Source organism: Stegostoma tigrinum, chromosome 17, assembly GCF_030684315.1.
Source record: "Stegostoma tigrinum isolate sSteTig4 chromosome 17, sSteTig4.hap1, whole genome shotgun sequence".
Classification (NCBI taxonomy): domain Eukaryota; kingdom Metazoa; phylum Chordata; class Chondrichthyes; order Orectolobiformes; family Stegostomatidae; genus Stegostoma; species Stegostoma tigrinum.
In genome coordinates, this window is record NC_081370.1 from 19,128,620 (window position 1) to 19,200,708 (window position 72,089).

Genomic DNA, 72,089 nt, shown 5'->3' on the forward strand with positions numbered 1-72,089 from the left:
GGCTTGATGGTAATGGTTGAGTGGGGAATATGTCAGGCCATGAGGGTAGAGATTATGCTGGAGTACAATTCTGCTGCTATTGATGATCCATAGTGCCTCAGGGCTGCCCAGTCTTGAATTGTTACACTTTTTTGAAACCTGTCCCATTTCGCACTGTGATAACACCATATAACACAATGGAGGATATTCTCAATGTGAAGGCAAAATTACAGACCAATCAAATATCCAAAGGAATGGTTACCTAAGGCCTTTGGTTCTTAATCCACAAACAACTAGGAGTGAATAAGGAAACATAAGAATGACTGTAATTTGCATATTTAATAACATGTAAACTGATAATTGTATGGTTTACAGGAGAGTCTTAAATAACAAGTCCAAGCTATTTGTTCTCAAAATGGATACCAGCTTATCTGCCAGTTCTGGATCCTTTCTACTTTCACTTTGTAATGGAGTTCAGGTAAAAAGTTGGTGTTGCCAAGGGAGTATGATATATTCACATAAAATCCAGAAATACTTAGTGTTGTCTCATAAAATGAGATTTATACTTACTGATTGCTCTGGTAATTCCATACTGTTTTTGTAGGAAGTATTCACTCCAGTACAGCAGTCTAATTCAAAATATTAAAAAAAAAGTCAACACTGGAAATGCAGAAAACAAAAATGAATCAATACGTAAGTACAAGTCAACCATGATAAACAAACACCCAGTTCCCCAGCTCAAACTTATCTCCAAGTGCGGAGGTGTGTTTTGTTGTACAAATGGTCACAATTCTTTTTGGGAGGACATCTGATTATCCTCCATCTTTCTGTCTCTGTACTATATTCTTCAGCCTTTATTGTAGGTCAGGAATGCCTTCCTGTTCAAAACAGACAACCACTCCTGCTGACGTTCAGATCCCCATTTTAGATGGAGAATGAAAATAGGAATTTCTTCTCTCACGCGCAATTTCCCCTAGCTGGTATTGCATTTCTGAAGCCCATTATAACGATGTCAGTTTCAAGAGTTTGTGAAGAAAATGGAAAGCCTGTGCTAAAATATAGAAAGCCAAATGTAAAATGTTCCCAGTCAAAGATCACCATTATGCATTATAATGTATTGTGGATGTGTTTTATTGCAGCAATTCATCAAAGAGATTTGTCCTTTAAAGTTACATTGTATATTGTTCACATGCATTATATTGAATTTTTAAAGCAGGAAGCACTGTCATGTAGCAAAAAAATGTTATAAAATGTCCTGTCAACCATTTTGTCATCTGTTTCACTGTGATTTAAATGACATTATGCCAGTCTAATGAACAACCACAGTCTCTTCTTTTGGTGCCATATTGCTTCTTTGTTAATGCCCATGAGGCTCAGAATAGCTGCACTTGAAATGAGCTGCATTGATTCCAGTACACTGTCATGGACATAGTGAGAGGTGATACGTGTCCAATTTGTTCAGCCTACTTATGCTGGTCATTTGCTAATAATTTACAGTTACATAGTCCCAATAAAGCCTTAAAAACTCTGAACCAATATGCTTCTCAGAGAAGGAAGAAGCCATTGCTACCACTCCAGATGTTGTGCATCATATCTTGATTGTATGATGTCCAAAATTGCTATCACCACTAGGTTCCACATATTATGCATCTGTCTGTCGTGGTGTTACAGGTGTGAGTTGTGGACTCCACGGACAAATTTCAGGCAAACAATTGAAAACCCCCAACATATCTGACTAATGAACTTAGGTTAAAAGAAAATACCCACCAGGTCTCTATACCAAACAAGAAGACAACTGTTTGTTAAAAAATATTGTTTTTAATCAATGGCATAAAGGAAATATGATTTACTAACTTATGGCTCTATAGCTTAAATTCTACTGCTTCTTAATTTTTCTCTCTCTCATGTAGACAGACACACACAGACAGACAAGATAAGGATATTAAGGGTGAAAAAGGTAAAAAGAAATCAGAAAACACAGTTCGATAGCACTAATCTGGATGCTAGGAGGTGATTAGTTGTTTTCTTTCTTTCCGATTCCTTTCATTTCTTTGTGGATGCAATAAGTTTGTTTATACACTGTTGTCATCCTCTTTTTACTGGATGTGAATTTGCTCCTTTCAGACTCTCTGAATTTGATTTTCTCTTTTTCATTTCAACAAGGGAATTTGTGGAGAAAGGTAAGTAGAAGTCAGTTAGCTATGACTTGGAGACATTCTGGTACCTCGCCACAGGATAGAGAGAGAGAGAGAGAGAGATGCAAAGAGATTTTTGACTCTTTCACTGTGTAACCTTTGGTGTTTTCATTTCTGCTGCACTGGGCCCACACAAGCCAGGATTATTGGATCAGGAACCAATGAAAATCTTGTTGTCAAGCTTTTTTCTGGCTGGGTTTGCTCTCACCGTTCCAGGTAAACGTGTCAATGTATTTAATGCTGAGTGTGCTTTAGCTAAAATGATTTTAAAAACTGCAGCCATTTCATTGCACAGTTTCCTTGGTTTAAAGCAGTAGTTTCCATTTCTAGTCCACAGTCCAAAATAAAGGAAATAAAAATGTGATCTTTAAAAAATCAAAAGATATTACTGTGCAATAACAGGAGTCTTCCAAGTAACCAAATACCTAAAGACATTTATTGAAAATTAATTCATTTACATATTCCATTCCATTACTAATCTATTTCAATTAATTGAATTAATTTATGCACATATTCTATTCTATTGCTAATCAGACTGAATTGCTACCCTTTCCCCAGATTTCTACTTCTCCCAGGGGCTCTCTGATACCTGTACCTAAGAGCTGCTGAGTTTGCCTGAGACAACCAGATATCTACTGAATTCCCTTACTCAGATACAGGAAATGCATCGCATCTTCACTTTTCAGACGAATATTTCAGAAATGTGATGGGTGAGATGATATTGGCAATGTTTCTACCCAGGTCTCTCTTTCATTTCCTCTTGCTGAGTGATTTACTGTGCTTCGGATCATTTTAACTGCTGCAACCTTTTGAACTGCTGCGGCTGGCCCAAGTTCCTCTCTTGCAGTGTTGGAGGTTGGTCGCTGGAAGTTTGTTCTGTGTGTTAAGTACCCCCAAGGAAAATGTACTATGGCTTTAGCAGTATATCTTTGGGCAAATGGATGACATACCCTGCTATCCTACTGACAAATTAAGAAAGTCTAGCCCTGCATTTTAGATGTTATAATAGGGCTCACTGGTAATGTTTATAAGGATGTTCAGCAAGTTTCTCAATGTGATATTTGTATTGGTCCCCTACAAACATTGGAAACCAAGGTCTAAGCACAGATTGACTTATTTATAGGTGTAAGTATATCATAACAATGCTGCGGAGGCTGAGGAGTGGTGAATCAGCAGTGTTGTCATGTAGTGAATAAAGTAATGATTTAGAATCCATCTTCAGATTATTTTAGGATGATTTAATGAAACAAGGAGATTCAAATGCAGTAATTTAGCATTTACGCCATGGATAAATTACAGTGTATTGTCTTGTAAATGTTGAGAAATTGATGAGATGGGAATAACTTTGGCGCTGTTGTTTATGGTATTTTGCAAGCAATTTCTTTGGTGTTTCTTACAAACATTCTTATCCTATCCTCATAATTCATTAAGTGTTTATCTGGAAACTACAGAACATATTATTTATTCAATTCACAAGTTGAAATTTACCAATCACCTTTAATCTTTACATTGATTTATTTATTAGATTGCCTCATAAGATTTCTGTCAAAAACATAACTTAATTGCAATATGAAAACTTCTGTTAGAAAATGGCCAAAATTACTCTAATGTGGATGATATTGAAAAATTTACAGCCGTTTGTTTACTTTGACTGGTATCCTTCTTATATTCTTGTTTCTTCCATTAAAATGGTGAAATCAGCATCATCAAAGAGGTTGGAGATGGAATGTCACTAATATTATACTGTCAGAAGAACGGCAACAGGCAACATTTAGAACAAATTAAGAAAATACTACTGTGAGCCATGGTTCCAGTTTGAATCTTCGTTTGTGGTTGCATTGGAGGCCTTGTACACAGTTGGTAATCTATTCTGTATCTTGTAAAGGTGCTTTAAAGTTTAAACAACTTACAGTTTTGATTGTGGGAAGTCAAACCCATCTTTATGACTTATGATGACTTTACTTTTTTTAGAATAATTTAACTCCCAGCAAATATCTCTATTCTGAGATGGGACCAGCTAACTTATCTGTTCAATAACATTGGTTTATTAATTTGGTTAATGCTGGCAATATGAGCGCCCAAAAACCAGTAATTATATGTATTCACTAGGGAAATTCAGAGTTGTTTTAGGTGCAGTATCTTATTTAACAATTTTGAGAACATGGGTATTGCTAGGAAGGACAACATCTAGCCAAGAAAGAATCAAGAGTGGATTCTTGTTTTTCTCTCCATGGATGCTGACTGACCTGCTGAGCTTCTCTAATACTTTGTATTTATTCCATAGGTTCTGCAATGCATTGTGTTTTTTCAGACCAATTGCTCATTTATAATTATCCATGAAAATGTGGTATTGAGCCACTACTCACAGTGCTGTCAGGGATCCAGTTCCAGGAGTTTGAATGTAATGACAGAATGGTGAAATATTTCTACATTAGGATGTGATTAAAATGGGAACTCACAGGTGGCAGTTTCTCATGGGGCTGCTGATCTTGTCTTTCTCGATGGTCAAAACAACTTGGAAGTTTTATTTACATTGCTTCCCATTCTTTGTCCTACTGGGACCCCACTTCATGGCTTGTAGATTTTCATAACGCTTCAGTGAGAACTTGGAAAGTACAGTTTGAGAAGTAGGGGCCTCTTAGAGCAGAAGTAAAGTTGTTATAACTTGATCAGAGTGCCAAAGCACGCATTGCTGTCTCAAGAGCATGCAAGACCAAAATTTCAACTTATAAACCTACTTAAGGTCTGACTCCTACACTGGGATGCCCTGCGTTTTCATGTTAAATGTGCCAGAATTAGGATGTGACAGAATTACAGCTTGGAAGGCACTGTCAAAAGAGCCTTGGTATGTTGCTTTGGTCAATCTTACATTTACAACATACTGCTACAAATATATACTGATGTTTGAAGGAGTGAATGTTTTAAACGGTACCAATTATCCAGACCGCCTTATCCTGGATGATATTTTAGACAGCTACTGGAGCTATATTCATTCAGACAAATGAGGAATATTCCATCACATTCCTAAATGATGGCATAGGAATTGTGGAATTAGGAGATGAGCTACTTTTAGCATGGTCTCTGACCTGCTGTTATAGTCAAAGTGGGTAGAACTTTCCCTTCCTTGGAGATGGCAGTGATAGGTGGTAAGAAAGTGAAATAATGTGGAGAATTGCCCCGGAAAGATTTTTGCCTTTGGGGATTTTCTCAACCAGCCAACCATTAAACCAATTAGGTCAACTGACAGTGGCTTAAGTGCCTGAACTCACCACATTCCTTATTACTTGCCTTCCTGGCAGACAACGGAGGTGGCTGGTTTCCTATTATACACCCCAGGCAGCTAGTTTTCCAAATCTAGGAGGTGAACTTCCAATTGTCCCAATTGCCGCTGACTACCCCCTCAACTCCTTTCCCCATGGCCCTCACCATGTAAGAAGAAATGAAAAAATACTTACTTCTTGCCATTGGATCTCCTCTTTTGACAGTGTTCAGTGTTACTTGCCACTCAGCAACTGAAGCCTAAAAATTGTTCAGGTCTTGCTATGCGTTGTCACAGACTCTTTTACCATTTGAGGAAGTAAGAATGGTACTGAACATTGTGTAATTATCAACAAAGATTTCCAATTCTGAACTGATGCTGGAGGGAAGATTATTGTTGAAGTAGCTGAAAATGGAGCTTGTACATGGTGCTGAAGAACTCAAGAAAGGATATTATGGGCTGGATGATTGGCCTCCATCAGCAACACCTTTGTGCTAGGAATGTCTCCAGCCTGTGAAGGTTTTCCCCAGTTTTCATTAATTTCAATTTTACTCGGGCTCCTTGATATCATACAAGATCAAATGCTGCTTTCGTCTCGAGGCTTGGCTTGCCCTTTCTCTGAAATTCAGCTCCTTTGTCCACTTTTGAATGAAGATTATACTGAAGTCTGGACCCAAGTGGTTCTAGCAGAACCAAAATTGATCATTTCAGAGTGGGTCATTATAGAACATAGAACAGTACAACACAGTACAGGCCCTTTGGCTCACAATGTTGTGCCGAACTTTTACCCGAAACCTAAAGTCTATCTAACCTCCACAGCTACATTATACTATCATCCATATGCCTATCTAATAGCTGCTTAAATGCCCCTAATGAGGCCAACTCCACTACCCTCTCCGGCAAAGCACTCCACACCCCTACCACTCTCTGAGTAAAGAACCTACCTCTGACTTCTCCCCGATATCTACCTCCTTTCACTTTAAAACTATGTTGCCTCATAAATGCTACCTCCACCCTAGGAAAAAGTCTCTGGCTGTCTACTCTATCTATACCTCTGATCATTTTGTACACCTCTATCAAGTCACCTCTCATTCTTTGTCATTCTAAAGAGAAAAGCCCTAGATCTCTCAACCTTTCCTTGTAAGAGCTTTCCTCCATTCCAGGTAACATCCTGGTAAATCTCCTCCAGGAATCCTGCTTAATGACACGGTTGTTGAAACTTTCCATCACCTTGCTACTAATTGTAAATGAATTAATGGGCAATAATTATCGCAATTATGTCTTTTTTTGTGGAATGAGTGTACCTGTGCATCTTCTTATTTTATTGGGTAGATGCCAGTGTTGTAAGTGTACTGGAACAGGTTGGCTAGGGATAGTGGCTAGTCCTGGAAACCTGGTCGTCAGCACTATAGCTAAAGGCTGTTGTCAGATCCCACAGCCTTTATATATCTGATGCATCCAGCTATTTCTTGATTTTGAAGTGAAACGAATTAGATTGGCTGAAGACTGGCATCTGTGATGTTGGGGACCTCCAGAAGAGGCCAAGGTGAATTGTCAATTCATCACTTGTGTTTGAACACGGTTGCAAACTCTTTGAAACTGCCTACTCTGAAGTGTTGAGCATATTCTATGGTTAAATATTTTCAAGACTGAAATAAAAGGTTTTGATCTCGCAGGGAATCAAGGAATGTTGGATGGAAAAGTGAAATTGAGATAGAAGATCTGCTATGATCATATTGAGTAATGGTGGGTTGGCTTTATTCTTATTGGAATAGGACCTTGCTTGGTAGGGGAAGTAACCAAACAAATTGCTGTGAATCTTCACTGATTTACATTGACCTATTTGCACTGTTTCATTTTAGTGCCAGTGAGGTAATGGGGCCTATATTCTTGACTTATTTTGTTTTAAAGTCTTTTAATATTGATCGTACCATGACACAATCTTCACTGTTTTGGAACAGCTTCTCTTACTTTTCTCTCACTGCCAACATTCTAACGTGTGACCTCTTGATTCATATTGATTCTCCTTCCTCCTGTGCTGGTTGCTCATCCCTAGGGCCCTTGCTCACAGCAAGGATTGAGGCAAGAGAAATGAAGACTGGAAAACTTGGAGAGCAGGAATTTCTAAAGGAGGTAGGATCAGCAAGAGGGAGCAGCAGAGGCTGCAAATTGGCAAGTCATCAGCATGGGCCTGGATTAGGGAGTAGGAGAGACCACAAGTTGGAGGGCTGGAAGCAAGGGCATGTGTTGGCAAGTGGAAGGATCTGAAGTGACCAGATGCGCCAGAGAGTGGGATGTGTGGCGAGTGGAAGTTTTAGGCAGCAGGATGGGGAATGAATAGGATCATCAGTAAACAGGATACAAGTAGAAAATTAACATAGTTCTTTCATATTTTAAAATTCATTTCATTTTCTGCTACAGGAATTTAGCAATGTGGATTATATTAATTTATAGGGAATAATATTTTTTTCTGCAGACAGAGGGGCTAAAGAAGCTTTCATGACAAAATCTGATTTGCTTAAAGTTGTTCATTGCAGGAACACAACTACAACTTTTAGAGAGGAATCAAAATATTGGCCATACCAAAGAGTGTTTCTTCTGTTAAGGCCATTGATGAACTAGATGTTTTTTGTTAAAAACAAAAATCCGGTTTTGTGGTCACCATTATGAAGACTATTTTTAAATTTCAGATTTATTTCATAAATTGAATTCAAATTCCTTAGTAACTGTGAGATTTGAGCTTAAGTCACAAGGATATTAGTCCAGACCTCTGGACCAGGATAGTGGTTACTGGATAAATGTGTCCACAATTTACAACCAATATCCCAACATGTTTGTGAATGGTTAATTATTGGAATACTGTAAGGTTTGATGAATGCATAAGACATTTGGCTCAAGAAGGATCTTGAACAGTGAACAGGTTTCTGGGTGTTTGTACATTCTCCACTCAGGGTAAAATTATTGTCATCCCTTTGACGGATGCTCTCTACACAAACAGATTTAGAATTCCTTATTCCCTAACAAGGAGACACCTGATGTTAATTCTTCTTCACTCCTCCTACATTCTCATTACCCACTGAGCCATTTAAGTATTTAACTAAGCCAAATTATGCAGAATTTTATAGTATAGAAACAGGTCATTCAGGACAGCAGATTTATGCCAGTACTTTACACAAGGTTCTTCTTACCTTACTTCCTTTCACACTGAACATAATTTACTATTTTTCTCCTTTATATTTATCTAGTCTCCTCTTAATTATATCTGTGCTTTTCATATCATTCACTCTATGTCCTAAGTCAGTACCTCATTCTAATACGCTAATTAGGTTCTTTTTTGATTTATTAGTGATTTTCTTTTATTCATAGCCATTAGTTTCAGACTCACCAACAAGTCAAAATGTCCTCTCAATTTTGAACCTAGTTACAGTTTTAAAGACCATCATATCACCTGCCAGTGTTGTCGTTAATGGACTGTAAACATAGCATGTCCCAACCTATTCAGTTTATTTTCTTGCAGTTCTATTGTTCTAAATCAGACACAATCCCTGTAAATCTTTTTTTTCACTTTCTCCAGTGCTTTTTATCAATTCTGCCACATAGAGACCAGAAGTATCTACAGTAATGGCAGGGTGGTCTGAGGTTTGAAATACATGTAACATCACTTCATTGTTTTTAAATTCTACAAGGAATACATTTTAAATAGATATTAAGATGTTGGAAAAGACATGGAAAATTTTCCAACATTGAGATAAGGTTAATACTTTGTGTATGACCCTTCATACAAGTTCTTATAATCAGGGAGTAAGCCATAAACCAAAATAACCAAATTTTCTGAATGACCCACAAATGAAGAAATTATCAGTAAGGTTCTATACTACTTTTTGTAGGTTCTACTTTAACACAGATCACAACCAATGTAAATTACACATGAATTAGCAGGCAAATGATACTTCAAATGACAATATAAATTGCATTTTAAATAGTCAATACAACAAAGGTATATCTTAATGTAGAGAAGCATTCCCAACACTTCCCACACAAATGTAGCCATACATTTACACAATGTGCTGCTGTTTATTCATGCAGGCTAGACCGGGAGTCCTATCTGACAACAGTTTTCATCTTTGAGTTTCACAGGTATGATTACCATCAGCAAGGCATACTGAGCTCACTATTCTCTTTAGTTATAACTTTCCTGATGGTGTAGTTTTCCATCATTTATTTGAAGTGATCAACTACTGGTTGATCAAAATTGTCAAAAACCAGCTCTCTCAAACCCCAAAGCTTTCCACACAGCTTTCTGGGTTTTAAACCTTTTAGAAAATTCAGAAATTGCCTCCAAGTGCTCCTATTTCCTTTTCTACCAAACAATGGTTTGCTTCTGCTCCTTGCAAGAATTTTCTATCTTGCTGTCTTTGTTTGCTTCCCCTTGCTGTTTGCTTCTGTGCACTGATTGCTTTCCTCATTCAGTTCCTGTTTATAGCTCTTCTTTGCAGTTGTAGCTCTCCTTTGTTCCTGCCAGCCATGGCGCTTCTTGCTTAATTTCCTTCTTTTAGGTACTGCTTCCAAGGATTCTCTGGCGGCAGGGACCAGCTTTTCTTCTTAGCAAAGAAAATTGCATCTGATCCTTCTACAATAGAATGAAACTCTCTAAAGTCTGTTACAAATATTCTTCAAACTAATTACAGATTTCAAAGGCCTTTTAAAGAAATTATAAAATCTTATTGCACTACTGCTTGAATATAAATATGAATAAGAATGATCATAACAAAAGGAAGGATCTTTTTGCCTGTTTAAGCTTTTTAAATCACAACATATTTGGCTTGATATAGACCAATCTCTGTTATTCAGGCTTCTGATTGACAAAGAAGTGTATCTAGAACCATATTTCAACCAATTAAAAAAAACTACCTTTTAAATTATTCAGCCTTCAAAAATAAGAATAGCAGCATAAATAAAAATACAGCTTCTCCAGAGAAATACAGTGCAACAATGGTAATTTAAGTTTCAAGTTCATAATATAACTACAGATAAGAAAGGTTGTTCAATTTAGTTCCATCACTGAAACCCTGTATTCCCTGGACAAATCTGTTTCTTAATTGGTCAAGACATATAGACTCCAGTATTTTATTTAGAAGTGCATTGATTGCATTAATATAGATTTTCTTTTTTGAAAAATAACCTCTCAATTTCAGTGTCAAATTATGTATTTTTCACTGGGTTTAGTCAGTGATTCCCTACCTACTGTTGAAATTTTAATTTTGCAGTAGTAGTTCAGATTTACCTTTCACATGCCCCTAATCACATAACAAACTTTCATGGGATCACCTAATTTCCAGGCAGAATAGACAATGATCATGCCATTTTCTCATACCTCAGATTATTTCCTCTACAGAGCAGCCTTGTGTCTTCGTGTTTCTTTAATATTGCAATGCCTTCCTTACTTGTCATGACAGTCACAAACAGTATTCACTGCACTATCTGAGTGTCGGCAACTTGTGCTCAACTTTACTAGTTTGACATTCGATTGATCTTGTTGACTGCCACTTTGCATTAGTTGAATACATCTACTTGTCTTTTTGAACTTCATCCTTAGCTCAGTCAATACCACTCATAAAGTACCATTTTCCTTCCATGTGCCATACTTTACATTTATATTACAAGTGCAATTCCAACTCAAATTTTGTCCAAATTGTTGTGTAATTTCTAAGTCACTTTCTCCAATTCTAGTGACCTCCCAAATTTGGTATCATCTGCAAATGACTTGCAGTTAAGTGGTAATGTTTTGAATTCAAATCAGCTATTAATTTCATTCTAATTACGACTTCAACTGAGAAACTAAATTTAAAAGTATCACAGACAGTGATTCGTAAAGATGTCAGGAGGAGCAGAGTAGACCTGAGACCTATATCCATCTGTTCTTCATCCATTTGTTCATTAAAATTATGGTGGTGGGTTCTACAACTGGTGTACGTCTCCAACTTAAATAACCTCCTGTTTGAGTAAGTATTCTCCACACCATGTATCATATGTACTTACAGTAATTTTTTTTCTGATTTAGGCTGTAACAAATCAAGCTGATGCATTTTTTTTTACTTATGTTATCACTTGTATTCATGTAAACATGTTAAACTACACTGAGCTGAAATGTTAGCCTAGATTGTGAGCTTAAATAATCATCAAGATGGAAGCAATAACCTTTCTGACACTGTGGTGAGCATTCCATCTGTCAAGGTGGAGGCTGAAACCGTGATTGTCCATGAATCTTTCATTGTGGAGACATTAGTTAGGGATCTGCCTGGATGTGCCACATAATACAAGTTGTAATTAAGTGTTGCAAAGCCAACCAACTTTGCACAAAGATTGGCCTCCTTCAGTTAACTAATCATATGTTACATATTCTTAGAAGACATTCCCAATGCATGCACACATATTTGATGCCCTGTAATTATCCTATTAATTGCTGGATGGGTAGGAACTGTGTCTTGAGTCTGAAGTATGTTTCCTTGTAATCTAACAAGCAAAATTTTCTCTCTCATCATCAAACCTTAGCCCTTACTGTGATTGACAGATCAGAAAGGCCTACTATGTCATCTTCATCCTTCTTCCTGCTGTGATGTATATAGAGAAGAAGAAGAGAGGTTAAAATGGGTTTCTAGAAGCACAATTCCTGTAATATTCAGCAGAAGTATGGTCAGGATTTTATGTTCAAGCTTGAAACCAGTGCAAATGTGTTCAAACTTGTTGACAGGTAATGAAGGATATAAGATATGCAGCTGAATGTCTTGATGAATTTGTAGCTGGCTCCAGTCCTTTGATGGCTCCATATCCTGGCTGTCCTCTGAAGAGTTACAATGCTTCTTCCTTATCAGGATGGGAAGACAGGGATTGGTGGGCCAATGCCTTGGAGAATTTCTTGTTTTATGGGTAGTCTTCTCCTTTAAAAGAAATTTAAAAAGTAAACACCTATCAGATTGACAAGATGTCGTCAACAGGTAGATCATAATGAGGACTGTGACCAGCGCATGAACAGAAGTAATTAAAATGGAGGCTTTTTAGCCTTGTGCATGCATGTATGGCTAAAGGACAATGCTTACAGGTGAAGATAAAGAAAAACAAAGAACTGCAGATGCTGGAAATCAGAAACAAAACAGAAATTGCTGGAGAAGCTCAGCAGGTCTGGCAGCTTCTGTGAAGAGAAAGGAGAGTGCATGTTTCAGGTCCAGTGACTCTTCTTCAGGACCTTCTTCACCTTACAGGTGAAGGTTGGAAACAGAAAGTCTCCCTGATACTTTGAACAATAATCTCTTGAAACACTGATTACAAATAGCAGATGGTATAATTCAGTGTATATTTGCAAAGTTCAGCTGAACACTCTTTCTTACCTGCATGGGTAATACAATTAATCCAAACATAAGGTTATCAAGTTGATACTAGTTGTCCTTGATTCATCCTTTCATGACAACTTATAATAGTTCAATCTGTTCAGCCTTAACCTTGATTCTGAAAACCTGTCATCTTCAGTCCTGCTCCAAACCTCTGTCCCATTGTCCAATTATTTTTACACTGATTTCAAATAAAGAGTTTGTTGCTGATGCCCACTTATTTGATTTAAGTTTGTGAATTCCTTGGCATTGAGAGAAGCACTAACATCATTTTTTTTTGTCTGTCTGCAACAGTGTCAACATTTTCTTGGTAGAAGAAATCACCAACGCTATTAATACTATGCTTCATAAAAACAAATAAATGTCAGTTAGACAGACTTGTAGAAATTTTTTTAACCTCAGTCACTAAAAATGTGACTCCCAAGTTCCAGTGAAATTTTAATCTGCTGAATGCGCAGCAGATTTCTTATGCACACTGTTCCTAACAACTGGAGACTATCACTGTCCACAATGTGTGTAGGGAAAATCAGCATTTAGGTGATGAAGCTATGAATTTATAGATTGGTGCAGATATCCAAACAATTGAGGTCTCCTGGAGCCTTGTCATTTCCAGATCCCAAGTTGTTGACATTAATTATTTGAAGAATTTCATTGCAGACTGATTTAAGGCAGAGAGATTTATTTTATTGTCTACCTTCAGTGTGAGTTGGTGAACAGGGTGACTGTGTGGCTTCAGATGGTTGCCCAGTCTGTGACCCAGTAGAATTGTATTTACCAACACCAACATTGGAAGAAACGAGTGGATCATTAATCACCTGAAATAAATCAGAGCATGAACTCAGTGGTGGATCACGAGACACGAGGAATCCCATTTAATAATATATTATATAAATTGTTTTAAGTCTTAAGATCTTATAGTAGTTACTGCCCTTCTACTTCTAGTCCCATCCTCTTCCCCTCCATATGGGAAACAGCTGCCTAATAATATTCCTTTCTAAAGCAAAGTGTGCTGATATTTAGCAATTGTGAGTCTTAATTTACAGCACAACTTGTTGAACCGTTATTTATGAGAGCAGGATAATCTTTAGGAGCAGGAAAGAAGGCCATTAAGCTCAATATAAAAAAAAGGAATTCTCACCGGTATGTGAAAAAATTAAGATGCAAGTAATTAAAGCTCAATATTCCAGGGTATAGAAGTTTCAGGCATGAGGAGGAATGGGACAGGTGGAAGTATGAGAGGTGGGGGCATTGCATTTCTTGATAAAGGAAACCCATCACTGTGGTAATGAGGGGGCACATCTAGAAGAGTCTTCAAATTAGGTCATCTGGGTAAAACGTAGGAAAGAAAGGGGTGAATTATTTTGCTGGGATTGTTACGATCAATGGGGTCCGAGACAAATTAGCAAACTGGATACAAGATTGGCTTCCAAACAGTAGTCAAAGGGTGATGATGGAGGGATGTTTTTGTAGTTGGAAGCCTGTGACCAGCGATGCACCAGAGGAATTGGTGCTGATGGACTTGCTGTTTGTTGTGTACATCAATTGTGGACAATTTGAATATGAATGTAAAAGGTTTAATTAATAAGTTTGCAGATGACATGAAAATTGGAGAGTTGTTGATAGTGAGGAGGTTGGTCTTTGAGATGCAATCTGATATTGATCAACTGGTAAACTGGGTAGAGCAATGGCAGATTGAATTTAATCCTGATACGTGTGAGGTGACGCATTTTGTGAGGTCCAATGAGGGAGGGGTATACACAATGAGTGGTAGGTCCCTAGGGAGTATTGAGGAGCAAAGGCACCTTGGCATACAAGTCCATTGATCTCTGAAGGTGTCAGGACAGGTAGACAGGGCGGTGAAGAAGGCATATGGGATGCTTGTCTTCATTAGGCAGGATGTAGAATATAAGAGCAAGGACGTGTTGTTACAACTTTATAAAACATTGGTTAGGCTACTGATAGAATATTATGTGCAGTTCTGGTCGCCACGCCATCAGAGAAATGTGACCGTTGACCAACCAAAATCAACATGACAATATAATCACAGGTCCAAGTTGAACAAACGGGGCTTTTTTTTGTTTTTGAAAACACCCTATAATTTACAAAGTTCACCATCATGTTATGTAATTTAAAATTAAGTGCTGTAGTCCATAGTGGAGGATGAAATATTCTTTCCTATTCAATATGTGCAGCCGCTTCTCATCTCTAATCTGGTTTAACTGTTCCTATATTATAGAACAAATTATAAGCATAAATACTGGTACATGCATATGATGTAGTGTTAATTACTGAAACTAGTTTAAAATGGTGAGGATTAAGCACCTGACATACAAGGAAGTGCTCAAAATAGGGAAGGGCAAAAGGGTGTTGGGGTCCTTGTACTGATTACGGGACAAATTAGTGTTCAAAAGAAGCAATGTTCTTGAGGAGCTAAGGATTGAGTCCATTTAGCTAAGGTTGAGAAGCAAAAGAAAACTGTGCCACGTGGGGCAGTCTAGTTAGTGAGATCCCAAATAATGAAAGAGGAATAGAGAAACTAATCAGCAGGGAAATCACAAAGATGTGCAAAAACTATAGCATGGTGATACTGTGTGATCCCCAAGCCTCCGCTTGGTTTCTCCAAAGTACAGCAAGCCACAGCATGTACAGCGGATGCAGCATACTCTGCAAAGTGATCCCCAAGCCTCCGCTTGGTTTCCCCAATGTAGAGGAAGCCACACAGTGTATCTGCAAAGCAGTCCCCAAGTCTCTGCACATCTACCAATGTGGTATACTACATCCGCTGTACACGGTGTGGCTTCCGCTACATTGGGCAAACCAAGCGGAGGCTTGGGGACCGCTTTGCAGAACACCTATGCTCGGCTTGCAGTAAACAACTGCACCTCCCATCCTGGGCCTCCTGCAGTGCCATAATGATGCTACCCGTAGGTTGCAGGAACAGCAACTCATATTCCGCTTGGGAACCCTGCAGCCCAAGGTATCAATGTGGATTTCACCGGCTTCAAAATCTCCCCTCCCCCAGTGCATCCGAAAACCAGCCCGGCTTGTCCCCGCCTGCCTAACCTGTTCTTCCTCTCACCTATCCCCTCCTCCCACCTCAAGCCACACCTCTACTTCCTACCTACTAACCTCATCCCACCCCCTTGACCTGTCCATCCTCCCCGGACTGACCTATACCCTCCCTACCTCCCCACACATACTCTCCTCTCCACCTATCTTCTCCTCTATCCATCTTCAGTTCGCCTGCCCCTCTCTCCCTATTTATTTCAGAATCCTCTCCCCATCCCCCTTTTCTAATAAAGGCTCTTGGCCCAAAACGTCAGATTTTGTGCTTCTAAGATGCTGCTTGGCCTGCTGTGTTCATCCAGCCCCACACTTTGTTATCATGGCTGTCGCCTATTTTGTTGCGTTGAAACAGGCAGAGAGGATACACATGTTCTTTCTGTCAGAAGAGGACAGCACCTTGTGTGTTCATATATGAAGTTTCTGGTACATCTAACAATCCTGAATTAGTTGCCAATATAGTTGTTCACTCAGGATTATCCAGTGAATGGTATCCAATTACAAAATCACATTTTATATCGGACATTATGTTGCGAGTTTTGCGAGCTTGGGCTGATTGCGTAAGGTCAGTACCTTGTTTGTTGCAAACAGCTGAAGCGATATGCTATTTGATATGACCTTTGCAACTAAAATTCACCAATCCATTTTTGAAACAAATTGTTTAAAATTCATATAAAAAATCAACAAAATGTAAATTTATTACCAGGAGGTTTGTGCTGAATTGTAATTTAAAAGTAAGAGATTTCTAGATGGATATGTTTTGGAAAGAAATTGGAGTGTTTACCATCACTATCCATTATGCCAGACAACCACAAGGGCGTCAATGTACATACCGCCATAGCAACTCACACACTTTGCCGGGATTTAATGGCACAGTTTATGGATCAGATTGGTGCCAATACCATGGGATTCTGGCTGGAATCAGGACCAATCTCCTTGAAGGTAGTGGCACAGTGTGTCAGAGGAGAAGAGTTTCCAGATCAGTTTCAGGCCAGTTTTAAAATGCAGAATGTTAATAGTGGGGAACTTGGTGATGGCAATTTTACTTAATGTCATGTGAAGATGGTTTTTTCTCATGTTGTCCGTTACCTGGCATTTGTGTTGTGCAAATGTTCGACTCATAGATGTTTTCAGCATAGTAAGAGGTCGTTTAGCCCATTGTGTCAGTGTTGGTCGACAAAAATCTGACCACACTAATCCCATTTTCCAGCCCTTGGCCCAAAACCTGTTGGAGGTACGGTAGTCCAAGTGAATAGCTAAAACCTATTTAAATGTTACAAGAGTTTCTGACACAACCACTTTTTCGGGGAATGGGTTCCAGGCTCCCATTACCTACTGAGTGAAAAATTCCCCTAAATTCTCCTCTTCGCCTCACACTGCTAGCCGTAAATCTATAGCCCCAGATTACTGACCCTTCAACTAAGAGAAATTGTGCCTTCCAATCCACCCTGCCTGTGCCTCTCAAAATCTTATATACCACTGACAAGTTGCCTCTCCATCGTCGCAAACAAACCCAGTCTATCCAATATTTCCTCATAGCTCACACCCTCCAGCCAAGGCAGCATCCTGGTAAATCTCCCCTGCATCCTCTATAGTGCAACCACATCCTTCCCATATTGTTGTGACCATCATACTCAAGTTGTGACCTGACTAACATTTTATACAGTTCCAGCATAATTTCCTTGCCCTTGTATTTCATCTTTTTAAAATTAAAACCAAGTATCCCATATGCCTTCTTAACTGTGTCTACCTGCCCTACTCCCTTTAGGGATCTGTGGATATGCACATCAAGACCCCGCTACAGTACTTTCCAGGTTCTACCATTCATAGTGTAATCCCTTGCCTTTTTAGCTGTCCCAAAGTGCACACTTTTCCAGGTTGTATTTTATTTGACCATACTCAGCTAGCTGATTAGTTTGTTAACATTCTACTGCAGTTTATGGCCACCCTCCTCACTACCTAATACCATACCAATTTTGTATCATCCACAAACATCTTGATTTTTACCCTAATTTACATCCAAATCATCAAGCAGCAAGGCCTCCAGCACAGAGCCCTATGGAACCCCATTGCAGACAGACATTCAGTCACAGAAACATCCCTCTGTCATCACAGTGATAATGGGAACTGCAGATGCTGGAGAATCCAAGAAAATAAAATGTGAGGCTGGATGAACACAGCAGGCCCAGCAGCATGGGCCCCAGCTATGCCTGCCTCTTTGTAGGTTACGTGGAACAGTCCCTCTTCCACACCTACACAGGCCCCAAACCCCACCTCTTCCTCCGATACATTGATGACTGTATCGGCGCCACCTCTTGCTCCCCAGAGGAGCTCGAACAGTTCAGCCACTTCACCAACACCTTCCACCCCAACCTTCAGTTCACCTGGGCCATCTCCAGCACATCCCTCACCTTCCTGGATCTCTCAGTCTCCATCTCAGGCAACCAGCTTGTTACTGATGTCCATTTCAAGCCCACTGACTCCCACAGCTACCTAGAATGCACCTCCTCCCACCCACCCTCCTGCAAAAATTCCATCCCCTGTTCCCAATTCCTCCACCTCCGCCGCATCTGCTCCCACAATGAGGCATTCCACTCCCGCACATCCCAGATGTCCAAGTTCTTCAAGGACCGCAACTTTCCCCCCACGGTGGTCGAGAACGCCCTTGACCGCGTCTCCCGCATTTCCAGCAACACATCCCTCACACCCCGCCCCCACCACAACCGCCCAAAGAGGATCCCCCTCGTTCTCACACACCACCCTACCAACCTCCGGATACAATGCATCATCCTCCGACACTTCCGCCATCTACAATCCGACCCCACCACCCAAGACATTTTCCCATCCCCACCCCTGTCTGCTTTCCGGAGAGACCACTCTCTCCATGACTCCCTTGTTCACTCCACACTGCCCTTCAACCCCACCATACCCGGCACCTTCCCCTGCAACCGCAGGAAATGCTACACTTGACCCCACACCTCCTCCCTCACCCCCATCCCAGGCCCCAAGATGACTTTCCACATTAAGCAGAGGTTCACCTGCACATCTGCCAATGTGGTATACTGCATCCACTGTACCCGGTGTGGCTTCCTCTACATTGGGGAAACCAAGCAGAGGCTTGGGGACCGCTTTGCAGAACACCTCCGCTCGGTTCGCAATAAACAACTGCACCTCCCAGTCGCAAACCATTTCCACTCCCCCTCCCATACTTTAGATGACATGTCCATCATGGGCCTCCTGCAGTGCCACAATGATGCCACCCGAAGGTTGCAGGAACAGCAACTCATATTCCGCTTGGGAACCCTGCAGCCCAATGGTATCAATGTGGACTTCACCAGCTTCAAAATCTCCCCTTCCCCCACCGCATCCCAAAACCAGCCCAGTTCGTCCCCTCCCCCCACTGCACCATACAACCAGCCCAGCTCTTCCCCTCCAGCCACTGCATCCCAAAACCAGTCCAACCAGTCTCTGCCTCTCTAACCTGTTCTTCCTCTCAGCCATCCCTTCCTCCCACCCCAAGCCGCACCTCCATCTCCTACCTACTAACCTCATCCCACCTCCTTGACCTGTCCGTCTTCCCTGGACTGACCTATCCCCTCCCTACCTCCCCACCTATACTCTCCTCCCCACCTATCTTCTTTTCTCTCCATCTTCGGTCCGCCTCCCCCTCTCTCCCTATTTATTCCAGAACCCTCACCCCATCCCCCTCTCCGATGAAGGGTCTAGGCCCGAAACGTCAGCTTTTGTGCTCCTGAGATGCTGCTGGGCCTGCTGTGTTCATCCAGCCTCACATTTTATTACCTCTGTCATCTCACTTTGCTTCTTACCTCTCAGTCAAATTTGGAGCTAACATGCCACTTTTCTTTGCGTCATAATGAGCTCTTACTTTCTTGATCTATAACCACGAATGTTGAGCTGCCAATTCTGTCGAAATGTCAGTCAGGTCTCTGTCATAACTATGCTATCATGCACCTGATGTGCCTATTTGCTTCATTTCATTTAAAAAATGACGTTGCCAATCATATGCAAACTTTAAAATTCACATGCAAAATTTCAGCTGTAACAATCTTATGCAGCCTACTATACTTATTGCTACCCTTTTTTCTGTCCAATAATCCATCTTTGCTAATTCACCTGTGACTTGCCACTCCACATTAATCTAATAATTAAGTAAGTTAGATTATCTCTTGAGGAAGCTGGCATGTGAAGCCACAGAATGTCAATGACAGTGGTCCGGCCGGCATTTTAGGTGGAATTAAGTTTTGTCTTTAAGGGGGAAAATGCTAATTATAAGATCCACCAATTCACTTATAACTTTAAATAGGCAAATAGATTCTTGCATCAGAATATATGTGCTAAAGCTAACATTAAATAACATAATTTAAGATTGCAATTGTTACCTGAACTCTAAGGTTAAATTGCATTCTTAGCCATTATTTCATACTAGAACATAGAACAGTACAGCACAGAACAGGCCCTTCAGCCCACAATGTTGTGCCGACCATTGATCCTCATGTATGCACCCTCAAATTTCTGTGACCATATGCATGTCCAGCAGTCTCTTAAATGACCCCAATGACCTTGCTTCCACAACTGCTGCTGGCAACGCATTCCATGCTCTCACAACTCTCTGCGTAAAGAACCTGCCTCTGACATCCCCTCTATACTTTCCACCAACCAGCTTAAAACTATGACCCCTCGTGCTAGCCATTTCTGCCCTGGGAAATAGTCCCTGGCTATCAACTCTATCTATGCCTCTCATTATCTTGTATACCTCAATTAGGTCCCCTCTCCTCCTCCTTTTCTCCAATGAAAAGAGACCGAGCTCAGTCAACCTCTCTTCATAAGATAAGCCCTCCAGTCCAGGCAGCATCCTGGTAAACCTCCTCTGAACCCTCTCCAAAGCATCCACATCTTTCCTATAATAGGGCGACCAGAACTGGACGCAGTATTCCAAGTGCGGTCTAACCAAAGTTTTATAGAGCTGCAACAAGATCTCACGACTCTTAAACTCAATCCCCCTGTTAATGAAAGCCAAAACACCATATGCTTTCTTAACAACCCTGTCCACTTGGGTGGCCATTTTAAGGGATCTATGTATCTGCACACCAAGATCCCGCTGTTCCTCCACGCTGCCAAGAATCCTATCCTTAATCCTGTACTCAGCTTTCAAATTCGACCTTCCAAAATGCATCACCTCGCATTTATCCAGGTTGAACTCCATCTGCCACCTCTCAGCCCATCTCTGCATCCTGTCAATATCCCGCTGCAGCCTACAACAGCCCTCTACACTGTCAACGACACCTCCGACCTTTGTGTCGTCTGCAAACTTGCTGACCCATCCTTCAATCCCCTCATCCAAGTCATTAATAAAAATTACAAACAGTAGAGGCCCAAGGACAGAGCCCTGTGGAACTCCACTCACCACTGACTTCCAGGCAGAATATTTTCCTTCTACTACCACTCGCTGTCTTCTGTTGGCCAGCCAATTCTGTATCCAAGCAGCTAAGTTCCCCTGTATCCCATTCCTCCTGACCTTCTGAATGAGCCTACCATGGGGAACCTTATCAAATGCCTTACTGAAGTCCATATACACCACATCCACAGCTCGACCCTCATCAACTTTTCTAGTCACATCCTCAAAAAACTCGATAAGGTTTGTAAGGCATGACCTACCCCTCACAAAGCCGTGTTGACTGTATTTGATCAAGCCATGCTCTTCCAGATGGTCATAAATCTTATCCCTCAGAATCCTTTCTAACACCTTGCAGACGACAGACGTGAGACTTACTGGTCTATAATTGCCGGGGATTTCCCTATTTCCTTTCTTGAAGAGAGGAATTACATTTGCCTCTCTCCAGTCCTCAGGTACGACTCCAGTGGAGAGCGAGGATGCAAAGATCTTCGCAAGTGGCGAAGCAATTGCATTTCTCGCTTCCCAAAGCAGCCGAGGACAAATCTGATCTGGGCCTGGCGACTTTTCAATCTTAATGTTTGACAAAATTTTCAGCACATCAGCTTCGTCTATCTCTATCCATTCCAGCATGCACACCTGCTCTTCAAAGGTTTCATTCACTACAAAGTTCGTTTCTTTCGTAAAGACAGAAGCAAAAAACTCATTTAGGACTTCCCCTACCTCCTCAGGCTCCACACACAAGTTCCCTATGCTATCCCTGATCGGCCCTACTCTTTCTTTGACCATTCTCTTATTCCTCACGTAAGTGTAAAATGCCTTTGCGTTTTCCCGGATTCCTTCTGCCAAGCCTTTCTCGTGCCCCCTCCTGGCTCTCCTCAGACCATTTTTGAGCTCCTTCCTTGCCTGCATGTAATCGTCTCTAGCTGAACTTGACCCTAGCTTCCTCCACCTTATGTAAGCTACCTTCTTCCTTTTCACTAGAAGCTCCACCGCTCTCGTCATCCAAGGTTCCTTAATCTTACCCCTTCTTGCCTGTCTCAGAGGGACATATTTACTCATCACTCCCAACAACTGTTCCTTAAACCGTCTCCACATGTCTATAGTTCCCTTACCATGGAACAACTGCTCCCAGTCCATGCTTCCTAACTCATGTCTAATCGCATCATAGTTTCCTCTTCCCCAATTAAATATCCTCCCATATTGCCTAATCCTCTCCTTCTCCATAGCTATGTAGAATGTGAGGCAGTTATGGTCACTATCACCAAAATGCTCTCCCACCACAAGATCTGATACCTGCCCCGGCTCGTTTCCGAGCACCAAGTCAAGAATGGCCTCTCCCCTCGTCGGCCTGTCAACGTACTGCGTTAGGAAACCCTCCTGAACACACCTTACAAAAACAGCTCCATTCAAATCTTCTGCTCGAAGGAGGTTCCAATCAATATTAGGAAAGTTAAAGTCACCCATTACAACAACCCTACTGCGTGCACACTTTTCCAAAATCTGTCGACCTATGCTTTCTTCAATCACCCTGCTGCTATTGGGGGGCCTGTAGTAAACCCCTAACAAGGTGACTACTCCCTTGCTGTTCCTAATTTCCACCCATACTGACTCCGTTGGCAGATCTTCCTTGACAAAGGAAGCTTCTGTAGCTGTGATACCCTCTCTGATTAGAGGTTCATATTATTCATATTGTTCATATTATTTATCATTTGTAGTATAACAAACTAATTGAGTGAGAAGGCCCATTTTAATTTATTTTATTTAGCCCATAAAGACCCCATTGTAGCACCTAACTGTTCCTTCCAATATTAATCTCCACATCTGTCTCTAGAAACCTTTTGACGTATTGAACATTTTTGTGTGAAGAACCTCCCAGTACAAATCCAATGCTTTTACCTGCTCTTGCATTTTGTTTGAAACAGTTTTCCAGAGTTAACATCTTACTGTCTTCTAAATTTCGACAGATACACTGGTCAGAATCTTTCCAGGCACTGAACAATGAGGGCATTGCCGAGAAAGTTAGGAAAATTGCATGAGACATCCAGTGCAGTAAGTACCATTTTTCAACTAAGTGTTGAGTGGCAAAACAAAATTCTTGCTCGTGAATGGAAAGAAGTATATTTACATGTATTAGAATGCATTAACATCTTATTATTGCTTTTTATAGTCTCATTAATATGTATATTCCAATTCTCCCCATGAGCAATATAGAAAGTATGGTTACTGAGAGATGAGGATTACCCTCTGCAGCCATAGTCAATGATTCCATTATGCAACCTTCTGACTGATATCAAGCATAGATATAATGCAGCCCATTTTTCCACCAAGGCCAATGATGGGTCTGCTGATGATGGAATTCTGCTATTTAGACTGGTCCAGTGAAGTACACTCCAAGCAGAGTATACCGTGTAATCCGAGCAAGCTGAATTCTGCACACTACAACAGGCAAAAACATGATGCCATAGACTCCAAAGAGCTACGCAAACAACTGCAGTTTTCCAAGGAGGAAGATGAGGATATTGAGTAGGGAAGAACATCACCTTCCCCATGATAGAGCACTGCAGCATCAGACGCAACAAACTAGATAGGACCTAACTGACATGCAGTTCCATTATATGAATTGGATGCAGTGACCAGTCATTGACTGTAAATTTGTTTACTCAAAAAGCAAGCAATCCTTTTGTTCCCAGAGGCAACTGCAGCTTTGATTTGTTTGGGTTTTTTTTTGTCCAGTAGCAATGGATTCTGTGCTCCAATCCTTTATCTTCTACAATTATCAATGACTTGTGAGTGTAATGCTGATTAAACCTGCACAAAATGTCTGACAGTGGCATGTTATTTAATTTAGCAGGGGTTAGCAATTTTTTAAATGCTTCATGCACTCCTATGCCTGCTTCAGTCAGAAATATCATCCTTTTACTCACCACCACCCCCCACCTTCACCACTGTCAGATTAACAGCGAGATTGTCAGAAACGTCTTATACACTAAAATATTATTGGCAGTGATGAACATTTCGGTCACAACTGTATTATTCCAGCCCCTCAGTCATACTTCTGCTTGTGCTCATCCTCAAAGGTTAATCCACCCATGCAAAAACAGCCTATTCACAATGACCAGATTTTAAAATTTATTTCTCATCTAAAAACGGCTCTCAATTCCTCTTTTCTGAAGAAGGGTCCTGACCCAAAATGTCAGCTTTCCTGTTCCTCTGATGCTGCCTGGCCTGCTGCGTTCTTCCAGCTCTACACTGTGTTATCTCTGACTCCAGCATCTGCAGTTCTTGGTATCTCAATTCCTCTGCTGATTTTCAGTAAGATTCTCCAAATTAAATTTGCTTGGCTTGTGATACCCACAATCTCACCTTATTGCCAACTGTGATATCTTTAGAGGACAGACAAAATACAGTTTGCTACATGGAAAGTCAGTACCCAACAAACTAGTTTATTCCGGAAACAATTGGTTACAAGCATAAATGCAAAAGAGGGAATTACACTTCTTTATCTTTAATAAATTGCACAAGAGAGTGCTGTTACAGTAATACCATTAAACGTTAACAGAGATGCTTGGATTAGAGGGAGATGATAGCATTATGGTAATGATAGCATCACTGGTTGTAATCCAGAACCTCAGTTTAATGTTTTGGAGATCTGGGTTCAAATAATAACAGATGGGAAAGTTGAATTCAAATTAATATGGAATTCAAAAGCTAGCTTAAATGCAACCATGCTATTGTTGCTTGTCATAAAAAAAAGTAATTTGGTTCACTGCTGTTCTTTAGAGAACGAAAGCTTCATTCCTATCTGATCTGGCATACATGTCTCTGGACTCCTAGCAATGTGGATGCCAATCAGAAACTTTGTGTCCAAGGCATCAAAACCTGCACAACATCCAAGGTAAGGCTGTTAAGTGAAAGTAACATTTGTGCCACGCATGTGACAGGCAGTGACAATCTCCAATAAGTCATAATCTAACTATTGCCCCTTCAGGTTCCATAGCATTACCATCACTGAATTCCCTATTATCAACATTCTGGCATTGGGTGTTACCATTGACCAGAATCCAAATCAGACTAGCCACATAAATAATGTGGCCACAATAGCAGGTCACAGGTTAGAAATTCTGTAATGAGTAATTCCTGTCCTATCTCCCCAAAGCCTGACCACCATCTCCAAGGCAGTGTGATAGAATAAGCTCCACTTGCCTGGATGGGTGCTGCTGTAACACCACTCAATGACTTCTATGTCATCCAGCTAAAGCAGCCTTCTTGACTGGCATCCTCTTCACCACCTTCCATATTCATTCCCTTCACCATTAATGCACAGCAGCTGCAGTCAGTACCATCTACAAGATTTAATGCGGTAACTCACCATAGCTTCTCCAACAGCACCTGCCAAACACACAACATCCATCATCTAGGAGGACAAGGGCAGCATGTGTATGTATCGACCTTTAAGTTCCCCTCCAACCACTCACCATCCTGACTTGGAACTATACTGGCGTTCCTTCACTGTCACTGAGTCAAAATCTTCGAATTCTCCCCTTAAAAGCATTATGGATACCCTTATAACGCAAGAACAGCAGAGGTCCAAAAAGGCAGCTCACCACCACCTTCGCCTGGAACCAGCAGCTATAATTGTGGTTGCTGTTTTATTTGATGACAGTAGAGAAAAAAACGATCAGCATGTCTACAGATGGACAAATATGTGCCAGGGCTGCCTCACTTTGATTTAAAGTTGCTGTTCTTGATGTTTTCCTGGAGTTGATATCAGCACCATGCCATATTTTATTTCTATTTTATTTATTTCAAGTGAGCGGTAGGAGACAGCCATCCAGCCAAACTAAACAATTCTGGCCTGAGATGGCAGAGGAATTGAGTGGACATAACATGGTGAGGAGAACCTGGCTGAAGTGTTGCAAATATTCCTTGTGGCAAGGGAAGTCCAACACTGTACTTAGGCAATAGGCTTCTAGGTCTACAGACACAGCCTATGCAAGAAGTGAGTGACCTGAGGATTCTGGAATATTGTACTCAATACATACGTACATCATGCTGAATGTATGCATGACTGTGCACTGACTGCTAGACAATAATTACTGTATTATATAACGCTGACCAATCAGTGGCACTGAGTGTGCCAGTTGGTTGTCCATGCTGGTGTTCAATCAGCCCACCAAAGAGCTGAGGGAGATAGCGAAGGTGGTGAGGAGTGACCTCTCTAGAAGCATCCTTATTATCGGACATCCTCTCAGCCCCTCCAGCTGAGTTACCATCAATGCACGAAGTATTATTCCAGGTGTGGCAGCAGTTTTTTAAAATTCATTAACAGGATGTGGACATCTTTGGTTAGGCCAGCATTTATTGCCCCATTCCTAATTGCCCAGAGGGCAGTTAAGAGTCAGCCACATTGCTGTGGGTCTGGAATCACATGTAGGCCAGACCAGGTAAGGATGGTAGTTTCCTTCCCTAAAGGACATTGTTGAATCAGATGGGTTTTTCCTGACAATCGATAATGGATTCAAGGTCATCATTAGACTCTTAATTCCAGATATTTTTATTGAATTCAAATTCCACCATCTGCCGTGGCAGGATTCAAACCCGGATCCCCAGAACATTATCCGAGTCTCTGGATTAACATGTATTGTTAATATGGATAAACAATAATGCTACTAGCCATCGCCTCCCCTACAGTGTTCGTCCTGGCACTGTGGTACTGAGGGAAATTGCCACAACAATATCAGCCTCATTTATACATGTGCGCAGCCTGCTTCCACATCTTCCTCTTTGAGGGAGCAACCTATGAGAGTGCCTGAGATTGCAGGAATCCATGTAAGTAATCTTACTGTCTGGTTCACTTCAGTGACATTGATATACTTGTGATCAATTGAATAAAATCAGTGTGTCTCAATGAAGCTGATATAATAGCACTCATTTTTGATTCAGTCTCATGATTTGAGGGGTTAAAGACAGACAAATGCTGAAGTGGTGGAAACCAGCAAATAAATGTGTTAACTGGCACAGTATGGCAGTTAGGGCTTTGATGTCAATGAGGCAAACTTCTGTATTCATTTGCTTGGTGGATTCACACCTTTCCCTGTAGTAAAGTCATATCAGGAACTCCCTGTTATCCAGGCTAAGAAACCTTCAGGAATAAATACAGCTGAATCAGAATGCCCTGACTATACCTTTCATCCTGATTGACGCCTTGAGGATTCAAGTAGAACTCTGGACATACTTACACTGCTCAATCAACCTCTTTCTCTTCCTGTGAGGAATTGCACTACTACTCTACTGAGATTCACACCTCCCTGTGAAGAGTGCATCAGAGCACAGTGACTCAAGTCACTGTTCAGGGAGCATACTGAAGGTTCCCCTGCACTCTCTAAGTGGTTAATGCACTGGAATTGCATCTTCCCCGGTCCAGTGGCCTACTTAATGGCAGCTCGTGTAAAGTTGACATCTCAGTGGTCCGTGATATGGTTGTTTGTTGGTGGCAGTAACCACATCTTCAGTGGAAGCTCCTGTTCTTCAAGAGGCTATCCAATTAGTCTTGCCAGTGTCATGATCAGCTTCAGCAACACTTAAGGGTGAAGGAGTCATGACAGTTGCCTTACCAGAGAAAACAATTATGCTGCTCGCATAAATGGAGTCCTTTCTTGTTCCTGAATGCTTGAAGCTTCTCTGTCAGTGCCTGACACATGGGTACAGTCAACAAACCCCTGCCCTTAAAGGAGTCCACCCCACCCAGCGCAAATTCCGTTGCCCTCTGTGGTTGGGTGATCTCATCCTAGTCATTTCAAATAGCAGCTGACTGTGAAATACCAGTGAAGTCAACTGCCGCTCCTCAGAGGCAAAGAAGTTTAGCATTTCACTCACTTTGATGTCCACTGGCAATACATGCCAGACAATGATCAGAGTACACAATTCTGCTACTTTCTGCTTTGATTGGCACAACCCTCAGTGACACTCAAACTGTGTCAGATACAGGAAGCTAATTTAGTTGACCCTTGGCTCTTATAATGCTTTCACAAGGTGACTGTTTGACCTATCAGTCACAATCAATATGCTTGAAGCCTGAATTGAGGGAAACATGCCACACTATAAATCAGGAACATAAGGGTTAGAAATTACTTTAAGTGTATTTGTGCTGAGAAAGCATGTGACTGCTTGTTTGCTTAAGCATACAGTAAAGGTCTCATTTTCAAAGCTTTAGATAGAATGAATGTTGGCAGAAACAATCTTGATAGAACACAGCAACACTGCTGCTGGAAACTGCAGTGCTCAGCAGTTAGAAGAGCATAATCTGATCATGTGCCTGCATAGAAGCTCGGGACATAACTATGGGTGGTATGTATACAGCTGTGATAGGTTGTGTAGCGAAATCATGCAAGAAATGTTCAATGAAAATGGACTAAGGAACTGTATAAAATCTATGCAAACTAATAGCTAAGAGAGAACAAGGGCGGATAGATCAGCTGGAGCTTATTGAATACTGATATCACCCGAGTGCACAGAAAGTGGGCTTATGTTTATTCAAACAGACTGCATCGAGGTTGTACTTTAATCTCCATTATAATGGCTATAACTTGTTGTAAGCTAGAAGTCATTTTTAAATTCTGTAATTTGACTTCATGAATGGTGCTTCTCTGTATGACGTCTAAATCAACATTTTCCTTTTTGGTGGCTCAGTGGTTAGCACTGCTACATCACAGTGCCAGGGGTCCAGGTTCAATTCCAACCTCAGACAACTATCTTTGTGGAGTCTGCACATTCTCCCTGTGGCTGCATGGGTTTCCTCCCACTGTTCAAAGATGTGCAGATTATGTAGATTGGCCATGCTAAATTGCCCATAGTGTGCAGGCTAAGTAGATTAGCCATGGGAAATACCGGGATAAGGGAAGGAGGATCTGGGTGGGATGCTCTTTAGGGGCACGGTGGCCAAGTGGGAAGGCGTTGGTGTTGTAAACTGAAGATTGTGGGTCCATTCCACATGCGTGCCAAAGAGCATATTGGTTATTCTTTTTGGGGTGGCACAGTGGCTAGCACTGCTGCCACACAGTGCTGGGGCCAGGGTTCAATTCCACCCTTGGGCGACTGTCCTTGTGGAGTGTGCACATTCTCCCTGTGTCTACGTGGGTTTTGTCAGAGTGCTCCAGTTTCCTCTCACAGTCCAAAGATGTGCAGGCTAGGTGGACTGGCCATTCAAATTTGCCCATGGTGTTCAGGGAGATATAGATTAGGTGAGTTATAGGGGGATGTGTCTGGATGGGTTGCTGCGAGGGTTGGTGAGGACTTGTTGGGCTGAAGGGCCTGTTTTCACACTGTAGGGAGTATAAGCCATATTAGCCAGCAAGGCCTTGCTGAATCCCAGTTTAATTTTAGAAGGAGCCATGATCTGTCTTGCACTCATGGAAAGTGTGGAAACTTTTAGTTTTCGACTTTTTGAACAATGTTTCCTTTGCATTGAGTAAACTCATGAAAATCTGAACACATTTGTGTTAGTAACTAAGTCAGCAGGCTGTCTTTGCTTCTATTGTCTGACTGAGTGATAGAAGTTCTATTAGTCATGGCAGCTGTCTGGTCTGGTCCAGACCTGGAATCTTGACCTTTCCCTTTCATATCCAGTTTCATAAATAGAAGAATATGGAGTATGTCTTGAAGACATATTTTGAGTTAAATATATTTGACATTTGATCACTTTAAGAATGAACCTCTCAGCTTTCAGGAGTTTGAGCTTGTTCTCACTCAGTCTCTGAAAGTCCAAACATATTGCATCCATTCATATTGCTCTTTCTATTACTTCTTCAAAGATTTCAATAAGATTGGATAAACATGGTCATCTGCCCAAATACAAGAATAGATAGAACTTGATTACGTGCACTGTCACTTACCTGCATGTTGAGAGTCCTAAATATTTGACAATCCTCCCATTACAGAAAGTAATTAAAGTAAGAAATAGCTACCGTTGAATGTTTTATTTCAATATGCAATCAAAGAATGCAAAATATTTAGTCACACCCAAATTGAATACCCTACTTGTGTTTTAGCTTTGATTTAGATGTATTAGAACATAGAACAGTACAGCACAGTACAGGCCTTCGGCCCACGATGTTGTGCCAAACTTTTTACCCTAATCTTAAGGTCTATCTAACCTCCACCGCTACCTTATACTATCATCCATATGCCTATCTAATAGCCGCTTAAATGCCCCAATGAGGCCGACTCCACTAGCCTCTTTGGCAATGCATTCCAAGCCCCTACCACTCTGAGTAAAGAGCCTAACTCTGACGTCTCCTTTAAATCTACCTCCACTCACTTTAAAACTATGTACCCTCGTAACAGCTACCTCACCCTAGGAAAAAAGTCTCTGGCTATCCACTCTATCTCTCCCTCTAATCATTTTGTACACCTCTATCAAGTCATCGCTCATCCTTTGTCGTTCTAAAGAGAAAAGCCCTAGCTCTCTCAACCTTTCCTTGTAAGACCTTCCCTCCATTCTAGACAATAAACCTGGTAAATCTCCTCTACACCTTTTCCAATGTTTCCATATCTTTCCTGTAATTAGACAACCAGAACTGGACACAATACTCCAAATGTGGCCGAACCAGGCCTTTGTACAGCTGGAACATAATTTCACGTCTCTTGAACTCAATCCCTCTATTAATGAAAGCTAACACACCATACGCCTTCTTAACAGCTCTATCCATCTGGGTGGCAACTTTCAGGGAACTGTGGACAAGAACTCCAACATCCCTCTGCTCCTCCACACTGCCAAGAATCTTTCTGTTAATCCTGTATTTTGCTTTCAAGTTTGTCCTTCCAAAATGAATCACTTCATACTTTTCAGGGTTAAGCTCAATCTGCCACTTCTCAACCCAGCTCTGCATCCTATCAATGTCCCTTTGTAACCTAGAACAGCCCTCCGCTCTATCCACAACTCGACCCAACTTCGTATCGTCCGCAAACTTAAAATCCACACTTACAATCCTTCATCCAAATCGTTTACAAAAATCACAATAAGAAGAGGACCCAGAACAGATCCTCGTAGTACAGCACTCATGATTGAGCACCATGTCGATTATAACACGTTGAATATTGCAGAATGTTGCCACAGTGCTAGTTAATATTTTAATTTAATGCAATATATGGGTTCAAAAGTAGGTTTAAAAACACAAGTAAAAGTAAGGAATGCAGGATCCTACAGGAACAATGAATTATGCTGCTGCAGATATTTAGCACTTTTAATGTATCCTCATTGTATGCCTGTTGCGAAGTGAGGCAGCAAGCAATACCAATAAAAATATAATACTGCAAAGCTTCGAGTTTACTTCATGTTACAAATTTAAACTATTACAAATATTAAATACATTTTGAAATAGATTACATAAGTGCACTTACTTCCACTCAAGTCAAGGAGTTAGACAAGAATCTAATGTTTTCTGCTCCTTATGTTTCAACTCTGATACCAAATTATTAAATTTTGTGATACACGAGGCTAACAACATTAGTTCTCATTAAAATCACATCACCTTGGAGAGAAATGATGACGTCTGGTTTGTTCTCTTTAAAATCTCTATCTGAACCCTTCACCCTCATTGCCAACAAGCCTGAGGAGTTAACGAAATTTATCACCAAGGTGTATACCCTGGAGTCGCCAGCCTTTGATGACTACTTTGTCCATTAGGTCAAACCGCTCTGAAATCCTCCTTCTTGGTTCTGAAACTGCATCCTTCTCCACCTTCTCTCATGGCCTCTTTCAGCTCATTTTGGCTATGACATAACCTGATCCTTTGTCTCTCTGTTCCCAAAAATCTGCTGACCACCCAAATCCACTTCTTAGCCCTCATGCTAGTTGAGAAAACATTATGCTTGACTATACTGTTCTTAAACTCTCATCCAATCGCCAATTTTCTTGCTTTGGTTCTGATGAGTGTTATTACCTACAAGAGTTGTGTCCATGTTGATTCTGAACTACCGCAGAAATTGCTCCAAAATCACAAATTACATCCTGCATGACTACGAGCACAGTGTACAGTTGGTTCTTAAAATCTCTGCAGCTTTGATCGAATTTTCCAACTGTCTTTCAGTGGGATCACCACTCTTACATACTTAAGTATCTTCTGCAATGGTTCTTTTCCTATCTCTGCACTGATCCCCAGAGCCCCTCAAACATTTGCTCTTGACCACTCAATCTTCCTTAGCCACATTTTGCACCTTAAAGAGAATGCTTGCACACAGGGTTGCAAACATCAACTTTCATATATATGCCATTAACATAAAGTTCGTTTGAGTGGACCACTTCCTCTGTGTTGTCAATCTACTTGTCCAGTGGCCATCTTGGATGACATATAATGTCCTCCAATGAAAAAGAACAAAAAAGTAGTTGCTTTTGTATTGTGCCTTCCATGGCTTCAAAGTGCTTTGTGCATTACAGCTAATAAAGTATATTGGAATTACAGTCACATTTGTAATGTAGGTATCTTTGGGCCTGGCCATAATCTCTACACCCTTGCTACACTTGGATGCCATTCCCCGAGCACAGTCAGGGAAAACCATATGATTAGCAATTCTGGTGTGCCCTTCATCCCCAATTTGAGATTTTTAACTCATATAATTTTGATGTAAGGCAGCCCGATTCCACCGTCACTATCGCTGCTTCCAAGGTTTTATCTCATCCATACCTTTGTAACATCCAGATTCAATATTTCAACACTTCACGGGCCAGTCTCCCCTTTCAGAAATCTCTGTAAACTTCATCTCATCCAAAGCTTTGTTGTCTTTATCCTATCCTGTACAAGCACCCACTTACTCAGCCATCACACTTGTTGATGCTAAAATGGTCAACAGTGCCCTGGAGATTCAAATTTATAATTCAGATTTTTATTTTGTGTTTGCATAGTTTTACAGCCTTTCTTTGCTTTTGCAGCCATTTGACCCCAAATTCTTTAATTCCTTCCTCCAGCTTACAAGCCAAAATGGCCTCTACCACCTTTAGATCTGTACAGCTGAGTAAAAAAAGTTGAATTACATAAGAAAATTAAAGGAAACAAAAGAGTATATTGAGACAAAGCAGTTATTTGGGTGGGGAAGTCCAAAACAATCTGTGATTAGCCTAAAATTAGGTCTGAGCCATTCAGGGGATAAAGCAGGAAGAACTTCTTTACATAAAGAATAGGTTATCTGGAAAATACCTCATACAGCCTTTGAGGCTCAGCTGATCAAGGAAATGCAAACCGAAAGAATTTTGTTACATATTAAGCAAAATAGAGCAAGAATAAGTAAATGATGTTGACATGCAAATCAGCCATGATCTATTAAGATGTTAGAAAATTGTCTAAAGATATACCACTTATTAAAACAGAGTCAGATGAGCAGGGTTGCCTTCTTAGTAAGAAATGAAAAGAAGTGATATAGGTATATGGGTATAGTTGAATAACTGCAAAGGAAAAAAAAACCTTAATGGGAGTTATGTGCAGGCCCTGTAGCTATGGGTATGAAGCTGAAATAAATCAAGAGAGAAAAAAGGCAAGTAAGAAAGGCACTATTACAAAAATCATGGATGGCTTCAGTATGTAGGTGGACTGGAAAAATCAGGTTGGTAGCAATCTCAAGTAGACGAATGTTGTGGAATGTCTACGAGATGTTTTTTGGAATGTCTTGTGGTGGAGCCTACTAAGGAACGTATTTATGTGGCCAGTCCAATTGAGATTCTGCTCAACGGTAACCCCAAGGAACTTGACAGTGAGAGATTCAGTAATGGTAACACCATTGAATGTCAAGGGATGACGATTAGATTGACTATCTCCAATAAGAGCTATTGCATGGCATTTGTGAGGCACAAATGTTACTTACTACTTGTCAGCCCAAGCCTGGATACTGTCTATTTCCTGGTGCATTTAAACATGCAATTCGTCAATGTCTGAGGAGTCATGAATGGTGCTGAACATTGTGTACTCATCAGTGAACATCCCCACTTCTGACCTCACAATGGAGGGTCACTCACTGATGAACCAGCTGCAAATGCTTGGACCATGGACACTACCCTGAGAAACTCCTGCAGAGATGTCCTGGAGCTGAGATGACTGACATCCAACAACACAACCATCATCCTATGTGTCAGGTATGACTCGAACCAGTTTTCCCCCTCATACCGATTGACTCCATTTTTGATGGGGCTTCTTGATGCCACATTCAGTCAAATGCGGCCTTGATGTCAAGGGCTGTCATTCTCACCTCATCTCTGGAATTCAGCTCTTCGTCCATGTTTGAACCAAGGCTGTAATGAGGTCTGGAGCTGAATGACCCCAGTGGAACCCAAACTGGGCAAGTTATTCCTGAGTAGGTGCTGCTAGATAGCAGGTGACATAAAGATATGTGGAGGGGCAGATAGTGTTGAGGGTATGGGGGGAGGGGTGCGGAAGGACACTGAAAGGCTAGGAGAGTGGGCAAAGAAGTGGCAGATGTGAGTGTGAGAAAGTGTAAAGTTATGCATTTTGGTAGGAAGAATACAGGCACAGACTATTTTCTAAATGGGGAAAAGCTTTGGAAATTTGAAACACAAAGCGACTTATGAGTCCTAATTTAGGAATCACTTTGATATGCAGGTTCAGTTTGTAGTTAGGAAGGCAATTATAATATTAGTATTGTTAGTAATGTTATTTCAAAAAAATACAAGAGCAGAGATGTACTGTTGAGGCTGTATAAGGCTCTGGTCGACAATGATGTGCTGTCACATGAAGAATCAGTTGAGGACTCTGGGTCTGTACTTGATGGAATTTAGAAGGATGGGGGGGGGAATCTAACTGAAACTTACAGAAATACTGAAAAGTCTGGATACAGTGGATGTGGAGAAGATGTTTCAACTACATCCTCAGATTGAAAAGAGGACCCTTTAGAAAGGACACGAAGAGGAATTTGTTCAGTCAGACAGTGACGAATCCATGGAATGCACTGACAAAGAGGGCTGTGAAGGCCAAATCATCGAGTGTATTTAAGACAGAGATAGGCAGGTTCTAGATTAGTAGGGGGATCAAGAATTACAGGGCATAGGCAGGAGAATGGGGTTGAGAAATATATCAGTCCTGATTGAAAGCAGAGCAGACTCAATGGGCCAAATCACCTAATTCTTAAGCTCCTTTATCTTATGGTCTTATGCTGAATGTGCCACTCCTGCTCCTACACTCCTCCTTTTGACATTGTTGAGTTCATTGTTGGGGGTGGCATGGTGGCTCAGTGGTTAGCACTGATGCAGGTTTGATTCCACCCTCCAGCGACTGTCTGTGTGGAGTTTGCACACTCTCCCCGTGTCTGCGCATGTTTCCTCTGCATGTTCCGGTTTCCTCCCACAGTCCAAAGATTTGCAGGGCTAGGTGGATTGGCTATGCTAAATTGCCCGTAGTGTTCAGGGGTGTGTAGATTAGGGTTATAGGAGATGGGTCTGGGTGGGATGCTATGAGGGTTGGTGTAGATTTTTTGGGATGAAGGGGCTGTTTTCACACTGTAGGGATTCTATGATTTGGATTCTCTCATATAAATATCACATCACAGATGTGGAAATGAAATGCCTGGGGGCCTGCCTCACCACTGAAAATGCAACAGTAATTCTAGTTATCAGTCTACTGCAACTCATAGCCCATCATAAATCCTGAAGTTACAGTATTTTCATCCAAGAATGGCACCCACCTGTGAAATTACTAAGACATCTATTTCAGCAGGGAAGCAGTTATTGTGTTGTATCTCAGCATTAATGATGTTACTTATTATGCTTGACAAAAATAAGCAAAAATTTCTTGGCATTTAAGCAGTTTAAATTGCTGCTTTCTCAGTGGAAATTAACTGCTCTGCAGGGAAGCTATCACTTTAAACAATTGTCAATTTTGGCAGGTCTTGATGCTAGTACTTGTGTACTGATGTACTGAATGAGGTAGACGTGGCTGGGTTTCCTATAGGTGCTGCCATCTCACTGAGTCTGACCAATGTTCTGATGTTTGCACAGAGATGAGCAGCAAAGGTAGTATTTAGCAACTTGTAAACTTAGGGGCAGAGATCGGGTGAAAGAAGTTCCTGCCCAATTTGCATTCCAACTCAAAAACTGCTCTAACTCTTCCCTCATTGTCCCCCATTACCAAATCTGGATTTCAAACCTAAAGTTTTTTGTCCCCCTCCTGCCTTTTGAACTAGAGTGCTAGCTTTCATATATTCTGATGATAATTTCCTACCGGTATCATTCTCATTTGATGAGGAAGACCATGTTCGTGAATCCAGTTACCCACTGGAGCTAATGGCACGATGGAAGCATTTCCATTGTCCCCTGTGAATGAAGACAGGAGGTGAACATAATGAGAATGAAGCTGTGAATGGGGTTGAAGGGAAGAAGATTGTGAAAAATGACACAATTCCTGTTCTCCATCCATTATTTCATCTTCTAGACCACCTTCTTCGGACTCCTGTGACTCAGTGCAAGCATCATCCAAACGTTGCCCTGATTTACAACAGTCTACATTCTCTCTCTTGGTAATAGGCTGAAGCACCATTTGTACCTCATTTCCATAATCATGCCGTCCACAATTGATCTCCATTGCTTCCACATCTGTCAGATCTACAGTGTCCGAAGTAAATTGAGTGTCCTGGCTAGAGAGTGCATCAAAGGCCTGGGAGTTTTGACTGCTACTGAGTAATACCAAGTCTGGCAACTGTATTTCCTCAGGGATACGTTCGGTGCCTTCTGCTCCAGCGGTAGACATTTCTGACACCTACCCACAGTCGATCTGATCTCGATGCCTCCAGTGTTATTCTTACATTTTATAGTGGAAGCTAAATTCCCTTTATGGATTTCATACTGCCAAATTATCCTGAAGAGAATGTAAAATATATTTAGTTTATAATTTCAAATAAAACATTAAAATCCTGAAACAATAAAATGGCTTATTTGATTTTTGTTTGAAAAGTGAGAGATTCAGGTTCTCTATTCCAGGCCAAGTACTAATAACACTTGAGTGGGTGGGTGGTATAGCAAAAGTATTTTAGCCTGTTATGCACTTACCAGTTTCGTCAGGTTTATACTGTAAGGGATTTAAGGAGCCCCGCTCAGGGGCAGTCCTTAAGGCAGAAAAATCAAACCCATACAGTGATAATAGTCCAGTTTCCTCTCCGATCGTGCTAATAAAACCATTGCTCGAAAAACATGAAATGTAACGTGTCGCTAATCAGTTATCTCCAAGGTGAATGTGGCTGTGGACGGCAGGATTTTTGTTTGTGGGATGGCTGGATGGGGGAAAGTGAGAAATTAAGGTGAGCAAATTGGTTTAGAAGTTAGATTTTGGGCATTTGAAATTTTCGTCTTGCTCGCAGCAAGTCCACCCCCAAAAAATGAAGGGGCCTTCGCCATCTCCATCAGAGAAAGTTTACCCACCCCTCCCCCGACTCAGAAATAACTGCAGGTGCAGTAAGTTAAGAAACAAAACAGGAATTGCTGGAAAAAGGTGTGGCAGCATCTGTAGAGAGAAATCAGAGTTAACGTTTAGGGTCGCTATCATCTCCGGCCCCCAACTGAACAAGCAGCCGATGGCAGTGGGGACGGGGATGGAGGTTGGGGTCGGGCCGGCCTCGGTGGTTAGGACAAGAGCCTGAGAAATGGAAGGGAAATTACCTGCTGTCTGCCACTCATGGGGGAAGTAAAGACAAACACATGAAAGGTGACCTGCCTTGACATGCCCCATGAATCAGATATTGGGGAAAACTTTGAGCAGATCGAACAGACATTGAATATTTTAGAGATTTAAAAACACGTAAATGGCCATTCAGTCTACAAAAAAAATACCTCAGTCAACTATTTCAATTCGGGGTAGGTTCACTGATTTCATTCACAATGTAGCCAAATAATTAAGCAAAAAGCCATTCACTGCCACGCATTCACCAACGATCACCAGCCCAAACCAGCTCTGGTCAGTTTCACTTGGGGATTCGGCGCACGCGAACAGCCCACCCCTTCCCGAACCCTCCAGCCCGGCCCAACCCCCCATCATACCCGCCTCCAGCAACACCAGCCCCGCCCCCTCCAACCCGTTCTCCACGCACCGTCATACTCGCCTCCATCCCCGCCCAAAGCCCATTCACAAACCCACCTCTATAGCCCGCCACAAACCCATTCAGCCCCGCCCCTATCCCTGCCCCAAACCCATTCAGCCCCGCCCCTATCCCTGCCCCAAACACATTCAGCCCCGCCTACATCCCCAACCCAAGCCCACTCAGATCCGCCTTCATCTCCGCTCCAAGTCCAGTCAGACCCGCCTCCAGCCCACTTAGACCCGCCTCCAGCAACACCCCCAACACCAGTGAGCCCGACCTCAATCCCCGGCCCCAAGTATTCTGAAAATGGTATGTTATTGTCGACCGCAATTATCCTCAATTCAGTGGCTGGTCACTTGTACTTAGGTCTTGACTTGAAATAGAAGTTTTTCTTTGGAAGAACCTTTCTTTTTTTTCTGCTCACAGAGAGACAGAGACCTGAATTGCTTGCAATCTTAGGGAGTTTGAGTGCCTTGCCTTCTCTAAATTCTGCAATAAACAGCTTCTTAAAATCAATCCAAAATCTGTTACTGATGAAGGGTCTAGGCCCGAAACGTCAGCTTTTGTGCTCCTGAGATGCTGCTTGGCCTGCTGTGTTCATCCAGCCTCACATTTTATTATCTTGGATTCTCCAGCATCTGCAGTTCCTATTATCTCTGTTACTGAGCAAATGCCTTTATAACTAAAGGCACCTAGTTCCCACTAGCTTCACAAAAGTAGCAAATTCATCTTCTCCAAAAGTTACACACACTTGTATGTCCAATGAGTGAATGTTACAAGATTCTATTTTTGTTTCATAGAATAGAATCATAGAACCTCCTACTGTGTGGAAACAGGCCCATTGACCCAACAAGTCCACACCAAACCTCCAATCATCCCACCCAGACCCATTCCCCACTAACCCAGCTAATCTACACCTCCAAGAAACCATGGGCAATCAACCTAACCTGCACATCTTTGGACTGTGGGAGGAAACCAGAGCACCCAGAGGAAACCCACACAGACATGGGGAGAATGTGCAAACTCCGCACAGACAGTCACCTGAGGCTGGAATCAAACCCAGGTCCCTGGTGCTGTGAGGCACCAGTGTTACCACTGTGCCACCGTGCCACGCAAAGTTTGAAGTTGTAAAGACAAACTTAATTTATTCTCTGCAACACAGTAGCCTAAACTTCTATCTTCCAGTTTATATTTCTATATAAAATATAATAGAATATTTGCAATCCTTACAGACCTCCACACTTGGAGATGGAACACCATTTCTGAATAAATTTTCATTACCAGGTACACATGATATATATTCAACAAAACACAAACACACAATCATGCTTACTCATTCTTTACGTACAATGTCTTGTCATCTGTTCTTATATGTTCTGCGAATTTCAGTATCATTACATTCTTGATAACATATTTGCGATTCCATTACCCTTTGCAGCAATATGACCAATTCTACAAGATTAAATTAACAAGTGTAATCTCACATTTTGAGTTTTAAAATTCTCTACAAAATCAAAGGAATTATAGTCAAAGTGTATTAAAGTTTCTTTGTAGTCCTGGATGACATCAATTTTGAAGTATTTAAGAGCCAGTACCAATATTAGAGTCTCATTTTCCACTGTAGAGTCTTTCTTCTGATATTGGCTCAATTTCTTAGAAAAGTACCTGTGACTTATATACATTTTAATGTCATGTATTTTGGAGTTTAGATTTTGAAGTAGTATCGTATAGGATTTTTGTCAATGACTACGAAAGGGTTTAATGATTAATTTATCAGTATTTACGGAACAATTGTTTTTGAAACAGTACGAGAGAGAGCCTGGATTTATGATGTGAGTTTTGTTTTCATTGGGACAGTTTTACTGGCAGACAGAGTAAATATTGAAATACGTTAGCTGTCTTTCAGTTAGAAAGATGAGGGATTCATTTAGTTAGGGAAAGAATCCATAGCTTGGAAAGTTTTTGATTTCAGTTTGCAAAATTTCTGGTTGAAGACAGAGGTTTGAAATAGTTTGTCCTGGAGAAAGGAGTTAATTATAGCACATAGCACTTTTGCCATTTATTTAAAAAATTGGTTTTCAGTCAGCTTTCTGGAGGAAAACTGTGGCATTCTCAGGCATATGAGTTTGAGCATCTCCTTTATCCCTTAATTTGGGTATGGGTTTATCTATATGGTTTGAGAAAAAAGGGGTACCTTTCCTTTCAGTAAAATCCTTGATATCTCTCAGCTGCCTTGTTCATCCCTCTTGACTTCACAGCAGTGTTTTTCTGTGGTTTCATAGTTGTAGTTAAAATTACATTTGGTCCATTTCACTTTCCTTTTGAGTTCCTCTCTTGGACTCACTTTTGCAAACCCTAGTAAGTCCTATGGGCTTTCCATTCAACTTCCGGCATTCTGAATGAAGGTGTCCCACTTTGTTACAATGGAAACACTTAGAACAATGACCCTCACTTCCAATTTCTGCACCTTCATGTCTGGTTTGAGGAGTAGATCTCAGTGTATTCTGACTGTATCTTCTCCACTTAGGGTACTTGCCTTCCTTTCATGCTCCCACTTGTTCATTTTGGTTTATTGGGACAAATGGAAAAAAAGGTTTAGTTTCATGGAAAAGGTCAACCATTCATGCTGTATGTCTCAGTTACAAATCTGTGGTTCAAATAGGTTCTAATTATTAAAGGTAGTTTTTAAATTCTTCTAAGAGAATGATTCCTCTGAGAGCCTAATATGTGGTATTTACTCTTAATGCCAGTATCTACCAGTCAAAATTACTTTGTTTTATCTTTTTAAATTTAATGTGGGTTTGCTTATCCTTTTTTTTATTTTGAGTTGCAAAGAAAAGCTAGTTTATTTTCTGCAACACAGCAGTTCACACTTCCATTTTCCAGTTTATATTCATATAAGAGATATGCAGACCTTACAGAAAGTGGTCAGTTTTGTTCGGAGGAATAGAGGAGTAGAATATCATTTAAGAAGGAAGAGCCTGCAGACTGCTGCAGTGTAGAGGGAACTGGTTGTCCTTGTACATGAATCACAAAATGTTAGCACATAGACACATCAGTATTATTTTTCAGGTCGTATTGGAAGGGTTTGGAATATGTAAGTATGTCTCATTACAGCTCTACAGGACTTTGGTGAGTTTATACCTAGAGTTCTGCATACTGTTTTGATTGCCTTGCTCAAAGATGTATGCAACAGAAATCACTGGGTTAATTCCTCAGATGAAAGGTTTGCTTTATGGGAAAAGTTGAGGAAATTTGGCATTTGGTAATTGGAGTTTTGTAGCATATGATGTAATGTTATTGAAGCATAGGGAGAGTTTCACAGGCTGTCTCAAAACACGAGCTCTCGGCTAACAGCTGAAGAAGGAAAAGGATATCTACCCACATTTACAATTAGGAGTCATTGTTATAAATAAGGCATCTCTCATTTAAGACAAATGAGGATGAAATTCTTCATTGAGAGTCATTAGGCTTTTGCATTCTTTATGCCAGTGGAGATTGATGCGATGACCTATTACCCAGAAGGCTAGAGACAATACAGTAAATTTGTAATTTCTTTCATATCAAGGGAAATCTTTGGTTGAATTTAAGGACGGTTGAAAAAGGTCTCTAAAGGGTTTAAATCAATTGTGAAAGAATTAGTATAATTTTTTTGGATAATAGTTTTTGATTCATGTTTCCTTTGACTTAGAAGCACGCCCAACAGGAAGTAAGATACCGATGCTCTGTGGCTGACAGACATAAAAGAGATTACAAGCAAGAGAGCTGGAAGGTGAAGGCAGTCAACACCTGGATACAGACACGAACAGAAACCAGTCATTGACAAAAAGAGAAATACACAGAATTGTTTTGATGAGAAGAAGCAAATCCGTCTCGGAAAGAGGTAAGTTTTTCTGTTCACCAAAAAAAACACGAACTGCTTGAGGCGATAAGCCCGAAAAAAATAGGTCTAAAACCTGGAAAATTGTATGAATAGTTCAGAGTCGCTAAAGACCAGAAGTGGTAAAACCATAAACCAGGGTTCTGTTAGTTCGTTCAAGGGGAAATCTCGAAAGCTATACCATTAGGACTGTTGTGACCCGAGGGCAGAAATCACACCACACCAGGTTATAGTCCAACAGGTTTATTTGAAAACACGAGCTTTCGGCGCCTCCGTCCTTCTTCAGGTGTTAGCCGAAAGCTTGTGTTTTGAAATAAACGTTTTGGACCATAGCCTGGTGTCGTATAATTTCCGACCTTGCCCACCCCAGTCTAACGCCGGCAGCTCCACATCATGATCCAAGGGAGAAGAGGGTTTATTAGAATATCATGTGAAATTGTGTAGTGGTATAATGCCAAACGTTGAAAGTGGGTGACTGTGGTTGTGAAAGAGATATATTTGTTATATCAACTATTTAAACTGAAATTTACCTTTTCATTTGAAATATCATCTGTCTGTTAATTTTCATAAAACATTTTGCGGTGGTTCTGATTTGTGCTAAAATAGCAGAACAAAAACTTGAATTTTATTGGTAGTTTTCTCTTTGGGCGTCCTTAGGTTATTTTACCTTCAGATCCCCCAAGGAATGCTCCTGGTGAGTCTCCGTCTGATTCTGACTTGGACTTCCATCAACTCTCAGCGGGTCTGCACACACGAATCGGCATCAAAAGAGCACAGGCACACAGCAATTGACGTGTGAACCCTCCAAGTGTTGATCAGTGTTGGACCCTCTGAATGCTGATCGGTGTGTGTACCCTCCAAGTGTTGACCAGTGTGTGCAGATTCTGTGAGTGCTGATCTGTATGTGCAGACCCTCTGAGTGCTGACCAGCGTCTGCAGACCCTGCTGAGTGCTGACCAGTATGTGCAGACCCCCTGAGTGCTGACCAGAGTGTGCAGACCACTCTGAATGCTGACCAGTGTGTGCAGACCCCCCTTGAGTGCTCTCCAGTGTGTGCAGACCCCCCCAGAGTGCTGGTTAATATGTGCCGACTCCCCAGAGTGCTTGTCTGTGTGTGCCGACACCCCTGAGTGCTTGTCTGTGTGTGCTGACCCCCTGAGTGCTGGTCTGTGTGTGCCGACCACCTGAGTGCTCATTTGTGTGTGTTGACCCCCTGAGTGCTTGTCTGTGTGTGCTGACCCCCTGAGTGCTGGTCTGTGTGTGCTGACCCCCTGAGTGCTGGTCTGTGTGTGCTGACCTCCTGAGTGCTGGTCTGTGTGTGCTGACCCCCTGAGTGCTGGTCTGTGTGTGCCGACCCCCTGAGTGCTCATTTGTGTGTGTTGACCCCCTGAGTGCTGGTCTGTGTGTGCCGACCCCCTGAGTGCTCATTTGTGTGTGTTGACCCCCTGAGCGCTGGTTTGTGTGTGCCAACCCCTGAGAGCTGACCAGTGTGTGCCAACCCCCTGAGTGCCGACCAGTGTGTGCCAATCCCCTGAGTGCTGATCTCTGTGTGCAGACCCTTTAAAGAACTGCACAGCATAGAGTGAAGATTGGCATCAAGATCGCACTAACTTCATTACAAGAAAAGTGCTTGCCTTCCATTTGCAAAACATGACTTGTTCACCATTGGAAAAATTAATTGAGGTGTTAGTGGTAGTCCATCTTCCACAAATTAAGGACAACTGGAGGTACAAGTGGTTAAGCGGGTGTTTGGGGGAGCATGCGGCAGAGCCATTCATTGCACCATACCTCTGCTTCACCTTCTCCTCAGGCATGTCTGGTTGAGAAGCTGGCTGGTCAGAATACAAATGCCTGATTAACACATGATCCATTGGGTTTCTGGCTGTTGGAGATGAGGAGATTTCTCACTCTTAAAGATGCCTGCCCCACACAGTATCTGTAAAATGGATAATCCCAACCATGGTCACCATTACTGATACTAGCTTTTCATTCTAGATTCATATAGTTAATTGAATTTAAATTCCTCAGCTGCCACATAGGAATGACTATGATCCTATGATTTTACAAATATTACAACATGTAAAAATCCAATGTTGGGAAATGAAGTCCAAAGATTTGCAGGTTAGGTGAGTTAGCCATTTTAAATTGTCCAAATGTGCCTGGGGATGTGTAGTTCAGGTGAGTTAGCCATGGGAAATGCAGGGTTACAGAGTTAAGGTGAAGGATGTGTCTGTGGGATGCTCTTCAGAGGGTTACTCAATGTACCAAATAGCCACACTGTAGGGATCCTATGATTCTCTGTAGAAAAATGTTGAGGTCCAGATTACACACAATCAAGAAGAATGACAAAATAAGCTTGAAATGTTGAATGGCCTACTCCTCTTGCTAAGTTCAGGACAAAAAATAACTTTAATATTAATTAAGTTCAGTGTTTGAATTAGTCCATAAGCCAAAATAATTAATTGGGAACTTTAAGTAATTCACTTTAATTGTGAAGCTTCATGGCCTTCAGTAGTTGTTGTGAAATGCTAAGAAGTTTTTAAAAATGCAAACAACTATACTGCTACCAACATTATGATTTATAAATAATTAGTATACTTTCTACCTACTGATTATGTATGAATAATGTTGTCTTTTGTGGTTAAATTTGACAAATTCAAAGCAGTTGGTTACAGCAGTTATAGTTTAATATCACAAATGGCATTTGACATTTGTCAAATGGTACTGGTACTACTTTTAGCAATTGCAGTGGATGGCATTGTGAACTCACATTTCGCTTTGCTCAGGTCAGTCATGAAGTGAGCTGGAAACCTATCTGTTGATGTAAAAGCAGACTGAAACTGTAGAGATTGGAACAAAGTCTGCCAGGTGAATCTCATGGAATCTGAGTTCCCCGATTGGACCAGGCTAACAGACCCAATCAGGGAACTAATATTCTATGGGATCCACCAGGCTGAACTCGTTCCAATCATTGCAGAAGCTGGTTTAACTCTGACCCATTTGACATGCCATCAGGCAAGCATGTGCCTGGAAGAAGAGGCTGTTCTGAAGAAGAGTCATATCAAAATCAAAACATTAAATCTGTTTCGCTGTCCACAGAGGCTGTCAGACCTGCTGAGTTTCTCCAGCACTTTCTGTTTTTTATATTATGAGACAATCGAAATGTGGATCAAAGGCTAATTTTGGCATCTTGAAAATTATCCACTGGGCAGACATGTGTGGTATGACTGTTCCAGTATTGTGATTAAAAGGATGTAACCAAAGGCCTAAACATCAACTTTTCTACTCCTCTGATGCTCCCTGGCCCATTGTGTTTCTCCAGCTCCGCACTGTGTTATCTCTGACTGCAGCATCTGTAGTTCTTACTATCTCTGAGTGAGTTATGACCCTAAATCTCTTATGTGGACAGGAGAAGCAGATTCTAGATAGGTCCTTCCACTAGAAGTATTGATAAGGCTGTGAAGTAAAAAACATAATGATTCATAGATATGCCGGTCAATTACATTGCTTGTGTCTCATTGTTGGTTGTTCACCAATTCTTTTACTGTCCTGTCAACATACTCAAAATTAACTGCAATTAGAGATTTTGAATAATAAGAAGAGTTAATGAAGATAATGCTGTCGATATGATGTTCATGGAATTCCAAAAGGCATTTGATAAAGTGCCATAGAATAGAATTGTGAGCAAAATTAAAATAAATGGGCCTGTACAAACATGGAATTGCCTGAGCGACAGGAACCAAAGAGTAATGGTGAATTTTTTTTTGAATTGGAGGAAAGTTTATCGTGGAGCTCTCCAGGGATTTGTGTTAAGATCCAGTCTCAAATGATGTGCAGAGTTAGACCTGGGTAGAGATGTGCATAAATCATTGGAAGTGGCAGGATAGGTTGAGAATGTGCTTAAAAAGCATACACCATCCTTGCCTTTATCTCTATTGGACATAGTCTACAAAATCAAGTTAGCTATGTTAAACCGCATAAAACAGTAGTTCAGTTTCAACTGGAGTGTTGCATCCTGTTAAGGACACTGTACTTTAGGATGATGTCAAGGTATTGGAGATGTTGCACAAAAGACTAATGAGAATGGTTTCAGTGTTGAGGAAATTCAGTTTCATAGAAAGATTAGAGAAGGTTGAGATGAAATTTAATGGAAATGTTCAAACTACAAGGGGACTGGATACAGGAGAATGGCAGAAATTGTCTTAATTGGTGGAGAGATCGAGAACCAGATGACACCAATTTAAGAATTGGCAAAAGAAGCAAAAAAGACATAAGGGGAAACTTTTTCATACATCCAATGGTTGAGGATATGGCATATTGCCAGAAAGTGTGGTGGATGACAAGGTAAATTTAAATTTTCAAAAAGGAAATTGATCATTATTTAAAAAGGAAAATAATTGCAGGGTTATGAAAAAAAGGCATGTGGCTATCAGTGAATTCTCCTTGAGAGGGCCAACACGTACACAATGAGGTGAATGTTCTCTAACACTTCAATAATTCATCTGTGGTTCTAAATTGATGCTTGTATCATTACATCTTCCTTTGTATTTTTTGTGTGAATTGTACATTTGTGATAATGAACACATGCTGCATCCAACAGACTTTTCCACGCTCCAGGAATAATTTGTGCATTATGAATACACTGTTGCATAACAGAGATATAATTTTCAATTACATTTGGTAACAATTTAATCAACTAGCCGGTATGATTTCTCAGTGATGTTCTTGGAAAGTGTTTCCTTCAATGCAATCTCCCACCCACTGAAACTACTGCCCTTTTACATTTTGTGATCTGGAAACACAGCAGTACCTTGGACAATTGTCCATTCTTCTGTGGACTTCGACAGTAATTGTTAGTCCACCATTCAACAATTAAAGGAATCATAGCCAAACGCAATCCTGTTCTTACCTAATGCCTCTGAACAGATCATCAGTAGTCATGCATCAATATCGGAATGGAAGTCATATCCAATTCTTTATTCTTAACATTGACACCAACTGTAGCCATTGCAAATGGATAGAGATCAGCATAGAAAATTGTTCTTTGGGCATGACTCAATTACCCCTGTAACCAATGGAGTTCTGAGATTGTTGACTTGCTCGCGAAGCTGGCTTGTTTTCGTTCAGACATTTCATCATCATGCTAGATGACATCATCAGTGAGGCCTCTGATGAAGCGATGTTATTCTACTCCACTTGGAGTTTATACTATCTGGTCTGCTATGGTGAGTAGTGTCATTTCCAGGTTTGTTCTGTAAGGGTTTGTATATCGGGTCCAATAATATATGTTTGTTGATTGCATTATGGGTAGAGAACCATGCCTCTAGGAATTCCTGTGCATGTCTATGTTTGGCTTGGGCTACTGTAGTTACTTCATCCCAGTTAAACTGATGGCCTTCATTGTCTGAGTGTACCGATATTAAGGAGAGTTCATCATGCCGTTTTGCTGCCAGCTGATATTCATGTATTCTGATGGCTAGTTTCCTTCCTGTCTGTCTGATGTAGTGTTTGTGGCAGTTGTTGCGTGGTGTTTTGTAAACTACGTTCACTCTGTATGCGGTGGGACTGGGGTCTTTAATCCTTGTGAGTGTTTGTCGTAGAGTGGCTGTGGGCTTGTGTGCTACCTTGATTCCTAGTGGTCTTAGGACTCTTGTCAGTTCTGATGGTTCTTGATGTAGAGTAGTGTGGCCAGTATGTCAGGGCGTACTCTGTCCTCCTGTTGTGGTTAGTAGGCACCTGCGGATGAAGTTGCAGGGATATCCATCATAGCGAAGATTTTGCATAGGTTCTCTTCCTCTTTCCTGCATGGTTCTGCAGTGTATCATGGCCTGTTTATATAGTGTCCTAATGCAGCTTTGTTTGTGGACATTGGGGTGATTGCTGTGGAAGTTGAGGTTTTGACCTGTGTAGGTTGCTTTGCTGCATACTAAGGTTTGGAAATCCCCATTGGTCATACAGTCAACTCTCACCTTCAGAAATGAAAGTTGATTGTGGCTTCCATCTTCCCTTGTGAATTTAATCCCTGTGAATATGTTGTTGATGAGCTGTCGGCTTGTATGAGGGGGCATAGCTGCAAATTAAGGGGGTGATAGATTTAAGACAGATTCTTTACTCAGAGAGTGGTAAGGGCGTGGAATGCCCTGCCTGCCAATGTAGTCAGCTCAGCCACATTAGGGGCATTTGAACACTCCTTGGATAAGCATATGGATGATGATGGGATAGTGTAGGGGGATGGGCTTAGATTAGTTCACAGTTCGGCGCAACATCGAGGGCTGAAGGGCCTGTTCTGCGCTGTATTGTTCTATGTTCTATGGTGGGTCTTTTCTAATTTGTTGCATTTAATGGTGACAAATGTGTCGTCTGCGTACTGGATCCACAGTTAGGTTGAATGTGGGGGAGGGGGGGTGGTCTGTCCCTGTCTTTGCATGACAACTTTTGCAATGAGTCCTGAGATGGGTGACACCATTGGTGTACCATTGATCTGTTTGTAGCCTTGACCATTAAAGATGGTTCTCCATCTCTAATGCAGTCAACAAACATATAGAATTGGACCCCAATTACAAACGCATACAGATCAAAACTGGAAATGACACGACTCACCATAACGAACGGGACAGTATAAATTCCAAGCAGAGTAGAATAACATCACTTCATCAAAGGCCTCACTGATGATGTCACCTAGCACGGTGACAAAGTGTTTGAATGAAAACAAGCCAGCACGGCGAGCAAGCCAACAACCTCATTCACAGCCCAAGCTACAAATCTTTGCTATAACTTTAAACACCTAAGTGCATAACACACTAAAAATTGCCCAATAATAGGAAACCTTCACCAACCAACTGAGCTCTACCCGTGAACAACTTCACTTTCTCCACTAATGCCTTAGGAACCAGATACTGCCATGCAGCATGAAGTACAGACCTCCAGTTAACAACCCACAGGCACACAAAATAGCTGAACAGAATGGACACAGAATGCTACGGGTAATGATTAATTCTTCTCAAAACTCGCTAATGATTAATGATGCCCATGACCGACTCTACAAGTAAAAACAGAAAATTTCATGCCAAAATTCACAGTATCTAAAAACTACGAACCAGCAGTGGACTACAACCCTAGAACAGGCCATCACTATAATCAACACAAGACTAAAACAAAGGAGAGACACAAATGACAGGAGAAACTCACTAAACTGATCCACAACAAAGACAAGGACAACAACAAACCAGACAAGAAAACTATCCAGCAGACAACTCACAGAATTTGAGAAAGCTGCCCTATTATATGGCCTGAACTATAACCACAAAGATGTGGACAGAACGGACTTCATGGCCGCCTTGGAGACTACTTTAACAGACAACAGATTCTCAGACGAAACACCAAAAAGCTATCCGACAAACTATAATCCCCACACTACACAGAAGGAACAAAGGAGACAACCTGAACACATCAGAGAGAAACGCACGAGAAAAACTCAGGAAAGACAAGAACATCTTAATCCTACGAACAGACAAAGGGCCGTTATTATGAACAAACCAGACTACGTTAAGAAAGCACAGGCATTGCTTGGAGATACAACCAATTACCAACAGGTGGCGATAGACCCAACACCACTGCTAGGTAATAAGATCACCCAGACACTGAAGAGACTAAAGGATGCAGGACAGATAACCAAGACAGACTACATGAGAATGAAACCAGAAGGCACGAACACCTCCTGGCCGAGGACCTACAACAGAGACTGAAACACCTAGTAGACGGATCACTCCGTTCCATCCACTCAAACCAAGAATTCCTCAATACCCCCAAGAACATAAAAATCAGTGACAACGAGATTATGGTGTCCTTTGATATCACAGCTTTATTCACATCAATCAACATCCCACTAGCCAAAGAAGTAGTGGCCACATTACTGGAGGAAGCAGCAAAGCAAACCAGCAGCTCCATCAGCAATGACGACACACTTAAACTACTATGCCTGTGCCTCAGCATACACTTTGTCTTTAATGTTCAAGCATACAAACAGATCAATGATACACAATGGGGTCACCCATTTCAGGACTTATTGCAGAAGCAGTCATGCAAAGACAGGAACAGACCACCCTCCCACACATTCAGCCTAAACTGTGGACACATTTGTCATTATTAAACACAATAAGGTAGAAGAGACCCACCAGCTCATCAACAACATATTCACAGGGATTAAATTTACAAGGGAAGATAAAAATAACAACCAACTTCTGTTTCTGGATGTTAGAGTTGACCGTATGATCACCAGGGAGGTTCCAAACATCAGTATACAGAAAGGTAACCCATACAGATCAAACCCTCAACTGCCACAGCAACCACCCCAATGTCCACAAACAAAGCTGCATTAGGACACTATTTAAATGGGTTACAAAGCACTGTAACACGCTGGAACTGTGCAGGAAAGAGGAAGAGCACCTGTACAAAATCTTTGCTATGAACGGATATCCCTGCACCTTCATCCACAGGTGCCTACTAAACAGGCAAGAACAGGAGGACACAGTATGCCCTAAGATACTGGCCACACTGCCATACATCAAGAATGTATCAGAACTGACAACAAGACTCCTATGACCACTAGGAATCATGGTAGCATACAAGCCCAAAGCCACTCTACAACAAACACTTACAAGGATTAAAGACCCATTCCTAGCAGCATATGGAACCAACGTAGTTTACAAAACACCATGCAATGACTGCCACAAACATTACATCAGACAGATAGGAAGGAAACTAGCCAATAGCATATACAAACATCAGCTAGTAGCAAAACAACACAATGGACTCTCCTTCATATTGGTACACTCAGACAATAAAGGCCATCAATTTAACTGGGACGAGGTAACTATAGTAGCCCAAGCTAAACATAGACACGCATGGGAATTCCTAGAGGAATGTTTCTCCACCCATAATGTAATCAACAAACACATAGAATTGGACCCCGTATACAAACCCATACAGATCAAAACTGGAAATGACATGACTCACCATAACAGACCTGACAGAATAAATTCCAAGCAGCATAGAACAATATCGCTTCATTGGAGGCCTCACTGATGATGTCACCTAGCATGGTGATGAAACATCGGAATGAAAACAAGCCAGCTCGGTGAGCAAGTCAACAACCTCACCCACAACCTGAGCTACAGATCTTTGCTAAAACTTTAAATAGCAGAGAATCACTGCACTCTCTCCTGAAAACTCTGATAACACAATAATCCCCATAATGATCTTAACTTATGAAAGTCACTATGAGTTCTGCATCAAATGTATGATGAAGACTACAAAGCATGTGAGCAACCTACTTTTCTAAAGTTGTTCATATACCTTTCATAGCAATATCTATTTACTTACATATAAACACATCTATCAAGCAATTTGTTATATAGCCACATCTTTCTTTGAGCACTGGTATTGGTAGTTATTATTTTTAATTTTAGTGAAGTTCTATTTTATCACTGTTCCAGTAATACTCAACTCTTTAAATTGCTACCCAATGTTATTGTCCATTAGGAAGTTGTAAAGTTAGTGTCATGACTCACTTGGCTGGCAACCTGGAAATCAAGCCCCATTCTATCTGGAATAATTACAAAGTTAAAGATTTTAAAATAAGGACACAAAATACTGTAATTCACCAGATTTCCAGACCCAGTTTACAAATAGCATGGACTAAGTTTCTGTCTTTAACAATGATAACTATGTATTCTAAGTAATTAGACTCCAGCTGGAGGTAAATAGTTTAAAACACTCCAAAATAAAACTGCAATCCCCTTATCTACTGTCATTTCTCTCTCTCGCTGTCTCTCTTTCTCTCCCTCTATACCCACGCCCACCCATACTCTCTCTCTCACATGCACACAGACAAACTGGAATAGGCAGAAAAAAACTAAGAGGCAGTTCAGTGGTTCCCATTCACAGGTTATCGAGATTATCTTTATCATTGCTATCTGGTCAGAATGTTACGTTTCAATTGTCTCTCTCCAGGTGTTTCCACTGGTTTGCATGAGACAATATGTGGCTGATTCATTTATAAAGCCCTCTGAGGTATCAACTAAAAGTTATAGCTTGCAACAACTGCTGAAGGAAAGATAAACTGGATTTTATTTAGTGGGTTTTGACTGCAGAGAATGGAGAGACAGCTACTGAGCTAGTAGAGATCAAATTCCTTCTCTCTACATCTTGTTCCCAACCTAAGCTGTTCAGTCACCTGAGAACTACAGCTGTTGGCAGGCAAAAGGGTTTTGTCATCAATAACTGGTCCTTATCCACAGACCAATCAACTTGCTGTTGCTAACCAAAGCCATATCTGTACACAATCCCTTGACTCGAGTTTACTTACAACCAAAACTTTACTGTTCTTTTTCAAACAGCTGTAGAAATGCAATGCTTACCATAGTATCAGGTTATTTTCCTAACAAAACATGCTGCAATCCTTTAGAACACTGATTTTACAAGGTTTTTCTCTTTTCAGATTCAACCTTTTTTTAAGAAAAACATAAACATAAAGTCAGAGTCAGAGAGCTGCATAGCATGAAAACTGACCCTTCAGTCAAACTTGTCGTCTGTGCTGACCAGATATCCTCAATAAATCTAGCTCCATTTGCCAGCATTTGGCCCATATCCCTCTGAACCTCCCTACTCATGAACCCACCCAGATGCCTTTTAAATGTTGTAATTGGACCAGTTTCCACTGCTTCTCTAGCAGTTCGTTCCATACATGCACCAACCTCTGCACGATAAAGTTGTCCCTTAGGCCCCTTTTAAATATTTCCCCTCTCATCTTAACTGTTTTAGGCTCCACTACCCTGGGGAAAAGACCTTGGCTACTCACCCTATCTATGCCATTCATGACTTTGTAAACTTCTGTAAACTTATCCCCTCAACCTATGATGGTCCAGGGAAAATAACCCCAACCTATTCAGCTTCTCCCTAGAGTTCAAAACTTCCAACCCAGGAAAATCCTTGTAAATCTTGTCTGAACCCTCTCAAGTTTCACAACGTCCTTCCTGTAGCAGAGAGACCAGAACTGAATGCAGTATTCCAAAATGGCCTAACTAATGTCCTATACAGCTGCAACATGACCTCCCAACTCCTGTTCTCAATGTTCTGACCAATAAAACAAGCATACCAAACGTTTACTTCACTATCCTGTCTATTTGCAACTCCATTTTCAAGGAACTATGAATCTACACTCCAAGGTCTCTTTGTTCAGCAACTCTCCTCAGGACCTTACCATTAAGTGTATAAGTCCTGCCCTCATATACCTTTCCAAAGTGCAGCACCTCACATTTTTCTAAATTAAACTTCATCTGCCACTCCTCAGCCCACCAGTCCTCTGCTCAAGGTCCTGTGGTACTCTGAGGTAACCTTCTGCGCTGTCCACTGCACCTTCCAATTTTAGTGTCAGCTGCAAACTTACTAACCACTCCTCCTACGGTCACATCCAAATCATTTACTTAAATGACAAAAGGCAGTGGACCCAGCACCAATCCTTGCGTCGCACTGCTGGTCACAGGCCTCCGGTCTGAAAAACAACACTCCACCACCAACCTCTGTCTAAAGTATTCCAAGTCTTTAATGAAGTCTTTATATAAAGTCTTTATGCTATCAAATTTGGCAGTAGTCCTAAGGCTGAATCATTGGAAGCTCAGTAATTTTCCCGTAGTCAGTGATAAACTTCGTAGAAGTACCAGGATAGGTGAATAAGCAGACAACGCATGAGAGTTTCACAAGGGTGGCTATTTATTCTTCCTGTTCAACAATAATAGATATGATTCTTTTGTTTTGAGATAACATAGTGTGGAGCTGGAGGAACACAGCGGGCCAGGCTGCATCAGAGGAGCAGGAAAGTTAACGTTTTGTGTCGGGACTCTTCTTCAGAAATGGGGGGTGGGATGGGGAAGGGGGCTGAGAAATGAATAGAGAGTGGAAGGGTGGGGCTGGGGAAGATAGGTGGTTTGATGATAGGTGAGTACAGTTCGGGAGTGGTGAGGATTGGTCAGTGAGGTGGGAACAGCAGATAGGTGGGAGAGAAGATGTACAGGTTATGTCAGATCAAGGAGGCGAGGATGAGAGGGAGGGCTGGTAATGGAATGAGGCCAGGGGTTGGGGAGATGTGGAAACTGGTGAAATCCACATTTAAGCCATTGGTCCAGGTGAGTTTGAGGTTGGGGTGAAGGGTGTTAGTAAAGTTGATGAATTGTTCAAGTTCCTCATGTATTTGTTCCTGGTAACAAGCTTACCTCCATTGCTTGCTTGACAGGAAGTGGGATTTTCTAGTTGTTGGAACCTGAGATTGATCTGGCACACACGTGTGGCTGGGGGAGGTGGGGTATGGGAAGGCAAATGGTTTACCATCAAGAAGTGAATCTTCTTCTATTCCATATTGCAATTTGGAACTGGAGAATCTGGTTTTTAGAGGGCACTGCTGGATGGTATGATGTGACTGTTACTATAATTCCTCCTGCACTTGTTGCTCACAGTTGATGGTAAAAATCTGTTGTTTATCATCACCTGATTTGCAAAATCCAGGAATGCAGCAGAGGATCACCAATTTAGATTCAAAGATTGTACCGCCCAATCAGGGGAAGCATTGCTTGAGCATGTTGATTTTCTGTGGATTAATATTTTTGATTGCAGCCAGTTGTATGTCAGGTCTGCAGCTACGTTCAAATCTCTAACAAGATTCACATTTAAAGTGGATAGTCCTAGTTGTTCACTTGTCAGCCTATAATATAATGGCTGTTTAGCACAGAAAATGACACAGGGAACTGACAGAACATGAATGATGATGGAATTTGAGAATCTCCTCACTCCTCCTGGGAGTCAATAAGCAGGAAAGCTGTGGGGGAAGGGACATAAAAGAAGTTACAATGATGATGACACTGTGCCTATTGCCTGTTGCATGTACAGGGTCAATGGTGAGGAAGGCATCAGGTAGCAACTCATTTCTTATCCGATTAAGACCCTTAACTAATAATGGGTAAGGCTGTGCTGCCTCCACGCAGGCACTCTGTCTTATAATGAAGGCCCCTTCCAAGGTTGTTCCTCCGTCGCAAAACCATAACCTTTTTTCCCCTACCATCATGTCTCATTGAGGTTCACCAACTTCCCTTCAATAAGACCACACATTTATTTCACACCCTGCTCCATAGTTCCTCCTCCTTTGGGTCTAACTGTAATGCCAACATTGGCCACTGTTTCAGAGGGTGCTGCAAGGGCTAAAGACCTGGCAGTTATTTTCTTGCCATCAGCTCACAGAGATGGTACTTTCTCTGAAACTGCAGCAGAAATCCTGCCTCAACCCAGTTAATGCACAAGTGTACATTAAACCATTGTCAAAAAATCCAGATTTAAAAAAAATGTTTACCCCAATTCCTCAGCTAGGAGTGAAATAGGCCATATCACTTATGTGTAAATTTCCTCCATGACTGTCAGGAAATCATATAGATCTGTATGATGCCTTTGCTGCCTGTGGTCACAGACATGCAAGACATTTGAATGAGTGGAATTTCTTTCTATTCAGATAGGCACTGGCTGGTGATGTAAAACACCCAAAGTAGTATGGATCCACTCCATGGTACTTTGTACAGTTTCTGGTCTATATGCGAACAGACCTATTAGTCTCTCACTATCCTTGATAAAATAATATTGTTGTTTTTCTGATTTAGAATGCTTTTTCAGCCTCCCTTGTACAACAGTGAATAGCTTAGTAGGGAGTGTCTTTGTTCTCTGATATAAAAGTTAACAGCCACAATTATCTTAAAAAGTGCAAGTATTGCCATTCATGCCTGACCTCAGGTCTCAAGTTGTAGTTGCGAAAGGTGACCTATAAATGATAATCTCTGTGGTACAGTGAAGGCACTCTCATATTGCTCTTTACTAGTGGTTAAGCAGGAGGAAAATTCCCAAATATTTGGTTTTACATTGTCCCTCTTCTCTCAGCTTTTCCTTATCGTTCCTGGTATGGCTGATTTGTCATATGAGGAGTGTTTTGGTTGACTGGGCCCATATCCTGTATTTAGTGGAGTTTAGAGGAATGAGGGGGATCTCATTGAAATATATAAAATTTTGACAGTGCTGGATAGACTGGATACGAGGCTAATGTTTCACCTGGCCAGGGGATCCAGAACCAGGGATCATAGTTTTGGGATATTCAGTGGATAGTTTCAGATTGAGATGAGGATAAATTTCTTCACTCAGTGATAGTGAACCTGTGAAATTCTCTCCCACAGAAGACTGTGGACATGAAGTTACTGAATATATTGAATAAAGAAAAGGCTTCTAGAAGCTAAAGATGTCAAGGGTTATGGAAAGAGAGTGGAAGTCTGGGGCTGAGTTTGAGGATAGCGTGATCATTTTGAATGGACTGAATGGCATACTTCTGTTCTTGTTTTTCATGCTTCTACATTTTTATCATCTTTTGCAAACTTCTAACTTCAAAGCATACACTGCCAGACCAAGCCCGATTAGAATAGAATTGTTGTGAAGGCAGTCCACAACCTCAAAATGTCATTAATAGATGTCAGAAATCAGTTGTGGAAAGCAGAAAATTGGCAAAGTTATGCCTAAATTAGCAGCCAACTAAAACAACAAACAGTAACAAACCTGTGTGTAGTCAATGTCTCTTTTAGATTGTAGTGCTAATGAAACTTTACTGCCTATTAATGACCTGAGTTGCTGAGTGAATTTATCACATAGAGATCCAGGCGCACAAGAAAGCCCTGGTTCACTAATGTCGTTACGAGAAGTAGAATCTGGCAGTCGGGTTTACATGTGACTCCAGACGCATAGCAATGTGGTTGACTCTTAACTGCCCTCTGGGCAATTAGAGGTGGGCAATAAATGCTGATCTAGCTAGCAATGGCCACACCCCATGAATGAATTTTTTAAAAGTCTCTATTTATCACTGTTTTTGCAATTTCTGTTTTCCTAGCTTCCATTTAGAATTTGACCTATCACTTTTAATTCTTCTAAGGAAAAACCTTTTAGTTTCCTATAAGTTACTTTGTCCTGTTCTATGAAAGGATTAACATCAAATGTGGACATCTTAACATCTTTAACATTAGAGACTGAAGAAAACCTTTCTGCACTTTTTTGAAATGAGCCTTGAAGGAACAAATTGTTTCCCCACTCCACTTCCTTCATTAGTTACTTTGTTCATCATGGACTGTCTCTCCAAATTTGTTATGACCAGGTGAGGATAGATGACATCTCCCTTCCATTTTAACCTTCTGTTGGCCAGGCACAACAAAAATTATTTTTTTTTCTTTTTAGTATGTAGCTATAAAACTTCAATTAAACTTAGTAAACTAGATCAAAAAATGAAGGGAAGTCACCAAGGTTTTCTTGAGTGAAAGAGAATGGTGCTTTATTATCCAGACAGACACACAAATAAAACATAGATAATGAGTTTATAAAAGTGGATATGATTATAACTAGGGTTACCTAATACGGAGTGGAAGGTAAGTGCAATTACAGTTTACAGTTTTTAGAGACTTTGAATAGTGAGAGTTAAACTTGAGAACCAACTTGTTGACTGCAGTCCTGTTTCCTCAGGATTGGCAAAACTTGCACATGTCCATAATATCTAAGTCAACAGATGTTTTACCAAATTGACTTTTTTTTCACCTGTGCTGATTTGCTGGCATTGTGGTAGCGAAATTGAAAGAGACAGGAACTTTTCAAATTCTTGCTATAGTTAGTCCATGTAGCTTTCACTCCATTTTGTTGCTTAAAGCAAGCTACTGAAATATCATTTATTTGCATATTTCAAATCCAATTCCATTGTCTTTTCCAAAATGACTGCATGGCAAGTAACTTTTCATCTCCAATATATAAAATTATCAGGTTAAGTGTGAGTGAAAGAAAAAATGCAGATTTCTCAATACTTTTTAGTGTTTCTTGATTAAAGTGGCAATTCCAAGGCAGCCTGTTTTACATATTCCATGTGTGTTGCTTGGCCTTGTCAAATATAATAGCAGCCATGTTAGGTCAGTAAAGTGCTTTATAAAACCGATTTTATTCCTTAGCTGTAAATCCCCCACTCAACACAATGATAAACTAGTTGGGTGCCTGAGCCGCAAGAGGCTGTTGCTCTAATTTTTGTTTTGCCCGTTACGTTAACTTCAAATATGTTCTTGAATGATTTTGAAGAATCTACCCATGCCATTCTAACCCAGCTAACTAGTAGAGATGCAGAAATGTGATTGTCAGATTTTCCAGACAATGATGTTTCATTTTCTTATGAAGATATCTCTATTTATGCACTTTGGGTCTCTGAATATGAGTAGTTAGATGATCATATGACAAGATGATTATACAAACATTATTAGAGATTTGAAAACACTAATAACAGGAATGATTTAACTAATGTATGAAATAAACTGTCTTTAATGATTTACTTCCCAATGTAGTTATTGCCTTCGTTTGAAGCATTCAACTAATAAGTATTTGTTTTAGGCAAGGGTACAGTAAGGCAGGGATCATTAATGATTAATGAAGGCTTATGAATATTAATTAGAGGCTTCAAATGGAACCAAAGACAAATCAAAAGCAGAGTATAAAAAGTGATGCTCAAATTCTGAGAAAATGGGCAATTCTGAATGAAAATACATGGAAATAACTTCAAACATAAAAGCATCTATCTAATTTTGAAAAATATGGATTTTACACAAATACATGCTGCAGAAATCATTAGGAGTCATTTTATTAGAAAGGTACATGGCCACTATGATCCCAGCCTTGTACGTTTCACCAAATGTATTTGTTCAATTCCTCACACGAGGCTGTATTTAACATTTGACAAAGATGGTCCAATATTTATAAGCGTATAAAACAATGAGAATCAGATTAATAAAGTGCTCTGAATAACTTGTGGAGACTGAAGGAGTAGATCTTAACCTTAAAATAAATGACTTCACTATCTACTTTATAAATAAAGATAAATATCATTTTCTGTACAGCAATGAATGTTGTTTCTGATTTGTGTAAAAGCTCAATTACAGTACTGAACTTGGTTTTGGTCCATATGTAGCGAAGAATATTGAAGCCCTCAAACAATAGACTCCCTCAAGATCATGCTTGTAAGTTACATAAGGATAGAACTAGGTTAGATGTTAAACAGTTATTCTTTTCCTAATGAATACAGACCTATGGAAAAGATTGCTGGCTCATGAGGTGATATTGATTTACTGTATACCTTCAAGGATGAACTAGACCTATTTTTGACAAGGGCAAAGATCACTACATTTGAGTTGGTTTAAGCTAGCAATTCCCTGTGAGATTTCCTGACGGGGTAACAACATAACTTTCTACTGCCACTTTGATAGTTCCCACTGGTCAGATATTGTGCCTACATAAAAAAGGTAAAGCAAAGTCGTGAAGCAAATGAATGGATAGTATTAATATCGTTTGTGCACTATTATTCAGTCCAAATCCCAAGTGTAAGAAATAGATGGATGAGGAAGTCTGTTCGGTCTATCTAAACTCTTTGTTCCAGAAAGAACTTGCAGTTCCCTCTGTAGGAATATTGTTAAGCTCTTCTGTGAGATACATGAGAGCTGGACACAAGGCCAAGGTATACTGTTAATATTTATTATCTACCAACGATATAAATTGGCTTAGTTGAGCAAGGCTTCACCAGCGCCATCAGATCTCAGACCTATGTGATCTGACATTATCAAACATAGCTCTTTATGCACATACTTGGTAGATATTGTCAAAACATTGGTCTTGTTAACCTTTTAATCTGCATCCTCAAGAAGGTATTTGTTTCTTAATTGAGTTTTTGCCTTCCCTGCCTTATTGAGGAACCTATTTTTATGTTGATATCTTACTTTGTGAAGAACTTCCTCAAATCAGTTCTGAATTTGCGTTTTTCAAGTTTGAACTAGTTTAGATGCAGTAGAGCTTATAGACCTTATCTATATTTTCAAGTATCACTTTTAGTAATTTCCTTCTGAAAATGAATAGTCACAAGTTTTGCAATATTTGCTCATGACTCACCATCAAATAAGAGAGACTGGAAAGAATTTTGTTATGGAGTGACTCTTCAGTTTATAGAAAACACAAAGGTTTGGATCTTAATTCTTGAACTTAATAAAAACAATCCAAATGAACTATATCAACAGATGGTCAAAAAGCAAGGATTAAATAATTTAAAATGAAAAACAGTTTGTCATTTGATTCCTTAATATAATTCAATTAACTAATGAAATACCAACCAAGTGAAGTTTTTGAATTACACTTCTGTGCCACTTTTTTCACTTTAAAAATTCCATTGGTTATGTTGGTGAAGCAAATCATCTGTCTGAGCTCGTCACACTATAATTTCACTATTTGTCCCCTGGAGGGTTTTCATCACTAGTGCTCAAGATGCTTTCTGAAAAATTATGATTATGATATTTCTCTTGATTACATTTATGTGATAAACTATTGTTTGTGTTCTTTAACATTTCTCCTCCAAATAATTAGTGCATTTGATATTTTTGGTCCAAGCAGTGCAATATCCTGGGGTATGTCAATCTGTACAAAGCCTGGTTTCTTTTGTTTAAATATGTTTGAAAAACAGGTGAACAAATTTCAAATGTTTTAGTTACATGATGTAACTCACTCAGCACAAGTGGAGACCACAATATATTTGAAATTAAATTAGTATCTTTATTAAAGCAGTATTTTAATTCTGATAAAAAGGTTATTGACCTGAAATATTCACTATTTTTCTTTCTCACAGATCTTTCCCAGTATTTTTTACTTTCATTTCATATTTTTTGTATCCACCCTATTGTGCTTTTGTTGCAGTGCTACTTTAAATCTTCATCCCATGCCATTCTATTGCTTCCTTGTCATCCCTCTCATATCATTCCCATTCCATCACCATTGAATCCCATTTCATACACTTTACACACCATCCATTTTATTCACCCCATTCCCCACTTCCTGCACAATTTCCCTACCACACTGCCATTGCTCCCACCCCATGCCACCCCCTATGCCCATGATTATGCTATTGCCAACTTATGCCCTTGTGCTCAAAACCATCCCTCTCTTCCATCTGCCCCTACTTCCCTCCCATTACTTCTAATCCTTCCCCAACTTTCCTTGCTGTTCCTTATAATCCCCATGCTGACCTCCTCACCTTCACCCATGCTGTTCCTCCCAACTGTAGTATCTACCCCTTTTCTTGATGTTGTCTCAATGCTATTACCCCTTCCATGCAATCATCACCCTCATTTTGTGATGTCTTTTTTTCCTTTAAATCTTTCATACCTTTCCCTCCCATGCTACACCATTTCCCCCTTCAAAATCCCATTTCTCTCCTCAACAAGATGCATTAATTGGCAGCCACAGCCCAGTCCTAAAGCTGGGAAGCAGTGGCAGTTAATGGTCAGATCATAGCAACTCAGGCTAGGAAGGAGTGAGAATTGGAAATCTGTAGAGATTCTTTTTGTAATTTAGGCTCACTTTTAAAAATACAGATGAGTTTTAAATTCAAATGATTTCACTTGTTTCTGTTGACAGTTAAAACAGTTTAAGATAACTGCCTTATTTACAAGGCACGTTTTAATTGTCTTAATGTATAGGTAGTAAACTGAGATGAAGAGGCAGAGACATTGTGTGTCCTTATTCTAATTTACTCCCTTGTTAAAACAACAAGGACATTAATTTTGAAATTAGTATTGGAGACATGATACAATGCGGTCCTGTTGATGATTTGTGTTGGCCAACTGCAGATCAGAAGAGATTTCTCTTTCTTGAAGGAGATCTTTATAGTGAACCTAACAGGAAAAAAAATGGGTAAACAGCAGGGAACACACTGAATTTCTCATTATTCTTATCCCCACAAAAGCCAAACTCAAGAAATATACCCTGCATAAGGAAAGAAAGAGCTTAAATCTTCCAAATAGTTTTTGAGCATTCCATTCAGTAGGTCACTGTGTTTTCAGTTGTGAGGATAAAAGGATTTAAAGTTGGAGCTTGGAGTTGTGAGTTCATGATAAGTGATAACATGGTAAAATAGGAAAGATGTAGGAATGTGGAAACCATGCACTGGCTGAAAAATATTCTTTGAATGTGTAACATTAATCAGCATACAGGAAATTAGTTTTATTCAGGCTCAACATCAGATGGATGATGGTTACCGCAAACCCACTATCTGCCCAACAGGACTATTGAGAGGACCAAACTATTTTTGTGTGAGGCCTCACTCCGATACATCTGGTAAGTGTCTAGTGCCTAATAAGCACTGGGTAGGGGGAACAGTGGTAATGAGGCAGGGCAAGGGTGTTTTCATGTGGACTCTTATTCTTCAGACAGGCTTCTATTGGATTTCTAGGTTATTTTAAAACAACATTTATTAATAAGATACACACGACAGCAAAGTGACAAGAAAGGGATGGATACTAGGGAACTTGGGGAATGAGTAGTGAATATCTTTGTAGCAGCCTCCAGGCTGCTAAAACACAGATAGCTTACTTGGCCAAATAGCAAGAGATGCTCGATACATTGGCCAAGCAAAAGTCTGAAATCATAAAACCCACACTGCAGATACCATGCAAATACAGCACCCAGGTGCTAATGATATTAGCATAAAGTAAAGCCAACAATTATCCTGGACAGACATACTCCCAACAACTTATCCACTAATCAAAGGAGGGCCCGGACAGAATAGTTGATGTTTCAGGTGGAGAACCTTCTTTAGTTGGCTCTGACTCCAGCATCTGCAGTTCTTGCTATCTGATAGCCCAGACAGAATGGCACCAGCTCCTGCTACACAAAGAAACTAACAATGGAAAGCCATCTAAATGATTCATGAACAAAAACAAAGTTGCTAGAAAAGCTCAGCAGGTCTGGCAGCATCTGTGAAAGAGAAAACAGAGTTAACATTTCGGGTCCGGTGACTCTTCCTCAGAACCTCCTTCACAGATGCTGCCAGACCTGTTGATCTTTTCCAGCAACTTTGTTTTTGTTCCTGATTTACAGCATCCGCAGTTCTTTTGGTTTTTATCTAAGTGATTCACACTGTTCCAAATTATTGAGTGAATCTCCCTGATTGGCCAGAACTATAGAAATTTTCCTGTAAACCATCAAAAGGGTACAAAAAGAAAGGCTTCTCTCTTGGAATTATTTGGAACAGCTCTAGGAATCTTCTAAGGCCTTCCAGGAAACAGCATGGCAACAGGCAGAGACCAGCTCACCAGAGAGAGGAAGAAAGCAGCTTTGCAGACCTCGAGACAGAATCAGAAAGAGAGCAACTATGTAATTTTACATGGGGCTCAGGAAGTATTGTAACCTTAAAGGCCAAATAGGATGAGAAATAGTATGTCTAATATTGAAGGTTATTGTAACTTTGTTCCTAATAAAGTTGGGATTGTTTTGTATTGGTACTGGCTTGTGTTTGTATTGATTTGACTGCTTCAACATTGTGGGACACGTAGGCAAATTCATTCACAACATTCTGGTTGTAGTTGTCTAACTTGTTTAAGGAGGTACTAGGCGTCTTCCTATTAAGGGCTTGGGTAAGGAGCCTCCACAGCCGATCCCACCAGCCTGGTATCCTCACAATTAAACCTGTGCTGTATTTGATAGGGTAAATACTCCACATGATAGCCAGGATTTAAGTGAGTAACTGATGGTTCAGGCATGACCAGAAATTAGCTCATCAGCCAAGTATTCTATAGCCACAGCGAGCAAAGCATGAGTTGGAAAAGGCTAGCAGTGTATTGAGGGACTCTGAGGAAATCAGCCTAGAGGGGGACAGACATTTGCCTCTTGCGTAGAAACCTTAGAGACATTTTGGACTCCTTGAAAGAACCAAGGGAGCTTCATTTATTTTCAGTTCCAATGAGTAGAAGAAATTTTCCTCTGAATTTTAACTGCTTGACTCTGTTTTGGGACTGGTAAATGGGGATGGAGCTGAGGGGATTTGAATTTTAATTTAATCTGAGTTTGAATGAGTAGACGAAAGGTACTCTGGATTTTGACCCCTTGTTGTTCCTAACCCAACAGTATTTGGAGGGGACAGAGTCAAGGAAAGTTGTTCTTTATTTCAGAGTCAGAGGAACTTTATTTTGAGTTCAAGAGAGTTGACAGACTTTTGAGTAAAGTTTACTTTTAAGAGAAATCCTGTAAGGAACTCAGCATAATAGGACAAGTGTCCCCATGTCCATTGTGGAATGACATTCTCAGACAATATCTTTTTAAGAAGTGGCATAAATGGATAGAATTCTGCAGCAGCTTAGCCTGGCCCTCCACCATGGGTTCCATGGCCCAAAACTTATGGCAAGAATCACTTAACAAATGAGGGAAGAAGGCTATTAAGCTAACCACAGCCATGGCAATAGCATGCAGCCTAGAAGACTTCTGCAGCTGACTAGCTGAGATTAGATCACTGTGAGAGCAATTAGAAATTACTACTGATGAATTGGAAACGTTACAACTTGTAGTTAAGGAGCAAGACACGAAAATACAGGAAAACCTGATCAATATGGGACAGTTGCAGTTACGATTGGAAACAGTCCATTCTAGTGACAGGAGGACTATTGGGAATGGGAGCATGGCAAGAGGCAGAGACCAACTGGCCATCTAGATGGAGAGGGGAAGAAAGTAGCTTCACAGACCCAGAGACTGAGCAACTGTGTAATATGAGACTCAGGCAGTATTGTAACCTTAAGGAGCCAAATAGGATTAGAGTCAATATGTTTAGTGTCAAGACTAATGTAACTTAGTTCCTAATACATTTGGGGCTGTTTTATACTGGTACTGGCTTGTGTTTATATTGATTTGACCACTTCAGGACATCTGGGTAAATTCATTCATAAGATTCTGGTTGAAGTTGTCTAACATTTTTCAGGAGGTACTAGACAACATTTTGAATAGAGTCCACATTATAAAAGAGGAGATCCTGGATGTCTTAAAATACATAAAGGGAGACAAATCCCCAGGATCTGATGGAGTGTGTCCCAGGACTTTGAGGGAGGCTAGAGAAGAAATTGTGGGTCCCCTAGCAGAGATGTTTGCATCATCGACAGCCACATGTGAAGTGCCTGGAGATTAGACCTTGGTTAAAATTACGCCATTGTTTAAGAAAGGATGCAGGCAATTATCTGGAAACTAGAGGTCAGTGACCCTAACGTCTGTGATGGATTAGTTGTGAGAAAGGATTCTGAGAGATAGGATCTACAGGCATTTGGAGAGTCAAGGACTCATTTGGGATAGTCAGCATGGCTTTGCATGTGGGAAATCATGTCTCATGAGTTTGATCGAATGTTTTGAAGGGGTGACTAAGAGAGTAGATGAGGGCAGTGCAGTAAACATTGTCTACATGTACTTTAGCGAGGCCTTTGACAAGGTACCGCATAGTAGGTTGTTGAGTAAGGTTAAATCTCATGGAATCCAGGGAGAGCTACCAAGTGGATACAAAATTGGCTTGATGGTAGAAAATAGAGGGTAATGGTAGAGAGTTGTTTTTCAGAGTGGAGATCTGTGACTAGCAGCGTGTTGGATCCACTGCTATTTATCATTTATATCGATAGTTTGGATGAGAATTTAGGAGATACGGCTAGTAGGTTTGCAGATGACACGAAGGTTGGTGGTAGAGTGGACAGTGAGGCAAGTTATCTGGGAATGCAAGCGAGATCTTGATCAACTGGGTCCGTGGGCTGGGGAATGGCAGATGGAGTTCAATTTAGATAAATGCAAGGTGTTGCATTTTGGTGGGTCTTATAGTGTCAATGGTAAAGCCCTGATGAGTGTTATAGTACAAAGAGATCTAAGGGTGCGGATTCATACCTCCTTGAACGTGGAGTCAAAGGTACACAAGGTGGTAAAGAAGGCTTTTAGAATGTTTGCTTTCACCAGTCCGAACATTGAGTATTGGAGTTGGGATGTCTTGTTGCTGTTCTTACAAGTTGTTGGTGAAGCCACATTTGGACTACCGCATGCAGTTCTGGTCGCCTGTTATAGAAAGGATATTATTAAACTAGGAAGAATGCAGAATAGATCTACTAGGATGCTTCCAAGACTGAAAGATTTGAGTTACAAGGAGAGGTAGGATAGGCTGGGACTTCTTACTTTGGAGCATTAGAGACTGAGGGGTGAGCTTGTTGAGGTCTATTAAACCATGAGAGACACAGATAATGTAGATAGCTAACAGCTTTTCTTCACGGTAGGGGAGCCTAAAACTGAGGGCATAGGTTTTAGGTGAGAGGGAAGAGATATGAAAGTGTCCTGACAAGCAGTTTTTTCACACAGACAGTGGTGAGTGTCTGGAACAGACTGCCAGAGGTAGTGGTGGAAGCCAATACAATTTTGTCATTTAAGAAACATTTGTATAGGTATATGGATGGGATAGGTATGGGAGGATATGGACCAAATGCAGGCAAATGGGACTAGATTAATTGTGATAACTGGGCAGCATGGGCAAGTTGGACTGCAGGGCCCATTCCATGCTGTATACCTCTATGACTGCAAGGTCTGGCAGCACCTGTACAGAAAAAAAGCAGAGTTAATGTTTTGATCCTTTGTAAGAACTGAAAGTAGCTGGATTAGTGTGGTATTTATGCTGATGACAAGAGTTGGGGTAGTGGGGGTGGGTACGAATGGAATACATGGAGATTGTGCTGATGGACAGAGATAAAGAAGAGGAGAACAAGTAGATTGTTAATGATAACTCAAGAGGAAGACAATGGCGGAGTAAGTTGCAAATGAGAAGTCTGAATATTTGAAAATGAGTTGACTGTTTTGAGACCAACTAGGGGTGTAGGGGTGGATAAAAAACATAGACAAGGGTATTCACATTTTGAAATCGTTAAACTCAATGTTCAGTCATGAATACTGTGTGGTTACCTAGGCAGATGATAGTGTGTTGTTCCTCCAGGTTGAGCTTTGCTTGAGTAATTATCAGGCTTAAGACTGAAATGTTGGCCAGGGAACATTGTGTGTTGAAATGGCAGGCAATTGGAACTTTGAGGTCAATTTTACAGGCAGAGAATAGGTGTTCCGCAAAGTAGTCACTCAGTTGGCATTTCATCTCTCCAGTGTAGAGATGACCAAATTGTGAAGCAGTGAATATATAGATTAGATTGAGTGAAGTGCAATTAAGTTGCTGCTTCACATGAAATGTGTGTCTGGTGCTTGGATAGTGAGGACGGAGGAAGTAAACACGCAGGTGTTGCACCTTTTATGATTGCATGGGAAGGTGACATGAGGGTGTGGGTACATGTTGGGAGTGGAGGGGGAGTGGACCAGGGTGTCCCAGACGGAACACTCCCTGTGGAATGCTGACAAGGGAGGGGAGGGGTATATGTCTTTCCTGGTGGTATCCCACTGGAGGTGGTGGCTTATAATGCTTTGGATATGGAGGCTGGTGGGGTGGTAGGTGAGGACCAGGGGACCCTATCACTGTTGTGGGAAGAGAGGGATGAGGGCAAAAATCCAGGAAATGGGTCAGATACAGTTGAAGGCCCTGTCAACCACAGTGACGAGGTTGAAGAAAAACATTTCTGAGGCCCTCCTGTGGAAGATGGCATTGTAAGAACAGATGTGACAGAGACACAGAAGCTGGAAGAGTGGAAAGTGTAGTCAAAGTAACCATGAGAGTTAGTAGGTTCGTAGTGGATATTGATGGCCAGCCTATCCCCAGAAATGGGAACAGAAAGGGAAGGGAGTAGTCAGACCGGGTGAAGTTGAAGTCAGGACAGGGTGAAAATTGGAAGCAAAATTGATAAACCTTTCCATTTCTGGACAAAAGAGGAAAGCAGCACTGATTTTGTAATCAGGGTGCCAGAGAAACAGTTATGGGGAAGGACCCAAATAAGATTGGAACAAGGCATATCCCACAGAGACAGGCAGAATGTGTAGGTACCCAATGCCACACCTTTGAGCTTAAGAAAGTGAGAGGACTTAAAGGAGAAGTTATTAAAAGTGAGGATGAGCTTGGCTAGGCAGAGGATGGTGGCGGTGGGGATGGTTCAGGTCTTCTCTCAAATATTAAGAGGAGAGCCCTCAGACCATCTTGATGGCAAACGGACACGTAGAGAGATTGCATGTCCCTAGTGAAAAGGAGGCAGCTGGTGTTGGCAAACTGGAAATTGTGAAATTGACATAAAATGTTAGAGAAATTTCACAAGTAAGTGGGAAGGGACTAAACGAGGAAAAAAAGTCAAGACAACAGAGGAAGTAATAAGTTCTGTAGGGCAGGAATAAACTGAAACAATGGGTTTGCCGAGGCAGTCCTGCCTGTGGATTTTGGGAAGAAGGTAGAAGTGGGCTGTGCAGAGTTGAGATACTTGTATCACTATTGAGGTCACAACTTCATGACAGCAAATCTGAGTGGCTCAAGTAGATGTTCATTAAACCCAATACATACATCTCCCCAAGGTGTGTTTCTCAATTTCCAACATTATTATGACAGGTATTTTCTTAAAATTATCGACAAAACTTTTAACTACAGGTATTCACTTTCCCATTGACTATATTTCCAACCCCAGAATTTTCCTCGAAGTTTGTTGTTTACAGATCCAAATGTTGAGGGGATTTCATAGGGCTTCCTGATCTAACTATTCAAAATAGTACAGAAAAGTGATGCCTGAAGCATGGTCTGGAATTGTACTTTCAGCAACGTGAACAAAAAGAGTAGGATTAGCTACGTCATCCCAAATCTTATAGTACTGAAGGGGTGGTTGCCAGTGGGCTGCTGCTTCAACTGAGACTGCAGAATAAAGACTTACTTTTCAAATAACTCACACAAAGACTGTGAATGATTAAGAAAAATCTCTTGAGATTTCTGCTTTCACCCAAAGATTTACAGTCAGGACTGTTGACACTGTGACTGTATCACATTCTGGTTTAAAGACAATATAAAAAGAACTTTATCATTGACTGCTGCCGTGTCTGAAAGTATGACTGAGTCAACTGACAAAGAATTTTTTTTTCTGACTTCCAGCATCTGCAGTTCTTTGTTTCTTTTGTTTAATGATAAAGCATTTACTGGGCTCCCATAAAGAAAGAGAAGTTCATGCTATAGTATTGCTGCTAAAATTTTCTGCATATGCAGAGTTCTCTGTTGTCTGTCATATTGTGCACCTTCATCAGACTCCCTGTGTTTTTTGTCAGTTAGAAAAGATGTTTCCATCACATCTTCAATAGTGATATGTAACTTCTTTACAACGCTGTTGGTCATGGAAACTGGCATGATATAAGAGGTGAAGAATTCTACTCGCTCTGATTTGGAATATCTGGGGAAGACTTAGTTGGACAGAAGTTTCCCATTCAACAAGAGTTTGTTATGGTTCTGTAAGGCATCCATAAGTTCCTTAATGACTTTACTATTATAGATAAGTGTTGCTTCAACATGATTTTTAATTGTAAGTGTACAGCCTCAGGAAATCTGGAATTTGACAACTGATGGCTGAAAATGTAAAGTTAATTGCTATTTTAAATAGGTAACACGGCTGCTCTGAATAATAAATAAAAGTACATATTGCCAATAACCATTGTTTTGAAATAACCCAGAAGTCTGGTCTGAGCTTCTATTAAGAACAGAAGTATCCTTACTTAATCCATTTGCCAGAATTGCCTCACTGAATCCTCACCCTGGCCCATTTCTTAATTATGTGCTTACTTTTGGCTCGATTCCAATTGAAAGCTTTCCCCTATTGGAAAGCTGTCATTTAGAGTTTAATGTGCACTGGAAACTCACCAGAAGTATTGCAAAGAGGCTTCATGACATAATTCTTTGCCATCGATGTTACTGACTAATCAACCTGGTCCCGATCATCAACTTTGTTAGATCAATACCTTAACTCCAAAGGTTGTGCCATTTCTTTGTAAACCTTGTTATCCTGAGTTAATAAAAAGCTGTCAACAAAAATATTGAAAATTTCAATGTGTCCACAGCCACAAGGTGATCAGAATTCCTGATTTCCATTACCGTTTTTCCAAAAAAAATGCTTCTTGATTTCAAGACTAAGTGGCCTAGCTCTAATTTTAATCTGTGTATATTTCCTCTGGCCATTGGCTAACTGAGCTTTCAACAATGTAAAGAATCAATGACTTTGGGCTACATTTCATCAGTATTTGGCTAAGTGTCAATTTTGGTGAGTTTCATGGAGGGTTTCTCTACCATAAGGCTGTGCAAGTTTTCTCAGGCTCACACTTCACTGTCTATGATTGCCCATTCATTGTACCGCCCTACTTACCACAGGTGGAAGTAATCACCACGACTGGGACCTCCCGGGATTCCTGGTGCCAGCATCATCTTTGAAACCAATAATGCACTCAGTCAAGTGTTGGCAGTCCAGTGCTGCCCTGCATGATTCCTGTCAACAGACCAGAACATTGGACAAAAGAAATGCCAATTGGGACCTCGAAGTCCTGGTAAATGGGGTGGTGCAGAAATCAGCCATCCACATCACCCAAGGCTGTCAGAGGAAACCATGACCCCAGACGCTGTGAATTTGGTCTAAGGTTGCTGCCTGGGTCAGTACTAATTTCTTGGAATGCCCACTCATGGGCTAGTACTCTCTTTATTGAATGTAATGCCTTTCCTCACTCATTATCACTCACCCAGGTTGCTCCATAATAGTAACGCTGTGTGGCCTCTATTCTTCACACCCACTCCCTTGGGACATCTCACCATGCTTCCCCTGCCTGCACCAACACTAGCAGCTGTCAGAGATAATGGGAACTGCAGATACTGGAGAATCCAAGATAACAAAGTGTGAAGCTGGATGAACACAGCAGGCCAAGCAGCATCTCAGGAGCACAAAAGCTGACGTTTCGGGCTCTCTGATGAAGGGTCTAGGCCCGAAACATCAGCTTTTGTGCTCCTGAGATGCTGCTTGGCCTGCTGTGTTCATCCAGCTTCACACTTTGTTATCTAGCAGCTGTGTAAGCCACTTTCATCTCACTCAATCCCTCCCTCTGTTCATTTTAGAAGAAAAGGACCCACAATCAGCTGTAAACAGCCAAGATGGGTGATGGGATCCCTGCCATTCAGCTCCTCATTCCCTGAGGGGAGAGAATCCTAGGCCTGCTCAGTGAGCAGAGTAACCAACAAGTGGCAATCCTCCATGACCCAGCAACCAGGAAAGAATCAGTGTCTATTGCTGTGCTGCTCTCCTATTAGCATCACTCTGGATGTTTTCTTAACATGCCCAAACTTACCACCCTTATTCTCAATGATTTTCCTCCTGTTGATAGAATTGGCAAGTGCATGGGCTATGAGCCCAGGAAGGTGGCCCAGAAGTACATCTCCTCCTCCACTCTGAGGAAGAATCTACAGATCCCTCAGAGGGTGCAGTTGCAATTCTACCTCCCGCTCCCTCCACAAACTCAGATACTAACATCTTGATGGACGTTTTCTCTACATTAGAGTCTGGAGGACATTCTGTTGAACACTTCATTGCCATGTCTCTGCAGATATGTTAAGAAGACCCAGCTCAGTGTCCCTCAGAGGATTTAGATAATCATTTAGGAGGCATGGATGAGCATTAGTAAGTTTGCAGATGACACCAAATTAGTGGTATAGTGGAAGGTGAAGAAAGTTATCTAATATTACAGAGATCTTGATCAATTGGGTCAATGGGCTGACAAGTGGCAAATGGAGTTTAATTTGCATAAGTACAGGATATTGCATTTTGGTAAAACAAACAAGGGCAGTACTTATACAATTAATGGTGGAGCTCTAGGCAGTGTTGCAGAACAGAGAGACCGAGGGGTTCAGGTTCATAATTCTTTGAAATTTGCATCGCAGGTAGCTTAAGAAAGCATTTAGCATGTTTACCGTTAAGTTGAGAGATCATGTTGATGTTAGACA

The 72,089-nt window shown here is 40.9% G+C and overlaps 1 protein-coding gene and 1 long non-coding RNA gene across 4 annotated transcripts in view; both read right to left on the reverse strand.

Moving 5' to 3' along the window:
* Positions 1-9,280: 9,280 nt before the first annotated feature.
* LOC125459182 (uncharacterized) lies at positions 9,281-38,230 on the reverse strand. Its single transcript, XM_048545236.1, has 5 exons — positions 38,117-38,230; positions 37,340-37,560; positions 36,516-37,148; positions 13,513-13,633; positions 9,281-12,371 (listed from the first exon to the last, which is right to left on the reverse strand). The coding sequence occupies exons 3-5, from the start codon at positions 37,038-37,040 to the stop codon at positions 12,355-12,357; spliced, it is 663 nt and encodes a 220-aa protein (XP_048401193.1). The 5' UTR covers positions 37,041-37,148; positions 37,340-37,560; positions 38,117-38,230; the 3' UTR covers positions 9,281-12,354.
* Positions 38,231-71,137: 32,907 nt separating this feature from the next.
* Positions 71,138-72,089, reverse strand: part of LOC125459445 (uncharacterized) — a 10,286-nt gene continuing 9,334 nt past the window's right edge. For all 3 annotated transcript variants that reach the window (XR_007249022.2, XR_007249021.2, XR_007249023.2), the window contains exon 4: positions 71,138-72,089. This exon is cut by the window's right edge and continues 2,382 nt beyond it. This is a non-coding gene — a long non-coding RNA (uncharacterized LOC125459445).

Bases quoted from the DNA above. Each gene is read 5' to 3' on its own strand.
- LOC125459182 (XM_048545236.1), bottom strand. From the start codon at position 37,040: ATGTCTACCGCTGGAGCAGAAGGCACCGAACGTATCCCTGAGGAAATA. The intron at 13,634-36,515 runs GTAGGAAATTAT...GATTTATTTCAG, and splicing joins ATCAAATGAGAATGATACCG to GTGATTAATGATCCACTCGT.